We start from the raw sequence: 72,089 nt of genomic DNA, 5'->3' as shown, positions 1-72,089 counted from the left end.
ACAAGGCATCTGATGCCTATCACTTCTGCAAGCAGACCAGCCACTGGAAGAGGAATTGTCCTGCCTACCTGGAACCTAAGAAAGGTAACATCGAAACTTGTGTCATTGAAACTAATATGTTAGTTACTTCTGTGTCCTGGTGTGTTGACTCCGGGGCTTCAACTTATGCGTGTAACTCACTGCAGGGGTTCAAAGTTAGCAGAAGATTGAGTGAAGGCGAAGTGACACTATTTTTGGGAACAACTGCAAGTGTTGCAGCTGCGGCAATAGGAACCGTAGAATTAGTTTTTAGAGAAGGAGTACTTGTGCTTAAAGATTGTCTTTATGTACAAAACTTGAGAAGAAATTTAATTTCTATTTCTAAACTATGTGCTGATGGATATACTGTTTATTTTAGTAATATGATTACTGTTAAACAGAATAACAAATTCATCGCATACGGGGAACTGGAGAACGGTCTCTATGTTCTACATCCTTCTCTGGAAACTAACTTAACCGAAACTACGTCGGTCAAAAATCCCAAGAAAAGGAATCGTAATACAGTAAATCCCACGTGCCTCTGGCATTACCGACTTGGCCATATCGGTGTTGACCGGATCACAAGACTGGTAAAGGATGGTCCTTTGGATTTTCTAACCATAGAAAATCTTCCCACTTGTGAACCTTGCCTTCAAGGTAAGGTGTCTAAACGACCATTTAATGGTAAGCCTGAAAGATCTTAAGACACACTTGACCTAATACATACTGATGTATGTGGTCCCCTGAGTGTTAGGACACGGAATCAATACGTGTATTTCATCACTTTTACATATGATTTTTCACGATATGGTTACGTGTACCTAATGAGACATAAGTCTGAATCCTTTGAAAAGTTCAAAGAGTTCAGACAAGAAGTCTAGAAATAGTTAGTGAGAGAAATTAAGGCCCTTCAATCAGATCGAGGTGGCGAGTATCTCTCTAACGAATTCAAGGACTACTTAAAGGACAATGGGATAGTGTCACAATTAGCTCCTCCTGCTACACCTCAACTCAACGGTGTTTCAGAAAGGAGGAATAAGACCTTGTTGGACATGGTCCGATCACTTCTCGTACGCTCAAAATTACCCACATCCATTTGGGGATACACATTAGAGACTGCTATCTACGTGCTGAATCGGGTTCCAACCAAATCAGTTCCGAAAACTCTATATGAACTTTGGACCGGAAGGAAGCCAAGTGTAAGACACTTGAAGATTTGGGGTTGTCCTGCACACGTTAAAAGAACAAGTGCGGACAAGTTGGAATCTAAAACCAGTCGTTGCCTGTTTATAGGCTACCCAAAGGATTCAGTGGGTTATCTATTCTATGACCCAAGTGAGCAGAAAGTGTTTTACAGTCGAAATGCCCAATTCTTAGAATCCGAATACATCCTGGATACCCATTGTCAGGAAATAGTTCTTGATGAGGAGAGCTCAGGAGCGGTGGGAGATGTCCCACAAGTTCCAGGTAATGACCAACCTAAAAGGTCCACCCGGGTATCCAGACCACCAGTCTGATATGGTTATGACTAGGATAGTTACCTGGTGGAAGCCTTGACTAGTGAAGAGGATCCCGTGACTTACGCGGAAGCTTTGTTAGACATAGACTCCCAGAAGTGGGTGGAGGCCATGAGAGCTGAGATGGACTCAATGGAGACCAATGGAGTATGGACTCTAGTAGATCCGCCCTTCGGGGTAAAAGCAATTGGTTGCAAATGGATCTACAAGAGGAAGAAGGGCCCCGATGGTAGGATTGAGACCTATAAAGCTCGATTGGTGGCGAAAGGGTATACTCAGAATGAAGGCATCGATTATGAGGAAATCTTTTCGCCCGTGGCCATGCTTAAATCCATTAGGATCCTGCTAGCTGTAGCAGTGTACCATGACTACGAGATTTGGCAAATGAATGTCAAAACTGCATTCCTGAATGGAGATCTTAGTGAAGACATCTACATGCAGCAGCTGCAAAGATTCATTGCTGCTGGTCAGGAACACATGGTATGTAAACTTAATAGATCCATATATGGACCTAAGCAGGCTTCTAGGAGTTGGAACATCCGATTTGATTCTGCAGTCAAAACGTTTGACTTTGAACAAAATCCGGATGAGCCCTGTGTTTATAGGAAATCCAGTGAGGATAAGATCACCTTTTTGGTGTTGTACGTGGACGATATCCTACTCATTGGGAATGATGTAGGAATGTTGACTTCGGTCAAGGTATGGCTATCACAGCAGTTATCCATGAAAGATCTTGGAGAAGCTTCATACATACTGGGTTTTCGACTCTATAGAAATAGATCGAAGCGGATAATTGGGTTATCCCAAGCTGGTTATATTGACAAAATTGTCAAAAGATACAACATGGAAAACTCCAAGAAAGGAAACGTTCCTTTCAGGCACGGAGTCACTCTCTCCAAGAAGATGTCTCCCAAGACTTCTGAGGAGATTGAGAGCATGAGAGACATCCCCTATGCCTCAGCCGTAGGGAGCATCATGTATGCCATGCTGTGCACTCGCCCGGACATTGCTCAGGCGGTGAGTGTGGTAAGTAGATTCCAGGCAAACCCCGGGCAGGAACATTGGACTGCTGTGAAGAACATACTCAAATACCTTCGAAGGACAAAAGAGTTTTGTCTGGTATTCGATGGTAGTTCACTACAAGTTCTAGGGTATACCGATGCCGATTTCCAGTCGGATCCAGATGATAGAAAGTCTACATCTGGGTATGTTTTCACGATAGGATCGTGTGCTGTTTGCTGGAAAAGCAACAAACAGGGGTTCACTGCAGACTCCACAACCGAGGCCGAGTACATTGCCGCAAGTGAAGCTGCCAAGGAAGCCGTATGGATGAAGAAATTCATACACGAATTGGGAGCGATTCCATCCAACACATCACCCATCCCGTTGTTGTGTGACAACAATGGAGCGATCGCCCAGGCCAAAGAGCCTCGGGCTCACTTGAGGTCAAAGCACATCGAGAGAAAGTACCATGTACTGCGGGAGATCGTTGGTAGAGGGGACGCCCTAATTCAGAAGGTAGCATCAGCGGATAATGTGGCAGACCCATTAACTAAGCCACTGACACAGAAGGTGTTTGAGAAACACGTGGAAAGTATGGGACTCCGGCTTGTAACAGATTGGACCTAAGTGCAAGTGGGAGCTGTTAGACAGTTTTGTATGCCCTTAGCTTCAATCCGATTTGATGTACTTTTGTTATTTAGTGGAAATAAATAAAGTGCATGTTTGATTCATGTTGTTTTGTTTAATTCTATGTAAGACCCTAAAACTGGACACTTATAGAGACTCATGTTAGTTTTAAATAATCACAGCCGTTGGATAAGTCTGGGGAGGTTTATCCTGCCAAGGCTGATACTGGTGTGCCACCAAGTGTTGGGATGGCCTCTCTCAGCCACCACGGTAAGACCCAAGGCACATATAGTATGGGATTACTTGAATCCTTGAACCGGACCAGATTTCCAGTATTGCCCTGGACCTTGGAGACAGATGGGCAAAATTGGAAAGTTACACATGACCCCTAGACTCGATTATGACATTTCACTAGGTGTCGGATCGGGCTGTCTTTGATATGCCAATCAGTGAGATCCTTAGATGGGGATCAAAACCTGGGTATGTTGGGACAGTCTGAGAATTCATATGAGTGGGTGATCATAGTGACAGGATCAGCCCCTTTGTCGGACAAAGGGTAATGATCGGGAATGCACTCTCCCTGATGGAAACCAAACTGCCGGCAGTTGATTTCAATCGTTGGAATTTTGTTTTGCAAAATTAATATATTTTTATATATATGTACGATTTCGAATTGTTTGCAAATGGTTTTAATTCTCGGGATCCATGTGAGTGGAGAGTGCGGCACTGTTCCTTGCAGTCGAGGGAGAGGTCCTCTCTTGTCGGGCATTGCTTGATCATTAAGGGCTGAGAGGTTAAGTGTAAGACCATTTAGGGTAGTACCTGATGGGCTAGTCTTGCACCTGTCCACAGTCCCTGGGTTTTTATAAGATGGCTTGGCCCAGGGACCACTTAATGTAAGTGTTGGGCCCATAGGGTCCATATGATGGGCTCAGGGGTTTACTGAGTCTTTCAATGAATTTGGCTGGGCCTTGTATTAAAGGCTGGGCCGAACCCTTGTGGCTGGTGTGTAGATCAATGCTTGGGTCCCACGCCATACAAAGAAGCCGAACTGGGCAGCAGATTGGAAACTAGTTAAACACTGAACATCTAATCGGCCAAAAGCCCATTTCGAGTTGGGCTGATATGATCACCCATCTATGGGGCGAATCTGAGATTAATGCTAGTAAAAGGATTGGGCCTTTAACCTTATCCACTCCAGGAGACCAGATTCAAATTAGATTTGAATCTGGTAACCTCCTGATAAGATCAGGAGTAAACTAACTTAATCTGCAGATATGATTAAGATAATCCCCTATCCAAGTCTAGATTTGGATTGGGATAACTCCTAATTAGGAGGTTTCTTAATCAAGAAGAAAGGAGGAGAAAAACAAGAGAAAATACATCAGAATTCGAACTAGGGTTTTGGTGAAAAGAAAACTCCCTACGAATTGAGATTAGATCTCATTCATACTCCAAAGAGAAGAAAAGCAGTTCAGCCATCTTCATCCCTGGAGTTCTCCTCCTGCCGCTGCCATTCACTATTGCCAGACTCGATCTTTGCAACAATAGGAAGTCAAGAAATCAGTTCTTGACATCAGTCTTGCAAGAAAGACTGAAGAAGATTCGGTGTTCAGAGTTTCCAGAGGATTTTTGCAAAGGGTCCAGTGTGTAGGATGCACCCTGCTGGTTCTGTTCCATCCACAGCTGTGTCATGTTCTGCAGGAACGGATTTTGGTGCATTCTTTGGGCGTGAACACCAACTTTGGGAGATACTGCTTCTCCGGATCAGGTATATTCCTCCCTTTTATCTTTTGGTTCAGATCTGGTTTGATTATGGTTCAAGTAGGATCCTTGAATATTGTATTCTAAATTTAGGGAATATGATTCCCAGTTGGGAGAAGGTAGGAAAATTTTTGAAATTCGCCCACCCATCCGCAACCTTTATGGCGTCCATTAGATGGATCCTACCATTCTTTCAGCCTTATTAATTAATTCTTGAATCATACTTCGGTACCAAGCAATGATTTCCATATGGTGGTGAGATTCTTTAATCTCAAGATTCTAATCTATATATCCACAAAATGAATAGAATGCATGATAATTTTTGGGTTAGATTGAGTAGAACATGCAATAGGCTATCTTTTAGCTGACCCCCAGTTCATCCAATACTCAAGCTGCCCAAACTGGTCTCTCAAATGGAGCCATTTGCTACCATGGCTCCACATCTCCATATATAAGATATGGATGTAATAAAGTAATTATGAACAAGCAAACATATGATATATCACATGAAGAGATGCTTTATATATAAGGTTGTGTTATAACTTTCCCTTAACTTTCCGTTTCTCTCTTATTTTTTGTCAAATCAAACATAATAGGTTTTGAAAGGAGTTGGCTTGGAGAAAACCAAGTGTACAGGGTTGGATACCTTTTTAATGAAAGGATGGATAGAGAGAGGACAAAAACTTATGATGTTCAACAGATATACTTATAAGTTACATGTTCCCATGCAAGGCTCACTTACCCTTAAGTAAAAGAGATTGACTAAGAAGATATTATTCATAATATTTACTAGAGCAAGATGAATGGAGTTGGGAGTGTTGAGTTCTCCAAAAATCACAAATACCAATCAAGTTAGAGGATGAAATGAGTAAATTCTACAAATTAAATTGTTATACAAATCCATATCTCATTGCAATTATAATCCAGACTCTGGTATTATAACCCACCATTACCATCATTAAAATGGTATTATAGTCCATTATAACTAGGGGTGGCAATAAGTTGAGCTTTTCACGAGCTACTCGAGCTCGACTTAGTTCCAACCGAGCTTTGAGCTGAGCTCGAGCCCAATTTACAGGCTCGATTAATAAATGAGTTGAGCTCGAGCCTAATAGAGTTTGGCTCGTGAGCCGAGCTTGAATATATATATATATATATAAAATAAAATTATAGAAAATAATATATATAATAAATATATTATAATTCTTAATTTTTAAGTATCAAATAAAAAATATTTTTTATATATACTTTTTTATTTTTATAAAATATTTTTCCTCAAATCGAGTTCGAGCTGAGTCGAGCTTGAGCTTATGAGTTTTTGACTCGAGCCGAGCTCGAACCTTATACAACCTTGGTGAGCCGAGCTCGAGCCTCATAGTATTCGGCTAAGCTCGACTCAAATCCACTCCTAATTGTAACTGATCTTCTTGGGCCTTGAAGCTGTTTTTTTGACAAACAAGATAAAAGGAATCCCCTCCCTCTAGAAAATAACCAAGTTCATTTTACTTTGCTTCAGGTTTTATTTCATTTCATTTTGGATAAATCTCTTAAACTGCCCCTACTATTCACGAAATTGACAAACTGTACCCTTACTATTTATATATTGTCTAACACTACTCCTATTATTTCTGACAATTGACTAGCTCTACCCCTACCGTTAGCATCCGTTAATGCTCCATTATGATTTATGCACATGTGACCCCACGTGACTTGTACATTTTTTTTCAAAACCCAATGTTACCCTCGTCCCATGAGTCCTCCCTCTTTCTCTCTCCATTCTCAAACCCCCCTGTCTCTGCTCTCTCTCTCCTTTCTCCGTTCGGTTTCAATGGTTTCAATATATCCATATGTATACCACGGGGTTAAAAATTCAACCATGAATTAGTAGTTTAAACTAACAAAATCCAGTTACCCACCATTAAACTTACAAAATCGTTGAACGACAACATCTTGGCTCTGTTCCAGCTCTAAAACTCAGAAATCATCATCATCTTTGACCACTCTCTCTCTCTCTCTCTCTCTCCCCCTGTCCCCTTTGTTTTCTCTCTCCCCATTCCTTTGTTCTCTCTCTCTCTCTCTCGTCCCTGTTCATCATTGCCGCTGTTGCAGGTTGCAACAACATTGGACCTCTCCACATCCGACCCTCTCCCTCCCTTTATTTCTCTTTGTCCCCTTCGCTCTCTCTCTCTCTCTCTCTCTCTCTCTCTCCCTTCATTCCCTTTGTTCTTTCTCCCTCTCGCCCTTGTTTCAGATCCAACAACTGGAGATGTCATCACAACCACCATTGCCACTACCATTGTTGCAAGTTGTAACAGTGACACACCTCTCCACATCCGACATCTCTCCCTCCATCTATTTCTCTCTTCACCTCCTTCTCTCTCTCTCTCTCTCTCTCTCTCTCTCTCTCTCTCCCCTCGTTCCCTTTAGTTTCACCATTAGGCTTCAACTTCACATGCGAGAAAAGTGTGACAGTACCCTCACTGGTTTAGATTCAAAAGAGACCAATGGATCGAGTAACAAGGCAAAGTTGAGAGTTTTTTCTCCAATCTCAGTATCAATTTCGGTTGTGGCACCTTAGTCATCGATGTTGTTCTCTATCTCTCTTTCCTCTCCCTATCTAACACCCTCTTTCTCTCTTCTTCTCCTTTGTTCTCCCCGAATTATTGGTCCATAAGCCCCAGAATGCTTCAATTTCAACTAGGAAGAATCAAAGGGTCTGCTCTTGCTATTGTTGGAAGAAATTAGTTTCGGCGATAGGGAAAGCTGAGCTTCTAGATGGTAGGCTCTTTCCATGGCCGATTGTCCATCGGTTGGGTTTTATTTTGAAATTTGAGGAATAGTGGAGGGAAAATTCGACGTTTTGTTTATTTCCGTTAGCAATTAATGGCGATGCCAATTTTTAGAAATACTAAGGGTTTTTAAGACAATATGTAAACAGTTAAAGGTACAGTTTGTCAATTTCATGAATAGCAGGGGTAGTTTAAGAGATTTACCCTTTCAATTTTCAATGTAAACAAAAAACGGGGCAAAACCTGAAAGAAAAATTAATCAGAATTTGCATTCAAATCATTTGTACTTCCAACTCAATTTGGAAGGAGAATAAACACAAATGTGTAGAGTGCACAACCTTTTTTGTATTATTTTATATATATTTGTAATGTACATATCATGTGCACCAATGCACAACCTTGTATTTTCTAATGTACATATTTGTATTTGTATTTGTATTATTTTATATATATTTGTAATATACATATTTGTATTTGTGTTCCTTCCAAACTGAGCTTCCATGCTTTTGCACTAGTGCACATGAAATTACACTTCAAACAAGCTAGGCCAAGTTCATACATTAAAGCCTTTGAATGTTTAACTTCCTTGCCCAGTATTGTAATCCAATAACAATTAATTCAGCTTACTACTTGCTTAATTATGTATCACCAGGGACATATTTGGAGGTTCATAGCATTTGATTTGTTAGATGAATTAGTTGTCACATTTCTTGAAAGAAGTTGCACTTTATCTTCAAAGCCATCTCTTTGAACTCTAGGCTTAGTTTGGGAAGAGTGCAAATATAAATATAGGAAAATTCCACTTTAGTACCTTGAACTTTGGGGGTAGTGTCAAATTAGTACCTGGACTTTCAAATGTGTCACTGCAGTACCTAAAATTTCAAAAAGTGTCAAGTTAGTCCCTACCGTTAACCAACCATCAGTTATTTATTGAAAATGTCAACTATTTTTCAACAAAAGATACTGTTCATTGTTTTCTACCTTGAGACTGAACTAGTTATCTTCAAAGAAAAAGAAAGAAAAACATGAAATATAATAGAGGGAAACAAAAACTGAAAGCAAAGAAATAACTAGACAAGAATGTATTTCAGATCTGAAGGTAGAAGACAATGACTTCATTAGTCTAGAATCTCAAACACCTCAACCGGTTCAGTCTCAAGGTAGAAGATAATGAACAGTGTCTTCTTTTGAAGGGTAATTGTGACATTTTCAACAGATAACTGATGATTGGTTAATGGCAGGAACCAACTTGACATTTTTTGAAAGTTTATGTATTAACTTGACAATACCCCTAAAGTTTATGATACTAAAGTGGAATTGAATTTCCCTATAAATATATATAATGCAAAACAGTTTATCCACTTAGCCCTAAAGATTTTGCTTTTATACCTTAAACCTAAGAGCAGTTTCTCCACTTTTTTGTTGTAATTTCATGCCTTTAGATCAGTTTGGAAGGAGTACAAATACAAATATGTAGAGTGCAAATACATTCAAAATAATACAAAATACAAGGTTTTGCACTCTATATATTTGTATTTATACTCCTTCCAAACTGAGCTTTAGACACAATCCCATTGTTATATCTCTGCTAAATTGGACTCTAAACCAATATTGTTCCCGATGCCACAAATGTGGTTCTTGAAAATAAAGTGATTGGTGTAGTAAAACCAAAAGAGAAAGGAAAGCCCCATCTCTATACTAGAATTCCAAGTTACAAACCACAGCGGGTCAAGAAGCAAGCAATTGAAGAGTACGCCATCTGAGGTGCCCATCTGACGATCTGCAAATTTATATATCTATGTGGAATGTAATCTGACTGAGCAGGTTGCTTGTTGATGGGAATCAAGTCACAAAATCAAGGCTTGAACTCATAAATTGTATTGCAAATTAGCCATTGCAGTTTTGAATTTTGAAAGCAGTGGTGGAAGGGTATATGACATGCACGTTAATTTGAAAATAAAAAATAAAAGAGTAAAAAATATGAAAAGTCATTTTGAATATTTAATCGCATTTCTTTAAATGCCCTACCTCAGTAATTGGATGTTCAACCAAAAAAGCACTTACTAATTGGAAACTACTGGTTGCAAGTATTCACATTATATGATGCAAGTAAAATATATGCTAAACCACTGGTTGCATGCTTTTGAAGGGACCAGCGTATGGGTAGATAAAAATGTCAAAAAGATGAAAAGAAAGTTTATAAAAGATGGTTCACTACACTTCTTTAACTGCTTTCTCACTGATTAGATTTAAAGATTAAAATATTTGACAATTACTTTATACAAGCATCCACTATGATGTTATTAAAATATTTTGGTCTAACTTTTATGGCTTGGGTGTGAAACTAAGGTTAATTAGTAGTCACATTACGGGAAAATCTATTATACCAGAAAGAAAGATATGATATCGGAAGAACTTTGACCAATTGAAGCACTCCATGAATTTTGGTGAATCTACCTGATTGTTCATGTCCCGTATGATACCGGTTGATTGGCTGCAAGTTTTTCAGTATTATGTATTTCCTGCATCATACTTGAACCATAACATTATATAGTAGAGATACTCTTGGAATTCAAATTATTTTTGGTAACTCCTTGAAAATCAATTCAAATCACCTAAAACCCATGTTTTTATTGGGACTTTTGGATCGAATTAGAAGACGATTGCTTCTAAATCAGTAGAGTAGCTTCAAGTAGCACAACTTCCATCTTGGAAGTGATGTAAATAAATGGTGTATTGGAGAACAACCATCGTCTAAGACTTTTAAATTTTGTATTGAAAGTGTGTCCAAGAAGGTTAAACAGCTTGGCTTGATGCATTCTGACAATCCTAGGGATTTTAGAGATCATTTAAATCTTCCATTCTATATAAAAACAGAACCAGGAGGAAAGCCTTACTTGAGATACAAACCCACACAAGGTTGGACAAACGTATCTTTCTCAAAAGCAGAACTCAATAGAACTGCCAGAAAAACTGCTAGACAATCTATCATCTAACAAATTATCACCCAACAACAAACATAGACAAAATTTTGGGAAAGTGCACTTACCCGAGTAAACAGGATGGGTAGAGTTAGAGTTGTCAATTTTCTAAAGCTATGTTGAGTAAGTGCACTTACCCATGTTTTTTTCATTACAGGTAAATAATATAATGACCTTTTTACCCATAAAAAACTAATGTTAAAAGGGCATACTTGTCCTATTATATATTTTATAATTTTTTATCCCAAGTGAAAAAGTTATTTACCCACCTAGGAGATGGATAACTTTTATCCAGGTAAATGACACTCTCTTTATCGTGGGGGCTAGTACTTAATGCTAAGAGAATATTGTAAAGTTGGTCAATGGAAAAGAAATACCCATTGACCAACTTTACCTTCATGAGAGACTTTCTTAATATTATGAACTGCACCAATTGCTAAAACAACTGAAGTGAGAGGGGTGAATCATCGTGTGTGTGGTAGAAAGGTAGAATCAGCATGCACTTATCTTAAGCAATTGAAAGGAAACAAATAGCTCCATGTCCTTTAGCTATCTTCCTAGAGACTTAAACTGATCTTCTTGTTGGGTTGAGTAGTAGGAACTAGAAAGTAGGAAGTAGGAAGAATGACTAACATATATAGTGTAACAAACTGGGGACCAATTCATACAATTAAACTTGATTTGTAAGTAATTAAACACCTTGTTTCCTATTAAAGAAGATGTCATATTGTTTTATCATTGATTCGTTCACATTTGAGTTATGTTGAGTTGTAGAAGAAAGAAGATAAAATTGTTGTTTCCCTCTTATGTGGAGGATGGCCCAAGAAGCCCATGTGATATTTCTGAGCCCATGGATGAGGGTATTTTTGTCCAAATGAAAATAGTAAAAAAAATAGCCTTTTTTAGTGGGGTTGGCTGCTGGGAGATTAGAAGAAGAAGAAAAAAAGAGAGGAACATAATCTCGGGTAAAACAGAGAGAGAGAAAAGGAGCAGACTTTTCAAGTTCTAGTCTGCGTAGTTTTCATCTTGTGCTTCGATCGAAAGTCGTTTGTGGTCCGATTGAGATGAAAATTTTCAGGCATGTTCGCGACTTAAGGTTATTCAATCTGAACGGTGGAGATCTGGTTTGGCTCAATAGTTTGTGAGATCCGAGTCCGTGAACAGTACATCTGTTTTGGGTGAGATTTCTCCATTATCTTGAGATATTTGTTAGTTTCCAAGGAATGTATTTTCTTGATGATTTGCTGATTGTATGCCTCTAGTTTTATCTAGAAAGAACCCCTGTACAATTACTTTCTTGATAGTGGAAGTTCTTGGTGACCGTGGTTTTTTCCTTCCCACACTGGGAAGGTTTTTCCACGTAAATTTGGTTGTGTTCTTGTGTGCTTGTTTTTGGTTTTAAGCTCTATTAAATTGTTTCCTAACAGATTCACACAAAGAGGGAGAAAAAATATTATTTCCACTGTTTTAAAACTTGGTTAGAGTTTGCTTGATTTCATGATTCTCCCAACAAAGTGGTATCAGAGCTTGTGGTTGTTGTTACTGAATATCTTGTGTTGAATATAGAAGCTAATTTGAGTAGAATGATTATTTTGAATGGTGCAAATTACCATACTTGGAAAGGAAAAATGGAAGATCTCCTTTATGTTAAACAATTTCATTTACCGGTGTTTGCCACTGAGAAGCCAAAAAATATGTCTGAGGAACAATGGACCTTGTTACATCGACAGGTTTGTGGGTATATAAGGTAGTGGGTAGATGATAATGTTTTGAATCATATTAGTGGAGAAACACATGCATGGACACTCTGGAATAAACTTGAAGAGTTGTATGCTCGGAAAACGGGAAATAATAAAATGATTCTCATCTTGCAGTTGATGGCTTTGAGGTATCGAGATGAAAATCCGTTGACAAATCACTTGAATACGTTCCAAGGTATAATTAATCAGCTAGCTGGAATGGGTATCAAGTTTGATGATGAGATTCAGGGGTTGTGTCTACTGGGTACATTGTCAGACTCTTGGGAGACATTCAGAATGTCATTGAGTAACCCAACTCCGAATGGTATAATCAATATGGATCTGGCTAAGAGTAGTATTTTAAATGAAGAAACAAGAAGAAAGTCACATGGGTCTTCTTAGTAGTTAGAGATTTTGGTTACAGAAAGAAGAGGGCGGAGTAAGAGCAAAGATTCCAGGAACAAAGATAAAGGAAGAAGTAAGTCCAACAGGTTTGCTAATGTTGAGTGTCATCACTGCGACATGAAAGGATACATCAAGAAATATTGTAGATAGTTGAAACGGGAGAACAAGAAGAAAGGCAAAGAACAAAAGGGTGGTGATAACAAGGAAAATGATACAGTTGCTACCACTTCTACTGAAGACTTTCTTGCTGTTTATGATAGTGATGTTGTCAATGTTGCATGTCATGAGACCAGTTGGGTTATTGATAGTGGAGCCTCCATTCATGCCACATCTCGAAAGGACTTCTTTACATCCTACACGGCAGGTGACTTTGGTACAGTAGAGATGGGCAATGATGGCTTGGCCAAAGTCGTTGGTATTTGAGATGTGTGCTTGGAGATGAACAATGGCATAGAGCTACTTCTTAGAGGGGTAAAGCATATTCCTGATATTCGTTTGAATTTGATCTCTACAGGTAAACTTGATGATGAAGGATATTGCAACACCTTCAGTAATGGTTCGTAGAAGCTTACTAGAGGTGCTATGATTGTTGCTCGTGGAAACAAGCATTCTAGCTTGTATATACTACAAGCAGGACTCTCACAAGACGCTATCAATGCTGTGAAAGATAAGCTTACATCAGAGTTGTGGCATAAAAGATTTGCTCATATAAGCGAGAAAGGCTTGACAGTATTGGCTAAGAAGAATTTTCTTTCTGGTATGAATGATCCACATTTGAAAAAATGTACTCGTTGCTTGGCAGAGAAGCAGAATAGAGTTTCCTTCAGCAGTTCCCCTTCTTCAAGAAAATGCGGTATACTTGATCTAGTATATTCAGATGTGTGTGGTCCTATGAAGACAAGAACTCTGGGTGGTGCCTGTTATTTTGTGACCTTCATAGATGACTATTCAAGAAAGTTATGGGTGTACACTTTGAAGAGCAAAGATCAAGTGTTAGATGTGTTCAAGCAGTTTCAGGCTCTAGTTGAGCGACAGACTGGGAAGAAATTACGATGCATCAGAACAGATAATGGGGGAGAGTATTTAGGTCCTTTTGATGAGTACTGCAGGCATCAAGGCATTCGACATCAAAAGACACCTCCCAAGACTCCTCAGTTGAATGGTTTAGCTGAGAGAATGAACAAGACTCTAGTTGAAAGAGTAAGATGTCTTCTTTCACAGGCTCAGTTGCCAAGATCTTTCTGGGGTGAGGCTTTGAATACAGTTGTACATGTTCTTAATCTCACACCATGTGTTCCTTTTCAGTTTCATGTTCCAAATAAAGTTTGGACTGGAAAAGATGTTTCTTATGATCATCTACGTGTTTTCGGTTGCAAGGCATTTGTGCACATCCCAAAAGATGAGAGGTCTAAGCTTGATGTGAAGACACGACAATGCATCTTTGTTGGTTATGGTCTAAATGAATTTGAGTACAAATTATATCCAGTTGAGAAGAAGCTAGTTAGGAGTCGTGATGTTGTGTTTATAGAAGGTCAGACTATACAAGATGTTGAGAAGATAGAAAAAACAGTCCATCAATACAGTGATGATTTGCTTGACTTGGATCCGATTCCTTTATCAGCACAGACGGAAAATACCCAGGATGATCAACAGGGTACTGGTGATGTAGATGCTCTTACGCAGGTCAAGACAGATCATCAGACTATTGATCAGTTGCCAGAACTAGAAATTCCACTCAGAAGGTCTACCAGAGATCGACGTCCTTCCACTCGGTATGATCCATGTATTATTGACAGATGAAGGAGAGCCTCAATGTTATGCAAAATCCATGGAAGATGAAAACAGGTCACATTGGGTTGGTGCTATGGAAGATGAGATGCAATCTTTGTATGACAATCACACGTTTGAGCTGGTAAAGTTGCCTAAGGGTAAGAGAGCTTTGAAGAACAAGTGGGTCTATAGGGTGAAGCAAGAAGAACATACTTCACAACCACGATACAAATCCAGATTGGTTGTCAAGGGATTCAGTCAGAGAAAAGGTATTGATTTTGATGAAATTTTCTCTCCTGTTGTGAAAATGTCTTCCATACGTGTTGTTTTAGGCTTAGCAGCTAGCCTGGATTTAGAGATTGAGCAGATGGATGTGAAAACTGCCTTTCTTCATGGTGAATTGGAGGAAGAGATCTTTATGGAGCAACTAGAGGGTTTCGAGGTGAAAGAAAAAGAGAATTATGTTTGCCGGTTGAAGAAAAGCCTTTTCGGTTTGAAACAAGCACCCAGACAATGGTATAAGAAGTTTGAGTCAGTTATGGGGGAGCATGGCTATAAGAAGACTACTTTTGATTTGCTGATTGTATGCCTCTAGTTTTATCTAGAGAGAACCCCTGTACAATTACTTTCTTGATAGTGGAAGTTCTTGGTGACCATGGTATTTTCCTTCCCACATCGGAAAGGTTTTTCCACATAAATTTGGTTGTGTTCTTGTTTTTGGTTTTAAGCTCTACTAAATTGTTTCCTAACAGATTCACACGAAGAGGGAGAAAAAATATTATTTCCGCTGTTTTAGAACTTAGTTAGAGTTTGCTTGATTTCGTGATTCTCCCAACAAAAATAATGGAAAAAAGAATTGTATTCACCCACTCAATCCAAAAAGCCATTTTACACTGATTTTATATACAAAGAATCAAATAAGAATGGAAAGGAATGACATTGGGAATGGAGAAACAACGAGGAAACACTAAACTACTTATTATATCGAAAAAAGCAGAATGAACTACTCTCCTGTTCTAGCATTTCCGTTTTAGTAGAGAATGATCTTCCTATGATAGGAGATCCATGAGCATCCTTAATATGTTGCAACAATTTCTATAGAATGCACCATAAATAAATGTTTGCCTATATTGACTGCTTCCTCATGACATTTATTGAGTGCTTAATTACTCCGTGTCAGATTGCCCTAACAGATTGGTCTATCAATGAGTAAACCTGTAAAATTGAAATCAAGTCCAACCGTACAAGTACTACTCAAATAACTTAAGTCCTGTTTGGTTCGCACGAGAATAAGGGTCTGGAATCAGAATCGGAATGGACTATTTCATTTCAGACTGTTTGATTGGGCAGAATTGGAACTCCATTCCCATTTTTTTCTGGAATGGCATCCCCCATTTGAGGGAATAGCCATTCCCTGCCCATCCCTTTGGAATGAAATGTCATTCCTGTTGACTCTCATTTCCATTCTCATTCCTGTTTGAACCAAATGGACTATGGGAATGGATCATTCCAATTCTGATTCCAAAGGGTTTTGATTTCCATTGTGATTCCAATTCCAACTGCAAACCAAATGGACCCTTACATCAAACACTTGATCTGTTCAACAAAAGTCTTCAAGGTTACTGAAAGAAGTGCCACCTTGGTTGCCGGCCTTCCAAGACATTTCTTTCAACTCCGAAGCCTTTGCTTTTATTCTATCATCACCAAGCAATTTCTTCACCTTACACTTGATTTCGTCTCTTGATACTAAGTTATTTTCGTCTACCTCCAAATCTAAACCAACCCTCCAAACGTCACAAATCAAGTGTTTGTTAAAGAACTGATCGGCAAACTGAGGCCAACATAGAAAGGGAACCCCCTTGCTTAAACCATCCATTATCGAGTTCCAACCACAATGGCTTATGAAACAGGCAACAGAAGGGTGACCCAGAACTTTTTGTTGAGGAGCCCAACTCACTATCTTTCCACAATGAGCTACACCATCCCTAAATTCATCTCGGTTTCTGTTAGACCCGTTCATGAAATCTGGCCGAATAACCCATAAGAATGGCCCAGACGCAAGCTGGAGCCCAGCTGCTAGTTCATCAAATTGGCGCTGGCTGAATGTTGCAAAGCTTCCAAAGGCAACATAAATGATGGAGCGGGCAGGTTGCTGGTCTAGCCAGCTTATGCAGGTGGAATCCTCCTGCCAGAGGCTTCCGATTGTTCCCCCAGGTATGACGTTTGAAAGCAGTGGACCTACAGGAAGACTGTTGGGAATCAAGTCACAGAACCATGGCTCCAGCTCGTAAAATGAGTTGCAAAGAATCCAGTCACAAAGTTTGGTAACACTTTTCGTATCCAATGCTTCTTTGAAAATGATACTTTGCATGGTTGGATCCTCTGTGCAGTTCCACAACAAATCAGCTGTGCTAATGGCTGGCGCGTTTGGAGACAACTGAATCATCTCATTCTTCAAAGCAGTTCCTGTAAACAAAGTTCAATTATATTTCAATACTCCAAAAGCTAAACTATTGTAGTGGACTAGCTAGAAGCATAAATCTTACCGCTTTCATTAATGATTCCAGCCTGAATAAGCTTAGGAATGTGAAGTAACAAGGCTAGAACTCCGACCGAGGTTGTGCTAAACGCTGCTCGCTTGATTCCCATCTTCTCAGAAACTTCCATCGCCCACTTTAATGCTGCTGATGCGATGAAACAATTGATCTTGTTGTTGTTGTCTGATTCTTCATTGATCTTCCTAATCAAGTTCTCTAAATAACCCGGCATTACCTTTCTGGCAGCATCAATTTCTTTGGTGTCATCTCCGAATTTCGCCCCATCCGGGATAGAAGCCAGACGAATGAGGCTGTGCATGTTACCCTTATTGGGAAATGCGGCCATTACTCTTTCTTTCACTGATTCTTCAATAACAAATGTAACCCTGATCCCACGAATAGCCAGGCTCTGAGACAACTCCATGAGGGGCGTGACATGGCCCTGTACTGAGGCTGGTATGACTACCACATGTGCTTTCTTTGCCATGGAGATGCATGTATCTGGAAGTGTACTCAGGACCCAATACAAAGATCCCGATCAATATTTGTGGATTCAAGACTGAGAAATCCTTACTCTACTGTGACTCTTATCCCATCTCTACTCTCTCTTTGATTCTCATCTTTAACACAACAACCCAAAATTAAACTTATCTAAATTCCCAACAATAAACTTATCCATCTACATACTATGATATTTTACATTTATCTGTGTCTCTTTTGTTTATAAATCTAGATCTCATGCTATTGGGGCTCATGTTATTGCTCAGAAGGCTATATGGGTTTGGTGTTATAAGCCTGCTGTTGGGCTCGAGCCATGTGTAAATGCGTCTGTTTCTAATAACTCATATATAGTTTATTTTACCCTAATACATATAAAACATGGGCAATAATTAGACATCAAAAACTAAACAAAAAATGTGTTTCACTGAAAAATTGAAAGCATAAGAAAATCTAAATTGTAGTAGGGACAGTTTTAATTTCCTGGGATTCTTACCAGTTGAAGCTAAACCAGAGAAAAAGTGTTTTCCCAATGAATTCCTTTCTACAATGCTCAGATGAATCAACCGAAACCTCTTTCAAATATGATCCAGTCTATAATTAACTACTTGAGCGAGTAAAGAGGAGAATCCTGCAAAGCTGGTGCAAACACTGGTACATTAGTTTGGAAAGAGTGAAAGAAATTAAGAAATAACCAAGATGAAAAGGGGAGAGAGAGAGAGAGAGAGATTTGTTATACTTATACAACGTGTAAGGGAGATATTCGAATGACTGTTGCCATTCATTATGTATATGTGTCGGGGCATCACACTGTGCTCTCTTGCCAGGAATTACTGTCGAGAAATTGTTTGGATCTCTCTCCGTGGGAGTGATTTCAACTCATTCATTTTGTATGTGTAGATTTTTCTGAAATGGAAAACCAGACGTGCTTCGAGTGTGTAACAAACTAACCGATCAAATAGACAGTTGCCCAATACCCATCGTACTCTGTTTATCTTTGAAGCAAGAGACGTGCTTACCTACCTGATCCGGACTGTTATTTCGGTTGCTTTGCGTCCGATATAGGTTTTTCTTTTGAGCAGTTTCTAGAAATAAATGGGACGGTGGCTCTACACATTATATACGCGCACCGTTTGCGCAGCACGAGGATGCGCCACGCGTCTTTTGATTCGTGCGTCGACTTAATACATGTGAAATGAATTAAACGGAGTCTATCCTTTATGCCGTTAGCTTCTCATTAGAAGCATTCCACTTCCTACTCGAGATTCACCGGACTCCCTTTCCAAATGATGGAGGATGGTTTGACCCGACTTATGAAACGATGACATGTGGACACTGACTCAGTGCGGGCAATAGCTCAGCATTATAGCCTAGTGATGGGCCCATAAAGCAGCTCGCTACATTGTAGCCCACAACAGGAGAAGTTCGCCACAACGCGAACTCCAGGTTCCCCGAGCTACCTTTGAAGGAATACCCCGAGGCAACTTTAGCTCGCAAATGAGCCGCTTGGCCTACACCTCCTCCCTAGGGCTAAGGCCCCCTGAGCTGCCTCCGAGCTCGAAGCCCCCTGACCTCTCCTAATATCCGAGCTCCTCCTAGTGGAGCTCAGGCCACTCCTAGACAAGAACACACCGATTCGCTTATAGATACCCGAGGTGAAGACACCTCGGGCTAGGCAGCTCGGGCTATACAGCTCGGGTTAGACTACCACAGGTAGCTTGTCGCTTACAAGATAGCCCAGCACAGGGTAGCCCGGCATATCGTAGGAGGATCTCCTGTCCGACCACTGTACCCGACAAATCTGGGGGCAGCAGTCATATCCCTCGCCAGACAGCGCCGTGTCTGCCACCTTTAGGGGGTGCCTCACACCTGACAGGCACGTACCCTGCGATGACGGCCCCGCGCGTGCCACCTCAGCCCCTGCCAGTAACGGCTGCAGCAGGCTGACAGTGGCAGTTATACCTGCCCTGTCAGAGGCCAGTGGGTCGGATGCAACGGATTTCTGTTATAAGGAGCTTATTATCAAGGAAGAGAGGTACGATCTTCTACTCTCGCGCTATCTGCACTCTTAGCCTTCATCTTCTCCTTGCTTCTCCTACAGAATACTAACTTAAGCATCGGAGTGTTCCTGCCGGGCAAGCCCCCGATGATTCTTCTTCTTCTCCATCTCAGGTACCTTTCAGGAGCCACGCAAGTGCCAGCTAGGAGTGACCGGATTGCGCACCATCATTTGGCGCCGTCTGTGGGAAACGCTTCTAAAAGCCTTCCTCTAAAACTTCACAGTCCCTTCTTCTCTGAAAACTCAACACTCATGGCTTCCTCAAGCAACGTTGGACAAAGCATGCAGATGGATAACTCCAGGGAACAACCCCAGGTTCCCACGGTTTGCATAGGGCAGTTCACCATTCCCCTCTCGGTGGACGGAGTCCCTAGACTGAATGTGCCGTGAGCAACGACGCCTGTGGGTGTTCCCCTTCCTTCCTCTGTAGAAACGACCTTTGCTGAACCGACTGTCGTTCCTCTGGCGACCAGCCAGAGCCAGCTTGATGACCTGATGCAGTGCATGCGGGCCATGCAAGCCTAAGTGCAGTAGCTCCAGCAACACCAGCTCTATCAGCAGCAAGTGCTACACCACGTCTCCAAGTACCACTACCAACAGCAGTTCCCCCAGCTACCTCAACCTCAGCTTCAGCAGCCGCATCTCCCGCCTCGGCACCTAGCCTCACAACGAGCTGGGTCTTGCCGCCAGGACGAACACCCTTCTCGCCAAGAAGAAGCCTCCCAAAACCCTCCTAAGGGCTAGGCCACCCCAGTCTCGCTGCGGGCGGTCAGATCGAGAGGACCCTAGCTCGTCAGCTCTACATTACCTCGGTAGTCGAAGTTTGAAACCCCGCTCCTGGAGAACCGGTTTGAGATCTTGGCTGCAGACTCCAAGCAGGATCCCTCTGTCTGCAGCCATCACCAGCGGCCCGAGCTACTTCCTGCACAAACCATCCCTGACAGCACAGAGGTGAGCAGCACGAACGCCGAGCCCACCAAGAAGTAGGGACTTCGCCGCCGAGCTCGCCGATCTGCCACCCACAATTTACCCGAGCTCGGAGGCAGAGAAGAGGTAAGCTCGGGCGAAGCTAAGGCTCCCCTCCTTTCAGTTCCATCCCCCCAGTCTTCCGAACTCCTGGCAGTCCCAATGCCTAAAGACTTCAAGCTCCTCCCTCTTGACAAGTATGATGGGTCGTTTGACCCAAATGACCACGTAGATGCCTTCCAGTCGCAGATGCACATGGCGAGAGCTAGTGAGTCATGCATGTGTGTGGCCTTCTCCACCACTTTCAGAGGAGCAGCACGCACCTGGTACTGGAACCTGGCACCCGGATCAATAAGAAGTTGGGCATAGTTCGTGCAAGCCTTCACGTCCCACTTCGTCACCAGCAAGCGGTGCCCGCGAACTGAAGAAAGCCTCCTCAACATAGTGTAGAGAGAGGGAGAGTCCATCTGAGGCTATATCAAGCGGTTCAACGATGCGTGCATCCAGATACCACGCCTGGACCCCGCCGTGCGCCTCGCAGCAGCCAAGAAAGGCGTGATGCATAAAGAGTTCAAATGGCACATGGTCGTCAACCAACCAATGACCATAACTGAATTCCTTAAACTCGTGGACAGGTTTATAGCCACTGAGGAAGAGATCAACCAGAAGGGCGAAGGCGCGCCCGAGAAGAGAAAAAGGGAAGGGGAGCCTTCCAGTCAAGGGGACAACTGGAAGAAAAAAGACGCAGCTCGGGGGGCAAAGCCGGGTCAGTCGTACTGAGCTCCAATAGCGGACCAAACTGATTACACCCCACTAAACATGAAGCGGGCCGAAATCCTGATGGCGATCAAGGATGCCCCGTATGTGAAGTGGCCACCCCGTTTGAGGGGGAATCCCAATGAGAGAAATAAAAACTTGTACTGTAGTTTTCATAGAGATCACGATCACAGTACCGAAAATTGTAAGAACCTCGCGGATATCTAAGGAACTTTGTACATAATAATAATAATGATAGTAATAAAACAGGTCGGCGAGGGGAGCATGGTAAGGATGCCCCCGAGTCCAGCAGCAAGCCGGCCGAACAGTCGCAGAAGCAGCCCTTGGAAGAGAGGCTAGTTCGGGCCACCATCCACGTTATAGTGGGAGGCTTGATTGTCGCGGGTTGTACTTCAGCAGCAGTTCGGACGTCAGTTCGTGAAGCTGCCCGGGAAGAACAGAATCCTCCAAAGCGGCCGAGGACAGAAGAGCCAATTTTCTTCACGGAGGATGATGCGCGAGGGGTCCACTACCCCCACGATGACGCGCTTGTGAAAAAACTGAGGATCAATGACTTCGAGATCAGGCGCGTACTCATTGACTCGGGCAGCTCGATAGATATCATCTTCAAAGCCGCGTTCGACCAGCTTCAGTTGTAGAAAAGTGACTTAAAGCCTGCGAACACTCATTTGGTGGGCTTCATCGGAGAAGAAGTCCGGCCCCTTGGGAAAGTAACAGTACATGTGGAAGTCGGCACATGGCCCTGCGTAGTCAGACTCAACCACGACTTCCTGGTGGTCGTGACCCCCTCCCCATACAATGCCATAATAGGTCGGCCAATCACCCACGTCCTACGGGCGGTGGTATCCACTTATCATTTGGCAATGAAGTTCCCTAATGACTTCGGTGTGGGGGTAGCGCGGGGCGACCAGCTCGAGTTGCCGCCCTAAAGGGAAAGACCAAGGTGGCCGACGACCTCGAATTGGAGCAACCTACGGAGCAAGGCGAAGAACGAGCTGCACCCACGAAAGAAACAGTCGCTGTCCCGACCTCAACAACAGACCCTACTAGGACGCTTCAGATCGGTGCTTCCGTTCAGGAACCTCTACGATCCAAACTGGTAAGTTTCTTACTTCAAAATTTAGATGTTTTTGCATGGTCCACGGCAGATATGCTCGGTATAGACCCCGACCTTATAACTCACAAGCTGAATACTGATCCTGTAGTTAGGCCCGTTAGATAGAAGAAACACAACCTAGCCCCAGAGCAGTGGAAAGCGATCGACGAGGAGGTCGAGAAGCTCCTCGCAGTTGACTTCATAAGAGAAGTCCACTACCCGAGCTGGGTAGCCAACCCCATTCTGGTAAAGAAGGCTAACGGCAAGTGGTACATGTGCGTCGACTACACCGACCTAAACCGAGCCTGGCCGAATGATTGCTTCTCACTCCCCAGAATTGATCGTTTGGTGGATGCGACCTCAGGGCACGAGTTGCTGAGTTTCTTAGACGCCTATTCGGGCTATAACCAAATTAAGATGGACCTGGCGGATGAAGAAAAGACTGCCTTCATCACGGAGTTCGGTCTATACTGTTACAAGGTTATGCCCTTCGGGTTAAAAAACGTAGGGGCAACCTTTCAAAGGCTTGTAAATAAGTTGTTTGTGCCATTGATTGGCAGAAAAGTAGAATGCTATGTAGACGACATGGTTGTCAAAACTCAATTTTCGCAGGAATTAATACAAGACTTGCATTTTGTTTTTGAAATTTTGCGTAAGTTTAATATGAGATTGAACCCAAACAAGTGTGTATTTGGTGTGACCTCGGGTAAATTCCTAGGATACATCGTTAACCGGCACGGCATTGAGGCCAACCCGGATAAGATTAAGGTCATCTTAGATATGAGACCACCCTGAAAGTTGAAGGAGGTTCAGAGGTTGAATGGTCGCATAGCCGCCCTGAGCCGCTTCATGTCCAAATCGGTGGACTGCTGTCTGCCATTCTTTAAGGCAATTAAGAGCAAAGGGTTCGAGTGGACCCAAGACTGCCAGCTCGTGTTTGATGAGCTCAAAAAATACCTCCCTAGCGTGTCGATCTTAACCCGGCCTAAGGAGGGCGATGTTTTGGAACTGTACCTCTCGGCGAGCGACGAAGTGGTCAGTTCGGTACTAATAAAGGAAGTAGATCGGGTCCAACGACCCATCTATTATGTTAGCAAAGTATTGCAGGGAGCAGAGACGAGATATCCGGAGATAGAAAAGCTAGCATATGCCCTAGTAATTGCAGCTCGGAAGCTCCGCCCGTACTTCCAGGCTTACACTGTTATCGTCCTCACCGACAAACCTCTGAGGTAAGTCTTACTTAAGCCCGAGGTCTCTGGTCGGTTGAGGAAGTGGGCCGTTGAGCTCAGCGAATACGACCTCCAGTACAAGCCGCAGACTGCCATTAAGGCCCAAGCCTTAGCAGATTTCATCGCCGAATGCACATTCAGTTCCGAAATTCCCAGGCCGGTTGAGCACGAGTTCCCCAGTTCGGGTGAGCCAGAAGCTCCCAGGCCGGTTGAGTCCGAGCCCCGTGAGGTAGCAGCCAGTGTGGCATCTCTCCTAGTTCGGCCAAGCGCGAGCTGGGATGAGGAGCCCTGGATCGTTCACGTAGATGGCTCCTCGAACCAGTAGGGCAACAGAGCCAGAATAGTCCTACACGGACCAAGTGGCACGAAACTGGAGTATGCGCTACGCTTCGAGTTCGCGACATGTAACAATGAAGCGGAGTATGAGGCATTAATAGTTGGACTAGCCTTAGCCAGAGAAGTAAAAGCCAAGCACATCGTTATCTGTAGTGACTCCCAGCTCGTGGTAAACCAGGTCACTGGCGAGTACGAAGCTCGCGAGCCAACCATGGTCGCCTACTTAGCCAAAGTCAAAGAGGCCCTGCTCAACTTCCAGTCACACTTCATCAAAAAAATCCCTAGGTCAGAGAACGCTTAGGCCGACGCCCTGTCCATGTTAGCCAGCACCAGTGACATCACCATGAGAACCATGTACATAGAGGACCTGCCTCGGCCTAGCATTCTCGGGGGGGCAGAGGAGGTCGCTCTCATCGTTCAAGCAGAGCCGAGCTGGATTGACCCACTCGCGAGCTTCTTGCTACACGGGACCCTCCCTGCAGATCGCAACGCAGCCAAAAGGGTGCAGCGCCAGGCAGCCAAATACGTCATGATAGACGAACGCCTATACCGAAGATCCTACACGCTCCCCTACCTGCGTTGCTTGCGACCTACCGAAGCCGAGCTCATACTCTGCGACACTCATGAGGGTCTGTGCGGCGGACACTTGGGGGGCAGGGCCCTCGCCCAAAAGGCACTTCGACAGGGGTATTATTGGCCAACAATGAAGGCAGATGCTATTGAGCTCGTTAGAAAATGTGACAAATGCCAGAAGCACGCCAATATTCACCACCAACCCGCTGCCAACCTCAAGTATCTCACCAGCCCGTGGCCTTTTGCACAATGGGGCATCGATTTGCTCGGGCCATTCCCGCCAGCAACAGGTGAGAGGAAGTTCTTAGTAGTAGTAGTGGATTACTTCACCAAGTGGGTAGAAGCTGAACCCCTTGTAACGATCACAGCCCGGAACGTCCAAAACTTCTTTTGGAAGAACATCGTGTGCCGGTTCGGGTTACCTCGGGTACTGATTTCTGACAACGGCAAGCAGTTCGAGGACATCAAATTCCAAGACTGGTGCTAAGATATGGGGATTCAATAGAACTTTACTTCAGTCGCACACCCTCAAGCAAACGGTCAGGCAGAAGTCACAAACAGAGCCATCCTCCGCGGACTGAAGGCACGGTTAGACTGAGCTAAAGGGTTGTGGGTAGATGAGCTACCCCGTGTTCTATGGGCCTACCGGACCACAGAGAAGACTGCCACGGGAGAAACCCCCTTCATTCTCACCTACGGCATCGAAGCAGTTATCCCCGCAGAGATCAAAGTACCTACACTTCGACTAGAAGCATACAGTGATCAGACGAACGAAGATGAGCTGCGTACCAACCTCGATCTACTCGACAAAGTAAGGGACCTCGCGTACATCAGGACCGCAGCCTACCAGCAGAGAGTAGCTCGGTACTATAACGTCAGGGTCAAGAAGCGGAACCTCCGCGTTGGCAACCTGGTCCTTCATAAAGTTATGGTACCTGAGCCCGACGCTGGCAAGCTCGGGTTCAACTAGGAAGGACCTTACCGAGTGAAACGAGTGCTCGGGGAAGGAAGGTACGAGCTCGAGACCCTCAAAGGGAAACAAGTACCTCGGGCATGGAATATTGTCAACTTAAGACAATACTATCTGTAACAACTGAGTAGGCCACGAGCCACTCCCCGAACCTAAGGGCCAAAATGCCGAGCTAACATGACCTCGGCGCAATAAGACCCAGTCGCCTCTATGGCATGGGCAAACTCCAGGAGAACGGATTATAAGCCGCTCCTCCAGCCTAAGGGCTAAAACGTCGAGCTAATGAAGACCTCGGCAGCATACAAGACCTAGTTGCTTCATCGGCATAAGCTAAGTACTTGCAAAGCCCAAGGTGTAGGCAGTTCGGGCACGAACCTTATGACGAGTAGCCCGCCCTAGCGTACAACAAGTTGAACCCGTTAAGGACAATTGATGTCAACTTAACCCGGATGCAGACAGGTCGGGCATGTACCCTACTATGTCACTCACCTTGGTGTACATAAGGCTACCCCTACTAAGTATCGGAATACAGTTCGGGACCACGACAGCCGAGAAGTCCTACTTCGGGTATGTAGCTCTAATAGCTCGGGTGTTGAGATCACCGTAGAAAAGATAAAGAGTGCACACCATACTTAAAAGAAAAAGAATAACTTTCATTACCATTTCAAAACAAAAAAAAAGGAAGAAAAGGAAAGAGAAAAGTGACAAGGCAATAACCGAGCTAGGCAGCTCGGGAAAGTTTAACAACCACAGGGCACAACCGCCCAACCAAAGATCTTTGAAAGACCGGGTTTATGGCACCCAGAAGCCACGAGAAGTCCAGGAAAAAACACCGCCTCATGGATCCTACTCCTCATCCTCGTCCTCTAGGGAGTCAGGCTCCTCTTACTCCATTTGATCCGTAGTCTCGGGAGACAGGCCCTTCATAGTAATGCCGTCGAGGTTAAGCCTGAAGAACTTCTTCCGAACCAACCATCGACAGAGCTTAAACCTAGAGCGGTACGAACTCGAGCAATATTCCACCTGGAGGTTGTGGTATTCCTGGGAGTCTTTGAAGTCCCAGACCGATTTCTCTCGTTCGGCCTCCACCATCTGGTCAAAATTTTGGGTCCGATCTAGAAGAGTGGACTCCAAGTCCCATACCTGCTACTGAAGAAGCTCCCTCTCTGCCGCCACCCTCGACGACTCCTCCCGGTAACTCGTGCTCTCTTCAGAAAGCCGGGCAATTTGGGCCTCCTGGTCGTAGACGAGCAGCCCCTGAGATTCACTCCCCTTGCGAGTGTGATGGAGCTCGCCCCGAATCCGGTCGAGCTCGCCCTGGATCTTCTTATTAGTAGCCCACTGGTTGAGGGCGTCGACGTGGTGGATGCACGTCTGGAGAGCCATAGCATGGATGGCGGTATTCACTTGCCAACAGAAAAGAAGATCAAAGGACAACAAAAGGAAGCAAAATGAGAGAAGAAGAAATGAAAGAATCACTTACCACCATGCAGTGGGAGGAGGCGAACGCGGTGAGGTCCCCGGGCTCCATATTCCCCTAGTGAGCGACCTCGTCGCTATTAATCGCCTTCCGGCTCCTTCGGCGAGCCACGGTGTAGTCGTTCACCCCTTCCCAGTTCTCCTCTGGGAACGGAGGGTAAGGAAATGGCTGGAGAGGATTACGGGGAGTCGCCCCCTTCTGTGGGAGCTCGCCCTCTCCGAGACCAGCCCCACTAGTTCCTTTGGGTGGAGGTGGCGGGATCTTGGGCGGAGGGGAGGATAAAGTCGGCTCGGTAGATCCGAACTCAGTACCCCCCGAGGTGGGAGTCCGGTCGGGGCGCGACCTCTTCACCTGGTGCCTCTGGTTGCTTGAGAGAAGGCAGCGTGAGTCGATACCAGACATGATGGCTGCCAAGAAGAAATCACAATATTAGTTTGGTAAGAACAAGACATATATATACATACGAACACAATGTCGTAATAAAAACCACGCGACCTAAAAGGACAACCTACCCAGTCTCAGGCCAGCCTGCACGAGCTTCTCCTCGGCCAAGTAGTCCGAACATAGGAAGCCTACTGATGCCCAGGACAACATCATTTTCTGAGTTTTAGGGTCCAACTTGACTCCGGAGTCCTGGATGGCGCCCCTCCAAGAAGTAGGGAAGGGCCACCCTTCGGGGTTACGGACCAAAAAATAATCCCGCTTCCAGGCGGGGATTTTCTTCGGAAGCTCATGTAAGAGCTTGTAGCCACGACGGGGAGAGAAGTAGTAGAGGTGCCTCTCCGGCGGAGCCCCGGGAGTGGCATTCTTTATACAGAGGATGGCGGAAAAGATGTCCAGACTCAAGGGAAGATAGTATTCCCAACACAAGGATATCGTCCCAACCAAGTTCTGGATGGCATTGGGATGGAGTTGGTCAATAGTGACATTGAAGTGGTTTAGCACGTCCACTATCAGGGGGTGCAGAGGGAGACGCAGGCCAGCCTCGAGCTGTTCTTGGTAAATGACTGTCGTTGGGGCCATGCTCCCACGGAAAGTTACCAATGGGGATGCAGTAGAGAAGGTCCCTAGGAAGGTGGAAGTAGCTAATCAGAGACCTAAGTCTCCCCTCTGTCATGGAGGAAGGGCCAAAAGTATCGGGCTCCCTTCCACACGAAGTGGAAGCTCCTTCGCCGGAGACCTCCCTGGCCCCCGGAACCTTGGTCACCGCCATGGTCACGGACATGGTACGGGTATCCCGACATGACTAACAATAAGTAAGACTCAGCGAAAGGGGACGGGATGAAGTAAGTTAAGGAACTCGGGTAGACTTGACAAGTGCGCGACCTCAGAATCCGAAGGCAGCAAGATGGCGTGAAGGGAAACAAGGCCTAGAGGGCCCTCCTATTTATAGCCCCCACGTCTCCGAAGCGACGACCCAGATCTAAGTAGATCCAACGGCTCGCAGGCACGCTGACCACACGCCTTCTGAAAACTGAAGGTGATTGGCGGTTCTCCGAAGCGATGACCCAGGTCTAAGTAGATCCAACGGCTCGCAGGCGCACTGACCGCACACCTTTTGAAAACCAAAGGTGATTGGCGACACGTCTTCCATGATTAAGGCAATGGCGGCTACACAACGCTCAAAATTAAAAGCCACTTCTACACGTTTTGGGGAATCCGAAAAGTCAAAAAAGTCAAAAAATCTCTTGATCCTCGCGGATGCATTTAATGTGAGTAGTCAATCGAATTTGAACTTCGGTCAAATCAGTCCATCACGCTTCATGAACCCCTCGCGCTAAGGCAGTGCTCTCAGCACAAGGAGTGGGGGGCAATTGATGGAGGATGGTTTGACCCGACCTATGAAACGATGACACGTGGACACTGACTCAGCGCGGGCAACAACTTAGCATTATAGCCTAGTGACGGGCCCATAAAGCAGCTCGCTACATTGTAGCCCGCAACAGGAGAAGCTCACCACAATGCGAGCTCCAGGTTCCTCGATCTACCTTTGAAGGAATGCCCCGAGGCAACTTTAGCTCGCAAACGAGCTGCCTGGCCTACACCTCCTCCCCAGGGCTAAGGCCCCCCGAGCTGCCTCCGAGCTCGAAGCCCCCTGACCTCTCCTAATATCCGAGCTCCTCCTAGTGGAGTTCATACCACTCCCAGACAAGAACACACCGATTCGCTTTTAGATACCCGAGGTGAAGACACCTCGGGCTAGGCAGCTCGGGCTATACAGCTTGGGTTAGACTGCCACAGGCAGCTTGTCGCTTACAAGATAGCCCGACACAGGGTAGCCCGGCATATTGCAGGAGGATTTCCTGTCCGACCACCGTACCCGAAAAATCTGGGGGTAGCAGCCATATCCCTCGTTAGACAGCGTCGTGCCTACCACCTTTAGGGGGTGCCTCACACCTGATAGGCACGTACCCTGCGATGACAGCCCCGCGCGTGCCACCTCAGCCCCTGCCAGTAACGGCTGCAGTAGGCTGACAGTGGCAGTTATACCTGCCCTGTCAGAGGCCAGTGGGCCGGATGCAATGCATTTCTGTTATAAGAAGCTTATTATCAAGGAAGAGAGGTACGATCTTCTACTCTCGCGCTATCTGCACTCTTAGCCTTCATCTTCTCCTTGCTTCTCCTACAAAATACTAACTTAAGCATCGAAGTGTTCCTGCTGGGCAAGCCCCCGGGGATTCTTCTTCTTCTCCAACTCAGGTACCTTTCGGGAGCCACACAAGTGCCAGCTAGGAGTGATCGGATTGCGCATCATAACCAACCGACAGTGATTAACAACCATCACCGGCAACCCCCTCAGGTATTTTGGACTCTGCCCTGATAGAAGCTGGACTGCTATCACTGGCGACTGATAGAAGCCGGACTCCTGTCAACGGTAATCATTCAGATTCACCTACCCTTGAATGGAGGATTATATGGACAAAGGAGTCCGATGAAAGAAGAGATGGCCACCGGAAACAAGAAGAAGTGGAGTTGTCATCGTCGTTGTCTCGTGTTTTCTCACTTTGCTGCTTGGGGAGTCGGTTACAACCTTCAATCTGGAGAATGTCGTCTGCAGCCATGGACTGTATCACAAGCGAAGTTGGATGCCCGAAAACGTGCAATAAGAGATTCCTTTCCCTGAACCCGTTGGAAACAGAAGGAAATTGAAACAAACCCAGATTAACTAAAACCGGATGCATGAAAGAAAGAATGTGATATAGAACTAATGAAAACCCAAATAAAAAAAATGAAGAAAGTGCTTAATGTGTAAAGAAAATGTTAGGATTGAATTCTCAATTACCGATTAAGTAGTATGGCAAACAAGAAAATAATTGAGAAATATCTCAATTACATATATTAATTTTGCAAAAACAAAATTCCAACGATTGAAATCAACTGCTGGCAGTTTGGTTTCCATCAGAGAGAGTGCATTCCCGATCATTTCCTTTGTCCGACAAAGGGGCTGATCCTGTCAGTATGATCACCCACTCAGATGAATTCTCAGACTATCCCAAGATACCTAAGTTTTGATCCCAGCTAAGGATCTCACTGATTTGCATATCAAAGACAGCTCGATTTGACATTTAGTGAAGTGTCATAATCGAGTTTAGGGGTCAGGTGTAACTTTCCAGTTTTGCCCATCTGTCTCCAAGGTCCAGGGCAACACTAGAAATCTGGTCCGGTTCAAGGTTTCAAGTAATCCCATACTGCATGTGCCTTGGGTATTACCCTGGTGGCTGAGACAGGCCAGCAACAGAGAGAGAAAGAGTGTGTAGTTTAATGAAGAAATACAAACATGATTCGAGGTCATGATCTGTTGCAAGCAACGATCATTTAAATTCCAAAACTGGGACTTTGCTAACGTAAATATTTTACAAGAGAAAAAATGCATCCCTGATTCATGTATGTCGCCATGCAGGCGTGCATATTAAGAGATACAATGTAAATACAAATGCCATAATATATCTTTTTCGATGATGGTAAGGAGAGGAGAGAGAGTCCGAATGAAACAGGAGAGCGAGCGAGCGAGCGAGCGAGCGAGAGAGAGAGAGAGAGAGAGAGCCGGAGAGCAGGTTGTGCATGAATGCAGAAACATGTAGAGGAATGGAGAGAGACGTCAGTGAGAACTGAGGACAGTACTGAAGGCTGAAGCAACTTAAAAAACTCTGGCACTAATTATCGAGAAAAGAAAACCTTAATCTACAGAGCTTAAGAATTTGGCAAAAAGGCAAGTACCATTCCAGAACAGTTCTCAAGCAAAAAGTCTAGCTTTGAACTGTCCTCAGTTCTCACTGACGTCTCAAGCAAAAAGTCTAGCTTTGAACAGGAACGGCCGCTTTCCTCTGCCTTATCAGCCTTTGGTCTTCAAATCCAGCTACAGTTACTCTTCTCTCGAAAACCCCACCAGAAGGGCCGTCTATATGACCCCTTAAATCTCGCTGGAAAAAACCTTCTTGAAATACCGCCTCTTTTCACCTCCATGCTCTTAATCTGGTTCTCTGCAGCAATGGTGCACAGCTTGCGTAAGTAGGAAAATGCAGTGCCGGTCGTGGCAACAGTGGAGGTGGAGGACAGTAGTAAACGCTGCATGGTCGTCGGTACTGATGGCCTGGAACTGGGTAAAATGGATGATAAAATAGAGGCCCAAAGGCACCAAACAGTGGTAGCTGTGGTGGAAGAGTTGGAACCACCGTTGCCATCTTTGGTGGTGGTGGAGCTGGTGGATAGAACAGAGGAAGAGATGGGCTTTCAGATTGTAGGGCCTGGCGTCTGGGTTCAACATTTTTGGTTGAGAAACAGAGATGAGAGAGAGAGAGAGAAATATACAAGTGGAGAGATGGTTGGGATTCTCAGGAGAAGAGGAGGAAGAAGGAGAGGAGTTCGGCTTCAGTCCAGGCACACTATATACGCCATGAAACCAAGTAAAGGGGTTTTGGCGGAAAGAGTACAAACAGAAATATGTAAAGTATACAAAATACAAGGTTTTCTACTCTACAATCTGCATTTCTTTGTCCATAGAATCCTCCATTCTTGCTTGTTCAGTGTTAAGATAATGGTGAAGAGTTGACGTGTTGGAGTTCAGGAATCTATGGTTAGTTTCCTTGTTGTACTTTGTATTTATCACATAGAAGTTGATTGTAATCCCAACTCCTATTCAATGTATATAAATAGATACCAGGGCCGAACCATTATGAATGTGTTCTTCCCATTCTGTTAGTTTCTGTATTCTGTTCCCTCTCTGGAATCTCTTTATCTTGGCATCAGAGCCAACGTCCTCATGGCCTCTTCAGGAGATTTTTCTCTTATATCAAACCAAGTGAGCTCGACTGTTGATAACTCCACTGGGCTGCCGTGAAGAACCAGTTTCTTCCTATTCTTTACACCCATAAGCTAATGGGTATTGTTGATGGCTCCATTCCAGCCCCGCCCAAGGAGATCGTTGATCCCAGTGATTCGTCAAGGAGTATTCCAAATCCTACCTTTGAGAGATAGTTCCAGCTTGATCAGTTAGTACTCAGTTGGCCGATCTCATCCTTGACCGAAAGCATCATGGCACAGGTTGTTGGACTGCGGTCTTCTCAAGAGGTTCGGAATGCTCTTTCGAAATCTTACTTGACTCTCTTTCGCTCCAGAATCCTTCAACTTTGGCGCCAGTTACAATCATTGAGGAAAGGTACGCTCACTGTTAGTGAATATGTACATCATGCTAAATCTATTGTAGATAACTTGGCTGCTGTAGCGGAACCGATTTTGCCAAAAGATCTTGCCATGTATATTTTATGCGGCTTGGGCTTAGAATACGAGTCCGTAGTCACTGTTGTCACCAATAGATCTGATATGGAGCAACTAGACGTCCATGATGTGCTTGGCATCCTCTTGAACCATGAGGCGTTACTCGAACAACGTAGCAGCACTGTCAACGATCACACTTCACCCGCAGCCAATGTTGCAAATTTCAAAGGCAAAAACCAAGGTTCTCAGCAGAACCGCAACTCTGCGAACAGTCCCAATTCTGGAAACACTCGAGGTCGTGGAAGAGGACGAGGTTCAGGTAAGTTTTTTTACAATGGCGGCCATGGAAAAGGGACATCCAACGTAGTCTACCAATTGTGCAACAAACCTGGACACGTGGTTGTTTAGTGCAGGTGCAGGTTCGATATCTCCTACAACAATGATGAATATGATCCTGCTGCATTTCAGAGTGGGACGTCGTCCACCTATGACCCAACATGGTACCCGGACACCGACGCAACTCACCACATGACCCCGGATGCCGACAATATTCAGAACCGGTCAGAATACAGAAGCAATGATCAAGTCCGAGTTGGTAATGGGTCAGGTTTGCAAATAGCTAATATCGACACATCTACATTGTCTACCTCTAATGCTCACTTTCATTTAACTGGTATGCTTCATGTTCCCACCATTACCAAAAATTTGTTGTCTGTCGGCAAGTTCACTAGAGACAATGACTTGTTCTTTGAATTTCACCGGGGTTATTTTCTCTTGAAGGACTACAAGGGGAGAACAATTCTATGAGGGCCTAGTAGAGACGGTTTATATTGCTTCCTAGATTCTTCATCAAATAAGTCTCCTTCAGCGTTGGTTGGTGAAAAAGTCTTAGTTGATGATTGGCATCGACGGCTTGGACATCCAGCTCTTTGGGTTGTGAGGCAAGTTTTGTCTAAGTATGGTTTACCTTACATTGGTCAGCTTAGATTACAAGCAGTATGTGAGTCTTGTCAATTAGGAAAAAGTTGCAGGTTGTCATTAGCATCTTCTAGTTCTGAATCCAAAAGACCTCTAGAGTTGGTTTTCTCAGATGTTTGGGGTCCAGCTCTAGTTGAGTCTCAACAGGGTTTCAAATATTATGTAATGTTTGTTGATGATTTTAGTAGATTCTCCCGGATTTTTCCCATGCATAATAAATCAGAAGTTTATGATATTTTTGTCAATTTCAAGAGACATGTTGAGATCATGATGTCAAAATCAAGAATTTCCAGTCCGATTGGGGAGGAGAATACAAAAGACTTTCTAAACTACTTGATGATTATGGAATTAATCACAGACTTGCTTGTCCTCACACCCATGAACAAAATGGCACCGTTGAAAGGAAGCATCGACATATTATAGAATCAACACTGTCTCTACTAGCCACGTCGTCTCTTCCTTTTAGTTTTTGGGGCGATGCTACTGTCACAGCTACTTTTCTGATTAACAGACTCCCAAGTCCAGTGGTTGGTGGTAAGTCCCCATATGAGAAATTCTTCGGAAAGACTCCAGATTACAAAATGTTGAAGATTTTCGGATGTGCATGCTATTTGTTTCTTTGATCATACAACACAAATAAGTTCAACTACCGATCCAGGAATGCATCTTCTTGGGTTACAGTGACAGGCACAAAGGCTACAGGTGCTACCACTCTCCCATAGGTCGAGAATACATTTGCAGGCACGTTGTATTCAATGAGACAACTTTTCCAAGCATTCCTAATCATGCCAAGCCAGATAATGTCTCCTTGGAGGAACATAATGGCGTTTTTATTCAGGTCCCTGCGCACACTTCTCGGCCCATCACTACCGCTATCCTAGATCTGCAACACCGTACCATTGAAGTTGCATCAGATCTGTGCACGTTGCACTCTCCTAATGAATCGTCCAACACCAACAATCTGGGTGCGCATGATGACAGACCCGTTATTAGGCCCATGGGCGAAACTAGCGTCTTTCCTCCTAGCTCCCATGTTGAGTCGTCTACACCACTTCAGCGTAAATGACTTGTTCAAGAATTATTGGATGCGACTGAACCAGCTCAACAACCTAGCTGCAACCACCGCATGGTTACGAGGTCAATGGATGGCTCACTTCCAAGGCAAACCGGCATTGCAATCAGGTATCCATTACCAACTGCCTTAGTCGCACAATTAAATTCTGGTTCTATAGAGCCCACTACCTTTTCTGAAGCCTCTAAACACTCTCATTGACGTGATGCAATGAAAAAGGAGTATACGACTCTAGTGAGAAATAATACGTGGAGATTAGTGCCTAGAAAACCCAATATGAACATTATTGGTAGAAAATAGGTCTTCAAAATAAAACACAAGCCAGACGGGTCAGTAGAGAGATACAAGGCCCGTTTAGTGGCCCAAGGTTCTTCCCAAGTTACAGGAGTAGATTTTTGTGACACTTTCAGCCCGGTAGCAAAACAGGTGACTATTCGCATGTTACTTGCTCTTGCCGTTTCTCAACAGTGGTGCATTCGTCAACTGGATTCTGATAATTCCTTTTTAAATGGTTTCATTGAAGAGGAGATTTATGTCCAACAGCCCAAGGGGTTTGAACACTCCCAGTACCCTTCACACCTATGTAAGCTTGACAAGGCTCTTTATGGGCTTCGTCAAGCACCGCGGGCCTGGTATGCCTGCCTTACGTCCCACTTTCTTGTCGTTGGCTTTCAGTGCTCAAAATCAGACGCCTTGTTGTTTGTGTACTCTAAAGATGGGGTTCGGAGCTACATGCTCATATATGTAGACGATATACTCATTACGAGCAATATGTCTCAAGCCATTGACAGTGTAGTTTCCAAACTTGCTATTGTGTTCTCATTAAAGGACTTGGGACCTGCTTGTTATTTCTTAGGCATGGAACTTATTCCATAGAAATCCGGTCTGCTTCTCTCACAAAGAAGTTATATTTTTAATCTGCTTCAAAGGGCTCATATGGTCCATGCCAAACCTATCTCCTCTCCAATGGCGGCCAACAACAAACTTTCCAAAGTTAGTGGAACATCCTTGAAGGATCCTACTGAATACAAGAGTGTTGTCGGGGCTCTATAGTATCTTACTATTACTAGGCCTGGTATAGCCTTCGCAGTAAATAGGGTGTGCTAGTTTCTCCACACACCGACAACTGATCATTGGGCTTTCGTAAAGCGTATCCTGCGTTATTGGAAAGGTACCATTGACCATGGACTTTTCTTTGATTCCAACCCAGGCCCACTATCCATTCAGGCTTTTTCAGATGCTGATTGGGCGGGGTGTTCGGATGATAGGAGATCTATAGGGGGATATGCAATATTCCTAGGCCAGAACCTCATAGCTTGGAGCTCTAAGAAATAGGCAACTGTGGCACAGTCTAGTACTAAATCAGAGTTCCGAGCATGTGCCAACACAGCCACTGAGATCTTATGGCTGAAAGCACTTCTTGATGATCTAGGGATTCGACTATCCCAAGCACCAACGATCTGGTGTGACAATATTGGAGCAACCTTTCTAGCATCCAGTCCTATTTTTCATGCCAGGACACGACACATTGAAGTAGACTTCCATTTCTTGCGGGACTTGGTACTAAACAAAAGGATTTAGGTGTAGTTCGTATCTTCAGGAGATCAGGTGGCAGATGTGTTCACCAAGCCACTCAGTGGGGCGAGTTTCCAGTGGTCTAATTTCAAGCTTCATGTTCTAGTAGACAGTTCGCTTAAAGGGGGCGTGTTAAGATAATGGTGAAGAGTCCTTGACGTGTTGGAGTTTAGGAACCTACTTGTTATCTTAAAAGTTAGTCTCCTTGTTGTACTTTGTATTTATCACATAGAAGTTGATTGTAATTCCAACTCCTATTCAATGTATATAAATAGATACCAGGGCCAAACCATCATGAATGTGTTCTTCTCATTCTGTTAGTTTCTGTCTTCTGTTCCCTCTCTGGTATCTCTTTATCTTTTAGCAAGGGTAGTTGAATTTGAACTCTGATTACCATTAAGAGGAGTTCGGCTTCTATCAATCATCGGTGATAACTGTCCAGCTTCTATCAGGGCAGAGTCCAAAAATACTTGAGGTTTTTCTCCGGTCGCCGGTGATGACTGTTGGTCGCCGCTGGTTGGGAGGGAGAGAGTGAGAGTGACTAGTGAGGGCAGAGTCCGGTGAGTCTCGAGCGGGAAATAGGATAGAATGAATGAAAAGGTAGAGAAGCTAACGACATAAAGGATAAACTCCGTTAATTCATTTCGCACGTATTAAGCCAATGAACGAATCAAAAGATGCGTGGTGCATTCTCGTGCTGCGCAAATGGAGCGCGTATATAACGTGCCTGGACTGAAGCCGAACTCGTAATAGATGAGTTCATACAATATAAGGGTGATCTTGACATTTAAAAATATTAGCCCAAGGGTATGTGCTATGTAGGTGTAGCTTATATATATATATATATATATATATATATAATATTATGAAAAATAATTTTTTAAAATAAGATCAAGAAAAAAATCATATTAAGAAAAATTAGATTTTTTTCATAATCTTAATGTACAAACATTATTACAAGTTTGAAGAATAATTGATTATGATGTAGCGTGATCTGACTGCTCCCTACCGAAGGATGATTTGGCTTCCAGTCGGACGGCGAGCTACGTGGATCTGCGAAATAAGATCAGAGAACCCGGGGTGGCTAACCTGGCGAGGTCACTCTGATGCTTAAGTTAGTAAGCTGTTGCGAGATAAAATTGCTTTGAGAATGTAGAGATCTAGAGAGCAGAGAAATCACACGTACCTTGAACCATCGGGGGTGGAGCCTTTATATAGTTGAGTCATCGCGGGTTTTGCGGATCGGTTCCGGGATTTTCATCACGATGGGATCCATTTCCGCGTTAATTGGGGGATAACGTTGTCAACTGATGAGGCTTATCAATTCCGCCCAAACCGGGTGGGGAGGAGATAAGGCTTGCCGTTACGCGACGTGATCTCGTGAGGTTCGGAATCCGTTGGATGGATTTCCGGGATCACGTAGTGGTCTGAGTTGGTATCCCCGAGCTGATGCCTTTAAGTTCTGAACTGAATTGAATGCCGAAGTATCTTGGGGTCGAGGTGATCCTATTACGATCTGGTACCGAGGTGATCTCGTCACGCAGTGACCTTGTCCCGAGGTCACCTTATCCCGAGGTGGTTGAATATCCGAGCTCAATCTGTTGCGGACTGGTCATGTCAGGCTGAGTTGTCATTTCTTGGTCAGATTGTGTCCACGTGTCCCTTCTTTACTAGGTTGAGCCAAATCATCCTTCATCAATTGCTCCCCCTCCCTAAGCCAGGGGTCCCGACCCGATGCGGGGAGTTCATGACGAGTCCAAGTGGATTTGGCTCGAGGTCCAGGCGGCTTATCGGGCGAATCGCTAGTCGGACCTGTTCGGCTACCCGGCTCAACCAGGAATAACCCAGGTCGCGTTTAGTCTATGCGCAGACGTCACGCGATCTATAAACTCTACGGACGTCAAAAAATGCGCTAAACCGATTTCAACCTCGGGGGTCGCGCAGCCAGTTTTCCTAGGAGCCGTTGGATTGCTTTGATCTCGACACAACGGCTATAAATAGGGGGCCCGAGACTCATTTGCTTCGCCAAAAATTCGCTAGCCTTCGATCTGAGGTCGCGTTCAAGTTCCTTAGCTTGGTTTCTCCAATTCGGTGTCTTCCTTCAGTTCAGTCTCTTTTTGGTGAGTCTTCCCTAGCTCTCCTTTTTGATTCAGTGTCTTTTCCATGTCTAGCTTTAGTTTTGATAGTCTCTTAGATGGGAGCGGTGAATCCGCTGGGGCCGAGGTGGGTACCTTAGCTCAGGTCGTAGATTGCCACACCGAAGAAGCTAATTTGGGTCAAGAAGCGGTCCGCGGTCCTCCTGAGGTGGAATCACCCCAGGAGGCGCAAGAGGCCTAAAGTGGTCTGGCATCCACCTCGCATCGAGGTCAGCAGCCAGATAACTTTGGCCCATCGACGATGACAGCGGACAGGCTCCAGTCCTTGGTAGCTCGGTATAGGCTTCCGAGCAACCTTGTCTATAGTCTTCCCCTAGGTAACTTTCCTTGGGAGCACGGTCACGATGAAATCATGATCTTCGAGGAGCAGCTCGCAGCTGGTCTTCGTCTTCCACTTCACCCCTTGATCGTCTCATTAAACTTTTTAACATTACCATAGATCAGCTGCACTCGAACTCTATCCGTAATGTAGTAAGAACCATCTCGCTCTTCCACGACTATAACTTGCCTCTTGACCTTGATATTTTTTCTTCCACTCTCAATAAAGAAGAACTCCTCCTGTGTTCTGCCTGAACACAGGCGCACTTACTACCTGTCCCCTCGTTCGGGCTACAAGCTCTTGCACGAGCTCCCAAACAAGGCCCTGGCCTGGAAAATGGGCTACTTTGTGGTCCGTAACACTGAGGGGTGGACTTTCTCGACCCATTGAAGGGCGGCCATCCAAGATCCCGGTGTTAGGCTGGACCTGAAGACAAGGGAAGCACTCCAATCTTGGGCGGAGCTCGGTCTCAAGTTCGTGGACTACGTGACCGACGACCAGCTCGTGCAGACCGGTTTGAGTCCTGGTAGGTCGTTACTTGTTGTGTTGCCTTTATTTTATTTCGATATTGTTTCTGATAGTTTGCTTTTGTTGCACCAACCATGAAGATCCCTGCGACGGAACTCTTCGGTAGCATGAAGAAGGGAAAGAAGAAGTGAGCTTCCAAAAGAGCTCGCATTGAGTCTCCGCAGGCTGCCGTTCCAGAGCCCGAGCAACCCATATCCTCCGAGCAACCTCCCGTGATCGATCTGGTCGAGGAGGAATCAGGGAAGGTCTCCCCGCCCCGCGTGCCCGAGGAGGCAACATCTTCGGAGCCCGCCCCTGCAGCTGCCGCTTCTTCAGCCAGCGATGAAGCAGCTTGGAGCATACCGACTCCGAAGTATAGCCTTCTCATGAGCCAAAGCGCAATATACATTGAGGAGGTCGCTAGCTGGGCCGAGCTGCCGATCCCTCAGCTCGGAGCACGAGCGGCTACCCACTGCATGGTGGTAAGTTCTGTCTTGACTTCTTCAATTTTGTACTTCAACTTTTCTTGTACTAACTCTTGTGTCCTTCTCTTGGCAGGTGAACTCCGCTATACATGCTCTAACGTACCAGTCCGAGGTGCATCTGAAGCGAGCTCTTGCAGCTGAATCTTCATATTGCGAGGCTCATGCCGAGCAAAATCTGGCCCGCAACGAGGTTAACCAGTTAAAGAAGGATGTGTGGGCTCAAAAGGAGTTGATCACGCTACTAATGTCCGAGAAGGAGGAGCTTGCGGGGGAGGAAGAGGTGCTGAAGAGGGAGGTGGAGAACCTCGAGGCCCATGTCAAGGAGCGAACTGAGATACTCCTCCAAGCTATGGAGGAGGCTAAGGTCAAGGCCATCCAAGATTACAAGGCCTCGGAGGAGTTCCGGAGAGAACTGGTCGAGGTGGGGACGAAAAGCTACCATAAGGGCTTCAAGCTTAGTAGGTGGCTGACCCGACGTGAATTCCCTTAGCTCGACCTCAGCGCCATTACAACTTCGAGGGTTACAGAGGAGATGGCTGCCGAATCTGCTGAAGATCCGGACTCTGAAGCGGAAAGCGACAATGAGTTGCTCGGCGACATCGAGGAGATCGGTGCTGACGAGTGTATGGACCCTCCTGCTAAAGCCTCGGACAAGGGCGAAGAGCACCGAGATGAATAGAGGCTTCCTTTATCTCTTATATTGTATACCCCGGGCCTATTCCTACTCGGGTTCGGGATGGATACAGGGCGAAGCATTTGAATTCTGAGTTAGAGACGGGGCAGGCAAAACCTGGCCCTGCCCCGCCCGGTTGTCATTCCTAATCGAAGCATGTCCACCCAAAGTTTGTTCAAACTCGTCTAAACCAAATTAAGGAGCGTTCACGCTCAAGCTCTACTCGTTTACAACCCTATAAATAAGACTATAAGGAAAAAATTAACAAGATATATATTTTGCTTCTACACAGTTCATTCATCTGTGGGGTGAATAATGAGATTCAAGTCCAATCTCTACCATTTATAAAAATGAAATGGTAACAACTTTTAGTCAAAAAGACTGATTTTATTTCCCCTTTTTACCCTCTACAATTTTTGTTTTTCCAGTATTTAATTTAACTATCATGATTCATGAGGCTGTTCATCAAACTTTGTCCAACAATAAAAAATGAGAATGCAAACTGTTAATATGGTTGTATTTTGATTTTATTTTCCATCTTTACCCTCAACAATTTTTGTTTTCCAATATTCTTTTTTGGTCGTTCAAGTATTTGATCTTATCATAAATGGCTCCATACACTCTCCGATGGTGACCTTGTTGCTATCTACTATTTTCATTTAACTCATTGCAACCGTCCATAAATTCTCATCAATTACAAACAAGACACATAAGAACTGCTAAATGGTGGTTGGAGATCCCATAACCAATAATTTATCATTATTTATGTTTTTGTTGAAATCATATATCAATCAATTATTATATAAATTCACTTTGATATTTAGAATAAAAATTAAAAATTCATGAACCTCACTTAGGATTAACATAGTGCATGTGAAATCATCTAAACATCAAACCTTGAAAAGAACACAAAAGACACCTCTTATTGAATTAATATTTATTTTAGTTAGATAATATTAATCCTATTATGGGCTTAATATTAATTTTAGTACTAAAAAATGAGAATGTTGCAATTGGTTTGGTCAAAACACTCTGATTTTACTTTCCAACTTTACCCTCAACTTTCTATCTTTTCCCATTGTATATATTGTCATTGAAAAATAATTATGAAAAAAATAAAGAAATGCATAAAAAATTTACAAAAAAATATAGAAATTCATAGAAATTTCTATATACCATACTAAAAAATGAGAATGTTGCAATTGGTTTGCTCAAAACATGCTTATATTACTTTCTAACTTTACCCTAAACTTTCTATTTTTTTCTGATTGTATATATTGTCACTGTAAAATAATTTTGAAAAACACAAAAAATGAAGAAAATAATATAAATTACAAAAAAACAAAGAAACATAGAGAAAGTTTACAAAAAATATAGAAAATCATAAAAATTGAAGAAAAAACATAAATTACAAAATACAAAGAAAACCCATAAATTACAAAAAAAAGAACAAAAATTGTAGAATAAAATAATAATTTATATCTATTACCATATATAAAAAATGAGAATGATTCAGCTAGTGTGGTCGAAAGACCCTGATTTTTTCATACCAATTCTACCCCTTAGTTTTTTGGTTTTTCCAACATATCCTAATTCTATATGAGGGTGCATGATAGTTGTTGGCAAAAAAAAAAAAAAAAAAAAAACATTGTCTTTTCTAAAAAGCCATTGGGTGGGCACCTGACCCATTAACTTGTTAATGACCCATTTTGGGTTCAACCCAAATCCACCATAACACAACCCATTAATTTTTCACATAATACATAAATTCTTGAAAAATATAACTATAAAAAATACATAATATACAAATAAAGATAGAAAATGAAGAAAATAATATAAATTACAAAAAACCAAGAAATACATAAAAAATTTACAAAAAATGTAGAAAATCATAAAAACTGATGAAAAATAACAGAAATTACAACAAACAAAAAAACCATAAATTACAGAAAATGAATAGAAATTGTAGAATAAAACAATAATTTATAGAAAAATATAAAAAATGAAAAAATATAACAAAAATTACACAAAAATATAGAAATTTCATTCCATGGGCCCTACACATGTTTGTCAGTTGGGCCGATGTCTTATAAGGGCATTTGGCCATTGGGACTGTATGTTATCTTGTGAGCAGTTGTTAAGTAGGGCCTGCAACCCATGTGCTCAGTCGTATGCAACATTGTGACACATTATGAATCGTCTGATTATTTTATTCTTGGACAAATGTGTGGAGGTGCTCAACGTGCCTAGATGGTGTTTGCATACATGTTACTCTAGTGGTTGGTTGATAAATTTTGCTTTCAATTAATTTCTTTATCTCCTTTTGGTTAAAAAGCATGAAGAAAATGATTTTAGGCTTATTTTCATAAGTTTTAGGTTATCACAAAATAGGAGAGCGGTTAAGAGTGGCATCTCCAATTCTCCATAAATTTTGTGTTTCATTGGGATGAACCATATCTATATATAATGTCATTGAATGTATTTTTATCATTGATTTGGTGCATTAATGTTTTAATCTAATGCATTTGCAACCAACATTTTGTAATTATAAAATTCAGATCTTGGCATTTTGTGAGGATAGTCTTTTTTTTATGTATTATATAATTGTCTTAGGACTTAAACGGTTTATAAACTTTCATCTATGCCCGAGATGTAAAAGCATAGTCAAACATCACCACCAATATCAAATACCCCGTGCATCGCACGGGCCATTCCACTAGTACTCAAAAAAATTTACATCAACACTTGATCTGTTCAACAAAGTCCTCAAGGTTCCTGAAAGAAGTGCCGCCTTGGTTCCAAGCCATTTCTTTCAATTCCAAAGCCTTTGCTTTTATACTTTCATCACCAAGCAATTTCTTCACCTTACTCTTGATTTCGTCTCTTGGTACTATCCCATTTTCGTCTCCCTCCAGATACAAACCCACCCTCCAAACGTCACAAATGAAGTGTTTGTTAAAGAACTGATCAGCAAACTGAGGCCAACATAGAAAGGGAACCCCCATGCTTAAGCCATCAATTGTTGAGTTCCAACCACAATGGCTTAAGAAACATGCAACAGAAGGGTGACCCAGAACCTTTTGTTGAGGTGCCCAACTCACTATCTTTCCACAATGAGCTACTCTATCCCTGAATCCATTTAGGTTTGTGGTAGATTCCTTCATGAAATCTGGTCGAATAACCCATAAGAATGGCCTAGCGGCAAGTTGGAGACCAGCTGCTAGTTCATCAAACTGGCACTGGCTGAATGTGGCGAGGCTTCCAAAGGCAACATAAATGATGGAGCGGGCTGGTTGCTGGTCTAGCCAGCTTATACAGGTGGAGTCCTCCTGCCAGAGGTTTCCGATCGATTCCCCGAGTCGACTGCTTGCAAGCAATGGACCGACAGGAAGGCTGTTTGGGATCAAGTTATAAAACCATGGTTCGAGCTCGTAAAATGAGTTGCAGAGAACCCAGTCCCAGAGTTTGGCTACACTTTTCGCATCCAATGCTGCTTTGAAAAGGATATCTCGCATGGCCGGATCGTCTGTACAGTTCCACACCAAATCAGCTGTGCTAATGGCTGGCGCATTAGGAGACAACTGAATCATCTCATTCTTCAAAGCAATTCCTGCAAACAAGTTCAATTATATATCAAGTAGTGGACCATTATCTGAACCAAGTGGAGAAAAAGAATTTCTTTTTGGGTAAATTGTTAGAAGCTCCCCCATTTCTCATCATTGCTGAAACCTCCCCTGAAGTTTGGAAATTACAATCATCTCCCCTTAAGTTTCTGACATAATTGTGAATAGATCCCCTCTATTAGAATCTTCTATAGAGGTGTATGAACTTGGACCGGCCCGACACGACAGTCCGCAGGTCGTGCGAGGCCTGGCATGATCATGCGGGTTGTGCTGGGCCTGGGGTTTTAGGTCCATGGGCCAGCATGGCACGGCATGACCGAGCAGGCCATGTCGCCCGCGGCTCGGGGCCGATACGGCCCGCGACATAGCCCATATATATTATTTATATATTTTTTATATATATTAATAATATTATATAAATTATAATTATATAATAATATATAGTATATAATATATTAATAAAATAAGTAATTTTTTAATTTTATTATACTAGTTTATTTAATTATTGTATATATAAGCAATTGTATACATAAAATTCATATAAAATTAAAATTTTTAGTTTTTTGTCATTTTTTTAAATAAATAGCTTTGTCCCGATGCACGGCCTGACCGGGTCCAAGGCTCGGCCCACGGGCCAACCCGGTCTGCGGCACGACACATGCCTAAGTCGTGGGCCGTGCCGGGCCGACTCCCAAAATTTTCGTCGGGGAGGGCAGCACGGCCGCGCTTTGCACGGGCCACCCACGGACCATGCCGCGTCGGCCCGGCATGACCCACTTTACACCTCTAATCTTCTAACAAGAGTTATAAAAATGTCCAAAATACCCATACAATAACTATTGGGTTTGGTGCTGTTTCTACAAAAAATATAATAAGCAACAAAAAAAAGAGAATTTTGGACATTTGAGTGGGCAAAATTGGAAAATAAATCAATTTTAGGAAAATAAATCAATTTTAGAAAAGAGATTGAAAAAATTTGGACTACCGGTTAATATGAAGAGAAAATTTGGAAAATGAACATTCTAGTCAAAATTAACTGCACATATGGGTATTTTAGATATTTTCATGCCAGTATTCTAACAAAAGGATCCTCTTGCAACTTTGTTATAAAATTCAGGAGAGATGATTGCAAATTTGCAATTACCAAACATCAAGAATGGTTTCAACAACAACTATAAACTTAAAAGGAGGTTTCAGTAATTTACCCTTTTATTTTTTAAATAAACCCGATAATTCTCACCGGCTTCATTAATGATTCCAGCCTGAATAAGCTTAGGAATGTGAAGTAACAAGGCTAGAACTCCGACCGAGGTTGTGCTAAACGCTGCTCGCTTGATTCCCATCTTCTCGGCAACTTCCATGGGCCACTTCAATGCTGCTGATGCGATGACACAATTGATCTGGTTGTTGTTGTTATTGTCTGATTCTTCATTGATTTTCTTAATCAAGTTCTCTAAATAACCTGGCATTACCTTTCTGGCAGCATCAACTTCTTTGGTGTCATCTCCGAATTTCGCCCCATCCGGGATAGAAGCCAGATGAATGAGGCTGTGCATGCTACCCTTATTGGGTAATGCAGCCATTATTCTTTGTTTCACTGATTCTTCAGTGACAAATGTAACCTTGATCCCACAAATAGCCAGGCTCTGAGACAACTCCATCAGGGGCGTGACATGGCCCTGTACTGGGGCTGGTATAACTAGCACATGTAGTATTGCTTGCTTGGCCATAGAGATGCAGGTGTCTGCTGTAGGTACACTCAGGACCCAATACCAAGGTTCCGACCTCCTTTCCTGTAATTGATCAATGCTTTTAGCATCGATAGGTTTTTAATGCATGGACGAAGTTAGAGGCTCAGGTTTCTCCCATGGAATAAACTCTGCAGTGTTTTCTAATACTAGTATGGCTCGAGTTTGAAAGATGTTTTTGCCTTTTAATTTTTAACCATCCATAATGCATGTACAACCATTTGATCCAGGCATCTTTAATTGATTTGATCGATTGAATATCTGTTTTTTTTTTGTTTTTTTCTAGTAAAATTTGCTTATGTGCATGTATGTCAATGGACCGGTTTTGGGTTGGATCCGTCTAAATCAAAATCAATTTAGATAGATTGAGTAGATCAATAAGATATTGAATTGAACTATTCCAGACTTAATCGTTCAAAGTACTTATTGGATTGGATTGGACCTAGTCCATCCATAATGAATTTATATTGGATTGGATTAGATTAAACTAATATCTGATCTATTTATAGAATATAAGAATACAGGAATCAATAGACCAGGTTTGGATTGGAACTAGACCTGACAAAAAGTTGACCCAACCCATGAACCCGACCCAACCCAACCCGAAAAAACAGGGGTAGGGTCTCATATTTAGCTACCCGAATGCGAAACCGACCTGAAAAAACTGGGTTGGGTTGGGTCATGGGTCAACACGCTGACCCGATTGTCAAGTCTAATTGGGATTATTTATACATTGTTAGAAGTTTCCATTCTTTAATTTCTTCTATTTAGTCTTTACTTTTTACTGTTTACTCTTTAAATTGTTAAATGTTCAAGTTTTTTATTTTATATTTGGAATTTTAAGGTTAATTCTTTTAATTTTGACAATTTACATGTAATTTTTCTTTATTTTTTTAAATTTTAATTATTTTTTGGAATGACCCATGGGTCAACCCTAACCCAAACATTTAGGGTTAGGGTCTAGCATTTGATAGCCCAACCAAAAATTCAACCCGACCCGAAATCAACCCAAAGTACCTTGACCCAACCCACTCAACCCAATTGCCAGGTCTAGTTGGAACTAGACCTGTTCATGGGCCGGGTGGCCCGACGGGCCGGCCCGGCCCGACCCAACCCCCGGACGGGCTTGAACAGGCTTTTTGACCCACGGGCTTAACCTCGGGCCAAAAAGCTTGTCCCGCATAAAATTCGAGCCGGGCTCGGGCTTTGCCAAAATAGCCCGGCCCGACCTATAGTTAAACCTAAGTAAAATCCCTATGTGATGTCTATTTGAATAAATTTTTTGATTTGAGAAGGTCATTGATTCACTTGTAGGTTCATTGTTCATTTAAATAGGGGAAAAAACATCTAAATTAAAATAGAAAATGTCCATTTGAATAGGAAAAATTTTGAATTTCTTTTATTAGGTCGGGCTTCGGTCTCGGGCTCGGGCTTCGGGCTTTTTATCAGGGCCAGGCTCGGGCTCAGGCCTAACAGTTTTCTGTTAATAAATAGTCAAAGCCCGGCCCGGCCCATGAACAGGTCTAGTTGGAACCAATCTAAATTAAAACCAATAGTAACAAATTGGAAGGTCAAGGTCCAACCATTGAAGTATTGGAAGGGATTGGACCTGGTCCATCTGTAATGAACTCATACTGAATTGGATTAGATTGGACCAAATCCTGTCCAATTGGCACCCCTACTTAGGTGCACCACTTTAGTTGATGATTTTAATGCGGAAGATATTCTGAATTATTTGAATTTAATTGGCAGATTTAAGGGCGGGCATTTGGTGGAATAAAATAATTAGTTCATCAACCCAAAAAATAAACTACCGGTTGTATTTGGATAAGCTTCAGGATAAAGCCCAAAAGCTAAAAGCACAAAGCCCGGCCCGGCCCAATTTTAAGCTTTGTTTTTATGTGGCTTAAAAAGTGTTTTGGCTGTTATATTTTTAAAAACAACTCTTGCCAAATATTCAAAAACACTTCTGGGTATGCTTTTGTTTTCAACAGTGTTAAGTACAAAAGCCAAAAGTTTATCCAAATTAGTAAACCTTACTAAGAGCGGTATTAGCCTTTTTTATTTGGTGGAATGAGCAGTATTAATTTGTTCCAATATATCAGGAATCTCAAACAAGATGGTTAATTATGAGCTTATTTTAGATAGGCAAAAGACTTAAACCTCCCCTAGATTTCACCTAAACACTGAAACATCCCCTGATTTTTTTTTTTAAAATGGAAAATCACGTGACATCAGGAGACAAAAATCTCCCATCTGTTAACTCTCGGCCCATAACTGTTAGCATGTAACATCTTGTGTGGTTTAATTTTTCTAAAAATCTCAGTTTTGTTTAGTTTGTTATGTCTGGACAAAAAACTTCCCTCACTAAGAAAAGGCAACCTTGAAAAGATAATCGTTCACCAGAGTCCATCTAATGCACATAAGCATCATAAAACTGATGAACTTAAGTTAGTTATTAAAAGAAAAGAAAAGAAAAAAAAAAAGGAAACCACACCCGATTGATGATCAGCTGCTGGTTGTGGTTGATGATGAATTTTAATTCTAACGTTTGATGTATTGAATGAACATCACACCCGATTAAAGTGAAAATCAGGACAAGTACATGCAAAATCAGGACAACTTTAAAATGTTCAACAAAGCAAGAAAATAAAGAAAGAAACAAGCAAATATTTTTGTTATAACAAGATAAAATAATCTTTAATTAAAATCTAAATTGAAGTAGGGATAGGGTTTTGTTTGGGATTAATTCTTACCAGTTGAAGCTAAAGATCGAGGATAGGCCGAAACCTCTCTGTTCCAGTCTTTTACCAAGTTGAGAGTAAAGAGGAGAATCCTGTAAAGAGGGTGGCAACTGATTCCCTCGCATGAACCATGAAAGAGACAGAGAGAGGTGAAGAGCTGCTCTTCTGTGTCTTACAGGGCTAAAGAAGAAAGGAAGCCATGGCACGAATTAACCAACAAATTAATAAGACGAAGACGAGGGAGACATTTAAACTCAGAGCATGGATAGCGAGCGAGGGAATTGAGACAAGGTGTAGAGAACGAGATAAGATTTGAAGTTCTCCATTGGGAGGTCAAGCGGTGGCTTTTGGTTTTGCCTGATCAGTTGGGATTTGGGAATTTGGGATCCAACCCAGACAGTCTATTAAGCGGTTTCAGCCAAGAAAAAATTGGCTTTCCCCTAGAGTTTATCCAGTGACTTCTCTAAAGCGGCACAACAAAAGCAACTCGCACGTTTGGGAGGACTGAACTGAATTAGTGCAGCGGCTTCTGGCTTTGAGGTGGGAGCCACATGATCATGGACAGCCTATAATCTATATATGTTATGTGGAAAGAGAAAATTGGTTGAGCCCAGATTGGCTGAATGGTTGTCAGTTATTTGAAGTTTTAAGAAGTTTGGATCTGCGGACCAGAATACATTGTTGGTCACGTTGAAACATGTCTTATACATCATCGATATTTCAGATGTTCTGTTCAAGTGCTTTTTATACACGACAAGTTGCCACAGATGTGGGGTAAAAGAGTAATTTTAACTAATATTCTTTTTAGGCCTTTTACGTTTTTTTGGGAAGCTATTTATTTGGATAAATGGGATTGGGAAATTTTGTATTTATTCTTAAAACAAATGCCAATTACCATTAATTTATTGATAATTTTCTGGTAATTTTCAATAAATATTGATAATTTTTAATAATTTTCAATAATTATTAGGAGTAATAATAATTATTGAAAATAAACAAAAAATAATAATAATTAATTCCCATCAAATTAAATAATTTGGTTATCAATTATAAATTAATTTTTGATAGTTAATAATTCAGTAAGCATTGTTAATTTTGAATTATTTTCAATTATTGTTGATGGTTACTGTTCAGTATTTAATTGGTAATGATAATTTTCAAGAATTATTGATAATTAGTAGCAATAAATCATTAATATCCATAAAATTAAATAATTTGGTTATAACTATAAATTAATTATTGGTAGTTAATAATTATTCAATAAATATTGTAAATTTCAGTAAAGTATAATAATTTTCATGAAATTAATTAACGTAATTAATTATAATTCTGAAGAAATTGTCAGTTATTTTAATAACTAATAATTATTAATTTTCCTGGAATTATCATTAATTTGTTGATAATTTTTGGTAACTTTCAATAATACTAATAATTTACCATTAAAAACAAATACAAATTATCATTAGATAATTTTCTGATATTTTACAATAAATATTAATAATTTTAACTTAATTTCGATAAATATTAAGAATATTAGTAATTATTGTAAATAACAGAAAATATTAATATTTTTTTATCAGTAAATAATTAATTTCCAGAATTGAATAATTAGGTTATCAACTATAAACTAATTTTTGATAGTTAATAACTTTTCAATTAATATTGATAATTTTAAATTATTTTCAATAACTTTTATGGTTATTGTTGTATAATTATTTGTAACAATTATTTTCAATAATCATTTTCAAGAATTATTATATTCTAGTAAATAATTATTTTGGTAATCATAAATTACAATAATAATTATTAATTAGCTATTCGATGATTAATTATTAGTAAAAATATTTTCCAATAACTTATGATGAAAATTTTCCAAAGTGACAGAATATATTGTTTGAAGATTTTCAAGAATAAATAATTATCAACTATTAATTAAATAACCAAATATTAAATAATGTAATTAATTATAATTTTTGGGAATTTATTGGTTATTTTAATTAATAATTATTAATTGTCTAAAATTATCGGTAAATGAAATTATTTGTTTTAATTACAGCAAAATTAAGTGAAATTATTTTCTTCAAAATTAGTTATAGACATTAACCAAATATAATTGTACAAATTTGCTAAAAATTACGAAAGACATGAAAATTTGACCAAAATAATTAATTGATGAAAAATAGTTTCACAAAGTATTAATTAATTAAACCAAAAGTAATTACCCAAATTGACAAAAACTACACAAATCATGGAAAATTGAGTTTCGGTAGATTGTTAGGGGTGATATCCTTTTTTTTATTTTGGGTAACTTTTCGAGATCTATGCATCCTAGGGGGCCATAGGCACCTTGTCCTACTATTTTCGCGAAAAAATCCATTTTTTGGCATCAAATTGCAATTTTTAATATTTTTTATAAATAAAAAATAAAAAACTGAACTTAAAAGACAAATTAAATATAAATAATACATATAACATATCTAAAACATATCTATGTATTATTTATTGCTAAAATATATGTCTATACACACATACATACATACATACACACATACATACATACAAACATACATACATACATACATACATATATCTATATATATATATATATATGGGCGTGGCACAGTCCGAAACGTTCGATTTGGCCGATCGAACTGGTGACCCACGATCAAGAGGCAAAAACGGTTCAGCCTCTAGGTCAGTTTTTAAAACATTGCTTCTACGAAAGTACTTTTATAAAAGCACTTCTGCTAAAGTACTTTTATAAAAGTTATTTTACAAAAGCACTTTTATGAAAATACTTTCATAAAAACTCTTTTACAAAATCCCTTTTACAATACCACAAATGGTATATTTTTATAATTTTCAGATTTTCTTCGTTTTAATATACTTTTGTAATTTTTATATGTTTTATTTTTTTATATAAATTTTGATATTTCATTCGGTTTGGATTGGATCCAATCCAGTCCGTTTACATTTTAATGGATTGGACTGGATTTGGTTTGTATTGGATTTAGACCGGATTGAGTCCAGTCCATTTGTAAGTGAACTCACATTGGACTAGATTGGGTTGAACCAAATCTAGTCCATTTGACACCTCTACTCTCCTTGACCTGAATAACTGTTACAGTTGTTGCTTGATCGAGGGACGACAGTAACAACTCAAGGTCGTTCGGATGGATCTGGTTGCTATCTAGTTTTTTCCGTTCGGCCTATTGGAAGTTACCAAGACTACTTTTTCTTCTAAACAATGAATTTAAGACAAAAAAAAAAGAAAAAAAGAAAACTCAAATGGAAAGCATATCTAGATGCGAAGAACTGCGATCTAACCTTTACATTAGTGGAAAGCAAATCAAAATAGGGGTAGGAAGAACTGTGAACCATTTGAAAAATTAGGTAAGAATGATGTCTTACCTATCTAGATTGTTTCGATCTCCCTCACTTTCAATTGGAAGGAAGAATTCGTCCAAAACAAAGGAAGAATCTACTTTAACAAGTCTAGTTGCAGAGATTATCATCCAAAACAGGAGAGGAATCTACTTTGGGTGTAGTTACAGAGTGTAGCTAGGGAAGAAGGGAAGGGGAAGGAATCAAGGAATGTAGGGAAGGGAAGGAGGATTCTACTTACTTCGGCAAGTTTCCTTTAGAATCACGAGTTTTTTTTGGGTATTCTTTAAGAAGAGTTATATTACCATTTGAACTCTTGGAGAGGAAGGATAACTTGGTGTAATATGACAGGAGAAAGCCCTAGTGGCTTGGCTTAATGGGAGGGTTGGTAAAGGATAAGGGAGGGATTTCACAAAGAAGTCACTTCATCTAATTCAAGGTGGGGCCATGGCAACAAATCAAAGGCTTTAATTTAATTGTTTCAGCGCTACCATACTGTGGTAGCAAATGTGGGTTGCAAGGGAGCAAGAAGAGAAAGTTAAGAAAAGAGGAAAGTAGTGCTTATGTGGATAACCTTGATTTATATACATAGTACTAGTTTGGACCAGTGCGATGCAATGACTTTGTTAAATGAAATTGAGACAAAGATATAGCGTTAAAGACCATGTCAGCAGCCCTCTCCTTCTCCCATTTCCCCTATTCTCAATTTTTGTTGAACGCTCTCTCCATTATCCCTTACCCCTTTCCAGTTTTCTCATTCACTCTCTTTCCTCCCCTTCCCCTACCTAGGCCTCCCAATGATAATGGTTTCAAACTAAAAAACCCAAATCATAATGGCAAGAGACTTATCTATTTAGAAACCAAACATTTTTCCTTTACGTAAACCCTAAACCCTTTCCCTAAAGCCCCTATTTCAAGAGCTAGACACACCGCTATTTGAAAAAGTTCCTATTTCAAGAAAGAGTTAGTTCATTCGGGCAGTGAAGTCCCTATTTCTCACTTAATATGAGATAAGGTTCAAGATCAAAATGGCCGAAATTAGATGATCAGAATCAGTTCTGGCTTTGGGTCTTAAGATGAAGGGGTAAATGCATGGTGTTAGATTGAGTGATCTTCAGATTTGGAATGTCAGGATTTATGTACTTATGATGTTGGATTTTTGCCTTGGTGTGAGATAAGGTTTAAGAATGAAATGATTTCAATCGGATGATTAGAATCGATTCCGACTTTGGGTTTTAAGATAAAGGGGTAAACATTGTTAGATTTGGGTAATCTTGGTGTCATTAGATATGGAATTTTGGGCTCTACGTACCTATGGTATTGGATCCTAGAAGTCTAAACTTTTGTAAAATTTCAAAAAATGCCCATAATCGGTTGAGAGGTGAGTTGGAGCATGTTTGAAACTCAAAGTGATGTAGAAAGATTGAAGGGAGCAAATGGGATGTCTACAATAGACCAGCTCAAAGAATCATGTCCAAAAATCCCCAAAGCCGAAGATGGTGCAACCCAAACTTAGAGATCGGGCTTGCTGAAGTCTGAGAGATCAATCGATGCTAATAGTTGCACTCCAAAGAGTAGACTGAATTCAGCAATGGGGTACCTCTGATATGTTTTCAAAAAGGCTGAAGCTTTTCTACAAAAATTAGGGTGGGAGAAGAAGAATAGAGCCTCCTTTTCCCTTAGGTCAAACTTGGATTGCTTTTGCATGAAGCTTGTCTTGATTACTTAACCTAGGTGGCATTTGGTAGCACTGAATTGACCTATAAATACCGAAAATATTGCTTTTTTGGAGGTCAGAGGTTGTTCATTGCACCTCTGAATTGCACCTATGAAAAATGAAAGTACCTCTGAATCATTTAAGGCCCAAGCTACCTCCGAGTGCATTTGAAGGTAGCAGACAAAATGTCAATTCCATCCTTGCCTCTCTCTCTCTCTCTCTCTCTTCCTCCCTCTTTCTTCTTCCTCTTCTTCCTCCTTCCTTATCTCTCGCATGAATAGAGTAGTTGATGCACTAGGTTCAAACCTAGAATGTCAATTGTGAGTCTGAACAAAGGTGTTGACGAACTAGGATCACCGGCTATTCCTTGTTCCATCCCTACTAGAGAAGGAAAAAATGGAAACAAAAAGATTTTTGAGAGAAAAAATTTAGAGAAGGAAAAATGTTCTTTGTCTCATGTCAGCATTTGTCCTTTGAGAGAAGTTATTTATCTATTTTCTCCATTTTTTGTATTTTTTCTTATTTTCTTTTGTTTTAAAAATATAAAACAGTAATCATTGCTTATCTTGATTAGATTAATAAAGTTGCACACTATTAGAGAGAGACATTTGGGTTTTCCAAGGCCTCTTATTTTAATACATGTTATTATTAAATTTAAAAAAGACATTTAAGAGAAAGAAAGACCTTTGGGTTTTCAAAGGCCTTTTATTTTAATGCATGTTATTATTACATTTAAAAGAGAGAGAGGGAGAGAGAGAGAGAGAGAGAGAATAGTAATAATATAAATCAAGGTTTTTAAAACCGAACCAATCAGAGGTCTAGTTCTCGGGTCCAATAGTCCAACCATTTGAACTGAATGGATGGCTCGTTCTAACAAAAAAGTAAAAAGGGCCAAAACTGTTGGACAATTCAAATGGTTTGACCGCTCAGGTCAGTGGTTTGTTGACCAAATCCACGGTTTTTAGCGAAATAACGGTTTTCGGTAAAATGGACCAAACCGGTTCCCAGTTTTTCTGGTTTGGTCCAGTTTTGAAAACCATGATATAAACCATATAATATAAATAGGTTGAGGTTAAACAATCAAAAAATTATTAATTTAAAAATCCACTAAACTTTTACTAAAAATAAATATTAACAAAACCTAGTAAATATTAAAAATGTGTTTTAATTCCACTTAAAAATCCAACTTAATAAACTCTAATAAAAATAAGAAATGGAAATACAAAAATATTAATTGATAGTTTTAAAATACCAACAATTAATTAAAAATCCAAAAATTTTTGAAAACATAAACATAATTAAAATACTATAAATAATTAAAAATATTGAAAGTTAACAATATTTTATATTAATAAGGGTAATTACTGAAAATAATTAAAAAGTACAATTAATAGTATTTTATAGTTAAAAAATACCAAAAATTATTAAAAAATACTCAAGATAGAAATTATTGAAAATATTGAAAATTAGCTATGTTTTTTATTAATTATGGTATTTTTTAGCTATAGTGACTAATATGAAAAAATAAATGAGGAAAATGCTGAAAATTATTAAAAATACTCATATGCAAAAATTACTGAATAATAATGAAAAAAACCAAAAATTAATTAAAAATCTGTAAATTCTAAAAAACCTAAAGCTTAATTAAAATACTAAAAATAATTAAAAAAATTAAATTAATAGTATTATATTGCAAAAATACTGAATAATAATGAAAAAATAATGTATTTTAATTATTAATAGTAATGTAATTAACAATAATTATTTTTAAGCTGATATTAACTGTAATTATAATTTAAGCTAGTTTTAACCAAGAAATTAGCAATATTTTTGAAAAAATGATAATTTCCAGAAATTGTTGTATTGTTTATAAAAATACAGTAATTTAATAATTACATTATTTTAATAGCTTACAATATTTTAATAATTTATAATAAAAAATAACAAATCATTTATAACTTAACCTAACCTAATTAGATCTATAAATTTTCAAAATCAAGCAACTATTTTCTTTTGAGTTAGGTCTAACTGAGATATGCACCATGCCCACACATTATCAAGGATAATCAGATCTGAAGTCTAATTGGGTATCAAACTTTTGGAGTCCAATGATGGCTTTAGCGGATAGGGTCCAAGCTAAACAACCCCTGATAAGCTCAACTTGGAAGTTATATGCATATATGGTAAATATTGTTATATAATATTTAAATAACAAATTTTATATTTATATATATATATATAGAAATGTTACATATTTTTTTATACTAGAATAGAATTAGATAAAAATTTTAATTTGTAAAAAACCATAGTTTTATAATTAACACATGCCTCTTTATCAATTAAAAATGTGCAAGCTTGAGCTCGTGCCCAAACTGACCATCGGGCCTGGATCTTGAACTCGAGCATAGCCCATATATAGAGCCTGAAGCTCGAACCCGAGTCCAAAGCCCGATTTGTACACAAAATGTCTTATTTTCAGTATACTTTTATAAACTAATATTATATTAATTTAGTAATAATTTAATAAATCAGTAGACTAATTTATATTTCCTAATAGTAAATTGATATTTATTAATAATTTAAGAAGCATATATATATATTATATTTATTATATATAACATAAGTACTTTTTTATATATGTAATAGTATTGGGCTGGGTTTATTTGAGAAAGCCCGAGCTCAAGCCCACAAGCCTAAAATTTTGTCCAAGCCTGAAAAATAACGGGTCAGGTCGAGTCGGGTCGTGGAGCAGTGAAGCTAGCTACCTGGCCCACGAATAGGTTTAATTGTATATATAAACAATTGTATACATCAAAAATCATATGAAATAAAAATTTAAACATCGTTTTCATTTTTTTTTAAATAGACCTCTCATAGCTTGGCCCGGTCTGCGGCCTGGCTTGACCCAAAGCTTGGCCCAACATGACCTGATGAGGAGTGGGGTGCCTTGCCCTTGAACTCGCCCGACATTGAGGAGTGGTTGCCTTGCCTTGAACCTGCCTAACACTAGGGATGGGGCGGGGATGGGGTAAAGTGTCTTGACTATGGGACTGGGACAGGGATGGAGTGCCATGCCCTGAACCCACCCTGTTGTCATTCCTATATAATTGTTAATTATTAGTGAAATTAATAAAAATGATAACTTTTGTTATTATTTTATCTATTTAAAGTTAATCAAAATTTCAATTAAAATAATAAAAAATATTAAAATTACTAATAAAACTAAATTTATTAAAAAATATTTGTTCATATTAAATTAACAATAATTATTTTCTATAAATCGACATTAAATGAAAATACAATTATTAAAATTTTAGAAATTAACAACAACTTTGAATATTTTAGTTAATTAACAACAAACTTTGATTATTAATTTAATATTAATTAATAGTAAATAAAATTATTAAATCTTTTAGATTTTCCCGTGCATTGCACGAGTCCCTGCTAGTAGAAATGAAAACAAAAGTTTTTTGAGAGAAATTTTTCAAAGGAGAAGAAGAAAATTGTTCTCTGTCTCATCCTTGCTGGTGGAGCAGCAACACCACTAATCTGACCACTCTGAAGTAGAGAGGGTGTTCCCCTATAAAAAATGAAAACAAAAGATTATTGAGAGAATTCTCTCTTATCTTAAGTATTCCTCTTCTAAAAATTAATAAAAAATGATTGCTCACCCCAAATCCTATTTTTCATCTTTTCGTTTGCCAACCAAAAATTTGACCCCATTTTGATTTTTTCATATTTATATTTTTTTTCTTTTTTTCTTTCTCCATAATTCGAACATTTTCTATAAAAAATTAAGATGATTTTGTCATATTTTATAAAATATTATAATATTTATTTAATTAATATAATTTATAATATTACAATTTTTCTCTTTAACATCAATTTTTTATTTTTAGTTATATTATTTACTAATTTATTTTATTAGTTTTAATTTATTATCATTTTCATTCGTTGATTTACCATTTTTTTTTTACTTTTTAAACTTAGACTTCTGATTTGCCAAATGCCACCAAGTCTCCCTCCTCAATATTTTTTATAACTTAAGACTCTGAGTCCAAGTAGAAGTTTCCTAATCACTTTCCTATCTGATTAGGAAAGCTACAAATTAGCAAGCAATCCTAAGAAGCTTAGTATAAGAGAGATATAGTTAGTTTCCCTACTTTAACCTTTTTTTCCAACAAGCTAATTACCTAGTCAAACTATATAACTTTCTAGTCGATTAGGAAGTTGAAAACAAATTTGAATCTTAAGCAATCCTATTCTCTCATAACTTTGATCAACTATTGAACGTTATTATTGTATGTCATTGGACCCACATAGATCTCAATTTAAACCAAAAGGGTTCAGTGCATATATTAAAATGCACATGGGCAAAGTGTGTTATTGGACCCACATATATCTCAATTTAAATCAAAAGGTTCGGTGCATATATTGAAGTGCACATGGGAAAAATACACTAGGTCAAACTAGTGAATTGTCCCACCACATATTGGGCCCAAATTTGGCATAACATTATGTTATAACCGAGAAATGCCCATTAGGTTGTTAGCCTTAATCTCTCAACTAATAATATTCAAACAACACTATCAATAAGGTACAATTTCTTCCCTGACTATACATAGTGTCACACTCTCCACTCATATGAATCCTGTGATTAAAACTATAAACTCTTTATCAAAATAAGCTATTTATAAGTATAAGCACATTTTACAAAACCAATTTCAAAACAAGTTGAAATTCACTATTGACAGCTTGAGGTTTCTATCAAAGAGGGTGTATTCTATGATATTTTCTGTCTTACAAAGTTGTTGATTCTATCACAATGATGAATAAGTACCTTTCCAATCTTCTCCAATATACCCCAGGTAATTTATTGGTATTTTATCCCATAAGCATTTTAACTTCTTTTTATCATATCAAAAGTAGGCCAGTTCAATACTAGTGTAGTATCACCATCAAGTCCGTGAATTAAGTATAACTTTCCAATTTTACCCCTTTATCTTCTAAGGTCCAATGTTAACTAGAAATAGTTCCGTTTAGTGCTTCTTAAACACCCACTTGTTGTACCTTAGGTGTAACCCAAGTAGTTGGGACCAAGGTTCAAAATATCGATATGCTCGATACGCCGGTATGGACATATCAGGCAAATCGATACAGCTTTTTAGTGCTTCTTTTTTGTTCTTTTCACAACTGGTTCAGGGGAGCCGATTTATGCCTCCTCCACACCCGGAACCAGTCAGAGCCCTGATACACCCATTGTACGGGCGTATCGAAGGGGTCCCGGAACAATACGTATCGGCCAATGCAGGCCAATACGTGTCGATACTTTGAACCTTGATTGGGACAGGCTACTGTACCAATTAATTTAGCAGTATAAGAACATCGGTCTTGATATGATAAACTTCCAAAGTTTATCATTTGGCTGAGAACATTTAAGCTTACATAAATCCCATAAATGTACAACTAAGGGATAATTTACATGAGCACACCATAACACACATGAAATAACAATATACTGACTAATTTATTCAACAATAAATGTCAGTATATATTAAACTGAAGGAGTTAAGGTAACACACTGTCTCTAATAGGAACCTGCTATTAATATCCATAAAATTTTCAAGAATTATTGATAATTAGTAGCAATAAATAATTAATATCCATAAAAATAAATAAGTTGGTTATAACTATAAATTAATTATTGGTAGTTAATAATTATTCAATAAATATTGTAAATTTCAGTAAAGTATACTAATTTTTTATGAATGGTGATTTGACCCAACCTCCTAACTAAGGGACACGTGGATATGATTCGACGTGAGTGACAGTTCAGCATGACAACTTGGCCACAACTCGGCGTAATGAGCTCCTGAATCCCTAGCAGAAGAGCTCGCCATAAGACAGCTCACTACAGTCCGCTATAGAACGGCTTGCTGCAAGGCAGCTCGCTATTGGAGCTCGCTACGGAGGAGCTCGCTATCGGGGAGCTTGCTACAAAGGAGCTCGCTATTGAGCAACCCAGAGTCTTCGGGAAACTTCTTATCCGACAAGACCGTGCTTGTCAGTCTGCTCGGACGTCTCTTGTCCGGTGGCGCAGCACCTGCCAGCCCAGAGGACTGCGCCCACGTCTCACGTCAGGCGGTATTGCGCACGCCAGCTTTGCATAATGTCTCCCAAGTGACAGGACCGTACCCTGCGACGAATACCTACACCAATTGAATCAGCCTGACGAATAACGGATGTTGTAGAGAATCAGAAGCAGTTACACCCGATTTGACAGAGTAAGGGCTCCGACCCCCAAGGAAGAGGGTAATTTGAATTTTTGTAATCCAGTAGTGTGCATCTCCACTCTTAGTTCGTTTTCCTTTACTACTCTCTAAGCTTTCCACCAAGTTCTAACTTAAGCATCAGAGTGTTCCCGCCGGGCAAGCTCCCCGGGAATCCTTCTTCTTCTCCTTCTTAGGTGTTCTCCGTTGCTAATTAGGAGCGAGGCCCCTGCCAGCTAGGAGTGACCAGATCGCACTACATCATTTGGCGCCATCTGTGGGAACTGCTTCGAAAGGCCTTCCTACACCAAACACTGCAACTTTCAGCAAGACTTCAATGGCTTCCTCCAGTAACGCCGAACAAAGTGCCGACCTAAACACCTTCGGGGAACGACCTTAGCTTCCCACCGTCTGCATCGGCCAGTTCACTGTCCCCCTCTCTGCAGACGGAGTTCCTACTCTAAACGTGCCTCAGATAATGGCACCTGTGAACGCTTCACTACCCTCCACGGTAGGAGCAACCTTCGCCGAGCCTTCTATCCCTCCGGTGACCGACCAAAACCAGCTTGAAGACCTGGTACACTACATGCGAGCTATGCAGGCCCAAATGCAACAGTTTCAACAGTTTCAATTGTATCAGCAGCAAGTGTTGCACCAAGTCTATCAGCACCAGTATCAACAGCAGTTTCCACCATTGCCCCAGAACCAGCAACAAGTCCCTCCTCGACACCCCACTGCACAGCAGGCTAAACACCCCCTGCCGGGGAGAGACCTCCCGAAGTCATAACCCTTTTGGGAGTTAGTCCTCATCCCGCGAAAGGGAAAGACAAGTTACTCCCCCCACCTCGCAGCCTATAGTCAGGTCGGGGGACTCTCAACCGGTCAGACCCACGTCACCTCGGCCCTTGCAGTTCGAGATCCCGCTCGTTGAACCAATTCGAAGTCCTGGCTGCAGGTTATAGGCAGGGCCCATCAGTTCACAACCATCAGCAGCAACCCGAGCCCCTTTCTGGAACCATCGAGCTCGGCAATACAGAAGTGAGCAACACTAACACCGAGCCAACGAAGCAGCCGAGATGCCACCGAGCTCACCTTACTGTCACTAATAACCTGCCCGAGCTCAAGGGTAAGGAAGAGGTAAGCTCAGGAGAAGTGAAAGCCACTCCGCTTCTCTTAGTGCCATCCCCCCTGTCTCTAGAACTTCTTGCCGTCCCTATGCCTAAGGACTTCAAGGTCCCTCCCTTGGACAAGTACGATGGGTCATTCGATCCAAATGACCACGTCGATGCCTTCCAGTCGCAGATGCACCTGGCAAGAGCGAGCGAATCCTACATGTTTGTAGCTTTCTCAACAACCTTCAAAGGAGTGGCCCGCACTTGGTACAGAAACCCCACACCCGGGTCAATAAAGAGCTGGGCACAGTTCGTGCAAGTTTTCACCTCTTATTTCGTCACCAGCAAGTGTTGCCCAAGAAACCAAGAGAGCCTCCTTGGCATAGTCCAAAGGGAAGGGGAGTCCATTCGGGGTTACATCAAGCAGTTCAATGACGCTTGTTTACAGATACCTGACCTGGACCTTGCAGTGCGGCTCACAGCAGCCAAGAGAGGCATCACGCACAAAGAATTCAAGTGGCACGTGGTGGTCAACCGGCCCAAGATTGTAACCGAGTTCCTCACGCTCGCGGACTAGTTCATAGGGATGGAGGAGGAGATCGGCCAGAAAAATGAAAGTATGCCCGAGAAAAGGAAAAGGGAAGGTGAGTCCTTGATCCAAGGGGACAGGAAGAAGAAAAAAGACCCAGCCCGGGGGGCAAGGCCAGGACAGCCTTTCCGAGCTCCTCCAGAAGAAATGACTGACTATACACCTTTGAACGCAAAGCGGGCCGAGATCCTTATGGCGATCGAAGATGCCCCGTTTGTGAAGTGGCCACCCCAGCTGAAAGGGGACCCCAATGTAAGAAATAAGAACTTGTATAGTAGTTTTCATAAAGATCACGGTCACAATACTGAAAGTTGTAAGAACCTCCGCGACGAGATAGAAGAGCTCATCTGTCGCGGATACTTGAGAAATTTTGTACAAAATAATAATAATAATAAAGCAAGTCGGCAAGGGGAGCTAGGTAGAGATGCTCCCGAGCCTAGCAGTAGGCAAGCAGAACAGCCGCAAAGGCAGCCCCCTGAAGAAAGACCAGTTCGGGGGACTATCAATGTGATCGTTAGAGGATCGATCGTCGCAGGCTGCACCTCGGCTGCAGCTCGAACATCAGCCTGTGAGGTCGGAAGGAAAGAGCAGAACACCCCGAAGCGGCGAAGGACAGAAGACCCGATCTTCTTCACTGAGGATGACATGCACGGGGTCCACTACCCCCACGATGACACGCTTGTCGTGAAGATAAGGATCAATGACTTTGAAGTCAAGCATGTCCTCGTCGACTCCGACAGCTCAGCAGACATTCTTTTCAAGGCAGCATTCGACAAGCTTCAGCTCCAAGAGAGCGATCTCAAGCCCGCAAGTACTCCCTCGGTAGGCTTCAACGGGGAGGAAGTCAGGGCCCTGGGGAGAATCACAGTACCTATGAAAGTCGGCACCTAGCGTAGCATAGTGAGGCTTAACCATGACTTCTTGGTGGTCACAACTCCCTCCCCGTACAACGCCATAATAGGTCGGCCCATCACCCATGCTCTTCGTGCGGTGGTCTCCACCTATTATTTGGTGATGAAGTTTCCCACGGACTTCGGAGTTGGGGTAGTGCGAGGCGATCAACTCGAGTCTCGCAAGTGCTACGTTGCCACCCTCAAAGGGAAAACCAAGGTGGTCGACGACCTCGAGCTGGAGTGGCCTACAGAGCAATGCGAAGAGCGAGCTATCCCTATCGAAGAGACTATTTCCGTGCCCACTTCGACGGAGGACCCAACTCGGACACTCCAGATCGGCGCCTCAGTCCAGGAGCCCCTACGATCTCAACTGGTAAGTTTTTTACTTCAAAATTTAGATGTTTTTGCATGGTCTATTGTAGAGATGCCCAACATAGATCTAAGCATCATCACTCACAGGCTAAGCACTGAGTGGACTACAAGTCGCTCTTCGAGCCTAAGGGCTAATACGCCAAGCTAACAAAGACCTTGGCATTATAAGACCTAGTCGCCTCTTCGGCATGGGCGAACTCTAGAAGGGGGTGGACCGTAATCGCTCCCCAAGCCTAAGGGCCAATATGCCGAGCTAACGAAAACCTCGGCACTATAAGACCCAGTCGCCTCTATGGCATGGGTGAACTTTAGGAGAGTGGACCATAAGTCACTCCCCCAACCCAAGGGCTAAAATGCCGAGCTAACGAAGACCTTGGCATCGTATATGACCTAACCGCTTCATCGGCATAGGCTAAGTATTAATACCAAAGGCACAAGCAGCTCGGGTGTGAATCCTATGATGCATAGCCCGCCCTGATATACAAGTTGGACCCATTAGGGACAACCGACTTCAACTTAAGTAACCCAGGTGCACACAGGTCGGGCATATGCTCGCTATGTTGGTCACCTCGGTGTATGTTATAAAATCACCCCTACCAAGTACTGGGAGACAGCTCGGGGTAACGATAATCGAGAAACCCCACTTCGGGAACTTAGCACTAACAGTTTGAGTGAAATAGTCACTTCGGAAAAAGAGCAAGTCGCACAACACTTAGCAAAAAAAGAGAAACATTTCATTACTGGAAAAAACCGGGCTTAACAGCCTGGGAGAGTACATCAAAACAGGAAGAAAAGAAAGAGAATCGGGCTCAGCTGCCCAGGAGCAACCACTTCAAAAGATTCATTTTTCAGAAGAAGAAAGAAAGAGAGCAACCAACCTCAAGGCCCCACCTCCTCTACGTCCTCATCGCTCTCCTCCAGGGAGTCGGGCTCCTTCTCCTCCGCAGTGTCCGCTGTCTCTGGGGCCAAGTCCCTCATTGTGACGCCCTCAAGGTTAAGGCCGGAGAACTTCTTCCGGACCAGCCATCGGCAAAGCTTGAACCCCGAACGGTAGGACTTCGAGCCGTACTCAACCTAGAGGTCGTGAACTGCTGAGACTCTTTAAAGTCCTCCACCGCCTTAGCCTGCTCTGCCTCCACCGCGTCGTCGAAGTTTCGGGTCCTCTCATGGCGTGGATGGCGAAGTTCAGCTGCCAATAGAAAGCCAAGGTAAGTAAGGGGGAGAGAAAAAAGAAAAGGGGGGGGGGAAGGGAAGAAGCAGGCACTTACCACCATGTAGTGAGCCGAGGCCAGCTTGGCGAGCTGCCTTTGGTGTATCCCGGCCTAGTTCGCGACCTCCTCATGAGTGACTGCCTGCCGGCTCCTCCGCGAGGCCACGAGGAAGTTGGTGACACTTTCGTCCCTTCCCTCGGTAGGAAACCGCAAGAAGACGGTAGGGCCGGACCGCGTGGCTGAAGGATACTGCTCCTGGGGTGGAACCTCTTCTTCTTCGCCGCCTCTCGCGGCTACTCCCTCGAAGGGCACAGGTGGGACCTCCGACGGTGAAACAAAGGCTGGGTGCGCAGCCTCGAACTCGATGGCCCCAGAAGTGGACGCTTGGTCGGGGCGTGACCTCTTCGCCCTACTCTTTTGGTTGCTTAACAAAAGGCGACGTGCATCCACACCAGACATGTTGGCTGCAAGAATCACAAGGCATTAGTCCAGGTCGAACAAAAAAAAAAAAAAGAGAGAGAAGGCGACCTAAGGGTGACCTACCTACCAGGGCTCAAGCCGGCCTACATGAGCTTGTCCTCAGCCAAGTAGTCCCAACAGAGGAAGCCTACCCCCGCCCAAGACTGAAGCATCTCCCGAACTTTTAGGTCCAACTCAACGCCCGGATCCTGAACGTTGGCCCTCCAGTGAGTCGAAAAGGGCCACCCCTCGGGGTTGTGAACTACAAAATAACCCCGCTTCCAGGCTGGGATCCTGTTTGGCAGATCGTGGAGGAGCTTGAAGCCAGGACGGGGGGAAAAGTAATAAGAGCTCCTTTTTGGAGGGGCTCCAGGGGAGGCATTCTTAATTGACAAGATAGTGGCAAAGATATCGAGGGAAAGATGAAGACAGTACTCAAAAAATAGAGAAATTGTCCCAACCACATTCCGGATTGAGTTCGGATGGAGTTGGTCTATGGTGACATTAAAATGGGTAAGAACCTCCACTATCAAAGGATGTAGAGGAAGTCGGAGACCAGCCACGAGCTGCTCCTCAAAGATCATGATCTCGTCGTGGCCGCGCTCCTAGGGATAGTTACTGGATGGGAGGTTGTAGATGAGATCCTTGGGGAGGTTATAGTAAGAGAGACTAGGGCCCGAAGCCTCTCCATTGACATGGAGGAAGGGCCAAAGTTATCCGGCTCCCGACCCCGGGAAGTGGAAGCCGAGTTATCGGAGGCTTCTTGGACCTTCGGAGCCTGCCCTTCGGGGAACCCCCAAGCTCCCCCCGAACTTGAGGGGACCTTGCCCTGATTACCGTCTCGGGAAAAGCCACCGTAGTACGGATACCCAGACATTGTTTGGACAAAGTAGAGGACTCACTAGGAAAGTAAACTGAGAAAGCAACGAAAACGGGGAGAGCTCGAGCAAACAAGGCGAAGTCGCGACCTCAAACTGAAGGCAAGGCAAGTTGGCGTAAAGAAAATGAGGCCTAGGGCCCTCCTATTTATAGCCACCATGCCCAAAAAACCAATGGTCTTGATGAAAGCAGATCCAACGGCTTATAATAAAGCCGGTTGCATGTCCTCCGAGACTGAAATAAAGCTGGATACACGTCTTCCGAAACTGAAGGCAATTTGGCGCATTTTTTGGCGCCCAAAAATCTAGAAGTCACCTGACATCCGCACTTATACATCATGCAATCAGTCAACCTAGTTTTAATTGTGGGTCAAATCCACCCATCACTTCATGAACTCCCCGCGCTAGAGTAAGACCCTTAGCCCGAGGAGTGGGGGGCAATTGATGGAGGGTGATTTGACCCGACCTCCTAACTAAGGGACACATGAATATGACTCGACGTGAGTGACAGCTCAGCATGATAGCTTGGCCACAACTCAGCGTAATGAGCTCGCTGAATCCCCAGCAAAACAGCTCGCCACAGGATAGCTCACTACAGCCCGCTACAGAACGACTTGTTGCAAGGAAGCTCGCTATTGGAGCTCGCTACGGAGGAGCTCGCTATCGGGGAGCTCGCTACAAAGGAGATCGCTATTGAGCAACCTGGAGTCTTCGGGAAACTTCTTATCTGACAAGACCGTGCTTGTCAATCTGCTCACACGTCTCTTGTCTAGCGGCACAGCACCTGGCAGCTCAGAGGACTGCGCCCACGTCTCACGTCAGGCGGTGTCGCGCATGCCAGCTCTGCATAACGTCTCTAAAGTGACAGGATCGTACCCTACGACGGATACCTGCGCCAATCGAATCAGCCTGACGAATAACGGCTGTAATAGAGAATTAGAGGCGGTTACACCCGATTTGATAGAGCATTAATATATAAGGGCTCCGACCCCCAAGTAAGAGGGTAATTTGAATTTTTGTAATTGAGTAGTGCGCATCTCCACTCTTAGCTCGTTTTCCTTTACTACTCTCTAAGCTTTCCACCTAGTTCTAACTTAAGCATCGGAGTGTTCCCGCTGGGTGAGCTCCCCGGGAATCCTTCATCTTCTCCTTCTCAGGTGCTGTCTGTTGCCAGCTAGGAGTGAGGCCCCTGCCAGCTAGGAGTGACCAGATCGTGCTACATCAATAAACATAATTAAAATACTATAAATAATTAAAAATATTGAAAGTTAAGAATATTTTATATAAATAAGGGTAATTACTAAAAATAATTAAAAAGTACAATTAATAGTATTTTCTTATTAAAACTACCAAAATTTATTAAAAAATACTCAAGACAGAAGTGATTGAAAATATTGAAAATTAGCTATGTTTTTAATTAATTATGGTATTTTTTAGCTATAGTGACTAATATGAAAAAGTAAATGAGGATAATGCTGAAAATTATTACAAAAACTCATACGAAAAAATTACTGAATAATAATGAAAAAAACCAAAAATTAATTAAAAATTTGTAAATTCTAAAAAACCTAAAGCTTAATTAAAATACAAAAATAATTAAAAAATTAAATTAATTGTATTTTATTGCAAAAATGCTGAATAATAAAGAAAAAAATAATGTATTTTAATTATTAATAGTAATATAATTAACAATAATTATTTTTAAACTGATATTATCAGTAATTATAATTTAAGCTATAAATAGTAGAAAATTACATTTAATTACCAAAAATTTATATTTAATTACCAAAAAATTACATTTAATTAGTTTTAACCAAGAAATTAGCAATATTTTTGAAAAAATGATAATTTCTAGAAATTACTGTATTGTAAATAAAAATACGATAATTTAATAATTACATTATTTTAATAGCTTACAATATTTTAAAAATTTATAATAAAAAGTAACTAATCATTTATAACTTAACCTAACCTAATTAGATCTATAAATTTTCAAACTCAAGCAACTATTTTCTTTTGAGTAAGGTCTAGCTGAGATATGCACCATGCCCACACATTATGAAGGATAATCAGATCCGAAGTCTAATTAGGTATCAAACTTTTGGAGTCCAATGATGGCTTTAGCGGATAGGGTCCAAGCTAAACAACCCCTGATAAGCTCAACTTGGAAGTTATATGCATATATGGTAAATATTGTTATATAATATTTAAATAACAAATTTTATATTTATATATATAGAAATTTTACATATTTTTTTTATACTAGACTAGAATTAGATAAAAATTTTAATTTTTAAAAAACCATAGTTTCATAATTAACACAAGCCTCTTTATCAGTAAAAAATGTGCAAGCTTGAGCTCGTGCCCAAACCGACCATCGGGCCTGGGTCTTGAACTCGAGCATAGCCCTTATATAGAGCACGAAGCTCGAACCCGAGCCCGAAGCCTGATTTGTACACAAAATGTCTTATTTTCAGTATACTTTTTTAAACTAATATTATATTAATTTAGTAATAATTTAATAAATAAATAAACTAATTTATATTTTCTAATAGTAAATTGATATTTATTAATAATTTAAGAAGCATATATATATATATATATTATATTTATTATATATAACATAAGTACTATTTTATATATGTAATAGTATTGGGCTGGGCTTATTTGAGAAAGCCCGAGCTCAAGCCCACAAGCCTAAAATTTTGTCCAAGCCTGAAAAATAACGAGTCAGGTCGAGTCGGGCCGTGGAGTAGTGAAGCTAGCTACCTGGCTCACGAATAGGTTTAATTGTATATATAAACAATTGTATACATCAAAAATCATATGAAATAAAAATTTAAACATCTTTTTCATTTTTTTTTTAAATGGACCTCTCATAGCTTGGCCCAGTCCGCAGCCTGGCTTGACCCAAAGCTCGACCCAACATGACTTGATTTACATCTCTATTTAAGCCCGCCCACTACTGGGGACGAGGCGGGGAAATTCAAGGATTCCCCATCCTTGATGAGGAGTGGGGTGCCTTGCCCTTGAACTCGCCTGACATTGAGGAGTGGTTGCCTTGCCTTGAACCCGCCTGACACTAGGGATGGGGCGGGGATGGGGTAAAGTGTCTTGACTATGTAATAATTGTTAATTATAACAATTATAATTAACAATTATAATTGTTAATTGTTAGTGAACCCACCCTATTGTCATTCCTATATAATTGTTAATTATTAGTGAAATTAATAAAAATGTTAACTTTTGTTATTATTTTTATCTATTTAAAGTTAATCAAAATTTTAATTAAAAATAATAAAAATTATTAAAATTACTATAAATTATTAATAAAACTAAATTTATTAAAATATATTTGTTCATATTAAATTAGCAATAATTATTTTCTATAGATCAACATTAAATGAAAATACAATTATTAAAATTTTAGAAATGAACAACTTTGAATATTTTATTTAATTAACAACAAACTTTGATTATTAATTTAATATTAATTAATAGTAAATAAAATTATTAAATCTTTCAGATTTTCCCGTGCATTGCATGGGTGCCCGCTAGTAGAAATGAAAACAAAAGTTTTTTGAGAGAAATTTTTCAGAGAAGGAGAAAATTGTTCTCTGTCTCATCCTTGGTGGTGGAGCAACAACACAACTAATCTTACCACCACCACTTGTGAAGTAGACAGGGTGTTCCCCTATAAAAAATGAAAACAAAAGATTATTGAGAGAATTCTCTCTTATCTTAAGTATTCCTCTTCTAAAAATTAATAAAAAATGATTGCTCACCCCAAATCCTATTTTTATCTTTTCGTTTGCCAACCAAAAATTTGACCCCATTTTGATTTTTTCATATTTATATGTTTTTTTTTTCTTTTTTTTCTTTCTCCCTAATTCGAACATTTGCTATAAAAAATTAAGATTATTTTGTCATATTTTATAAAATATTATAATATTTATTTAATTAATATAATTTATAATATTACTATTTTTCTCTTTAACATCAATTTTTTATTTTTAGTTATATTATTTATTAATTTATTTTATTTTTTTTTAATTTGTTATCATTTTCATTCGTTGATTTACCATTTTTTTTTACTTTTTAGACTTGGACTTCTGATTTGCCAAATGCCACCAAGTCTCCCTCCTCAATATTTTTTATAACTTAAGACTCTGAGTCCAAGTAGAAGTTTCCTAATCACTTTCCTAGCTGATTAGGAAAGCTACAAATTAGCAAGCAATCCTAAGAAACTTAGTATAAGAGAGATCTAGTTAGTTTCTCTACTTTAACCTTTTTTTCCAACAAACTAATTACCTAGTCAAACTAGATAACTTTCTAGTCGATTAGGAAATTGAAAACAAATTTGAATCTTAAGCAATCCTATTCTCTCATAACTTTGATCAACTATTGAACGTTATTATTGTATGTCATTGGACCCACATAGATCTCAATTTAAACCAAAAGGGTTCAGTGCATATATTAAAATGCACATGGGCAAAGTGTGGCATTGGACCCACATATATTTCAATTTAAATCAAAAGGTTCAGTACATATATTGAAGTGCACATGGGCAAAATTCACTAGGTCAAACTAGTGCCCAAATTTGGCATAACATTATGTTATAACCGAGAAATGCCCATTAGGTTGTTAGCCCAACTAAACATTTGTAGTTAATTTCCCAACTAATAATATTCAAACACTATCAATAAGGTACAATTTCTTCCCTGACTATACATAGTATCACACTCTCAATTCATATGAATCCTGTGATTAAAACCATTTTATATAAATTCTTTATCAAAATAAGCTATTTATAACTATAAGCACATTTTACAAAACCGATTTCAAAACAAGTTGAAATTCACTATTGGCAGCTTGAGGTTTCCATCAAAGAGGGTACTATCATATTTTCTGTCTTACTAAGTTGTTGATTCTATCACAATGATGAATAAATACTCATTCAAGTACCTTTCCAATCTTCTCCAATATACCCCGGTAAATTATTGGTATTTTATCCCAGAAGCATTTTAACTTCTTTTTATCATATCAAAAGTAGGCTAGTTCAATATTATTGTAGTATCACCATCAAGCAATTTCTTTACCTTACTCTTGATTTCATCTCTTGTTACTATCCCATTTTCGTCTCTCTCCAAATCTAAACCAACCCTCCTAACGTCACAAATCAAGTGTTTGTTAAAGAACTGATCGGCAAATTGAGGCCAACATAGAAAGGGAACCCCCACGCTTAAACCATCCATTATCGAGTTCCAACCACAATGGCTTAAGAAACAGGCAACAGAAGGGTGACCCAGAACCTTTTGTTGAGGAGCCCAACTCACTCTCTTTCCACAATGAGCTACTCCATCCCTAAATTCATCTTGGTTTCTGGTAGACCCCTTCATGAAATCTGGCCGAATAACCCATATGAATGGCGTAGCGGCAAGCTGGAGCCCAGCTGCTAGTTCATCAAATTGGCGCTGGCTGAATGTTGCAAGGCTTCCAAAGGCAACATAAATGACGGAGCGGGCAGGTTGATGGTCTAGCCAGCTTATGCAGGTGGAATCCTCCTGCCAGAGGCTTCCGATTGTTCCCCCAGGTAAGACGCTTGAAAGCAGTGGACCTACAGGAAGGCTCTTGATGGGAATCAAGTCACAGAACCACGGGTCCAGCTCGTAAAATGAGTTACAAAGGACCCAGTCACAAAGTTTGGTAACATTTTTCGTATCCAATGTTGCTTTGAAAATGATACTTTGCATGGTTGGATCCTCTGTCCAGTTCCACAATAAATCAGTTGTGCTAATGGCTGGCATGCTTGGAGACAACCGGATCATTTCATTCTTCAAAACAGTTCCTGTAAACAAATCCAAATCATAGTAAACTTAGAAACCGTAGGATGAATCGAGGAACCATAATATCAATTTAAAGCGGACCACTCCTTTTCAATTGTGATACACGGTCATATTAAGTAATTCAACCATAGATTAATTAAAGGAATACTTCACGGTCATATATATATAAAACAATAATTTTTAGGGTAAAAGACTTCAAAAACTAAGTTTTTAGTTTATGAAAACATAAACTAAGTTTTCATAAATTCATTTAAACATACCTTAAGTTTTTCAAATAAACTTAAATATGCCTTGTGGGTTGACCCCAGTAGATTTAAATATACCCTCATTTCTTTTCCCATGAATCTCTTAATATTCTAAAAATCCTATTTTACCCTTTGAAGAGAATAGACACGCAATATTGCTCCTTTTTACAACCCAACATAATGTGATAGCTCAAGGATCTTGCTCTATTTTGTTTAACCCAGTTCTCTTTTGCAACTGTATATTAGTTAGCTGAGAACAGGATGATGGTAACACTTGGTGCTATTATAGGAGAGTTGATAGTGATTAAGTAGATTCATTTAATTGATGGAGAAAGAGAGCGGTTTTAGTTGTGGGAAACCAGGGTAGTTCTTGGAGAGGAGGAGAA

The 72,089-nt window shown here is 41.2% G+C and overlaps 2 protein-coding genes and 2 pseudogenes across 3 annotated transcripts in view; all 4 read right to left on the bottom strand.

Moving 5' to 3' along the window:
- Window positions 1-16,212: 16,212 nt before the first annotated feature.
- On the bottom strand, window positions 16,213-17,636 carry LOC104609026 (UDP-glycosyltransferase 83A1 pseudogene; annotated as a pseudogene).
- A 13,688-nt stretch (window positions 17,637-31,324) lies between these two features.
- On the bottom strand, window positions 31,325-31,898 carry LOC148801716 (uncharacterized; annotated as a pseudogene).
- Window positions 31,899-43,296: 11,398 nt separating this feature from the next.
- On the bottom strand, window positions 43,297-49,170 carry LOC104608965 (UDP-glycosyltransferase 83A1-like). 2 transcript variants are annotated; one of them, XM_010275088.2, is made up of 3 exons: window positions 48,741-49,170; window positions 45,477-46,045; window positions 43,297-44,223 (listed from the first exon to the last, which is right to left on the bottom strand). In XM_010275088.2, the coding sequence occupies exons 1-3, from the start codon at window positions 48,851-48,853 to the stop codon at window positions 43,352-43,354; spliced, it is 1,554 nt and encodes a 517-aa protein (XP_010273390.1). In that variant the 5' UTR covers window positions 48,854-49,170; the 3' UTR covers window positions 43,297-43,351. The 2 variants fall into 2 exon arrangements, with proteins under 2 accessions (XP_010273390.1, XP_010273391.1); XM_010275089.3 differs by having other exon boundaries at window positions 45,477-46,029; window positions 48,741-49,169.
- A 21,496-nt stretch (window positions 49,171-70,666) lies between these two features.
- LOC104609024 (UDP-glycosyltransferase 83A1-like) overlaps window positions 70,667-72,089 on the bottom strand; it is an 18,388-nt gene continuing 16,965 nt past the window's right edge. The window contains exon 4 of the mRNA XM_010275210.2: window positions 70,667-71,460. Within this exon, the coding sequence (XP_010273512.2) occupies window positions 70,667-71,460 (794 nt within the window). The remainder of the gene's footprint in view (window positions 71,461-72,089) is intronic.

The sequence above is a fragment of the Nelumbo nucifera genome, chromosome 3 (assembly GCF_055504915.1).
Source record: "Nelumbo nucifera cultivar China Antique chromosome 3, China Antique-T2T, whole genome shotgun sequence".
Taxonomy (NCBI): Eukaryota; Viridiplantae; Streptophyta; class Magnoliopsida; order Proteales; family Nelumbonaceae; genus Nelumbo; species Nelumbo nucifera.
Note: the sequence above shows the minus strand (reverse complement) of the source record. Positions and strands in the feature narration are given on the sequence as shown.

Coding starts and splice junctions, on each gene's coding strand:
- LOC104608965 (XM_010275088.2), bottom strand. CDS start 48,853: ATGCGAGGGAATCAGTTGCCACCCTCTTTACAGGATTCTCCTCTTTAC. Junction 46,046..48,740: donor TCGATCTTTAGCTTCAACTG/GTAAGAATTAAT, acceptor CGATGCTAAAAG/CATTGATCAATTACAGGAAA. Junction 44,224..45,476: donor TGGAATCATTAATGAAGCCG/GTGAGAATTATC, acceptor ACTTGTTTGCAG/GAATTGCTTTGAAGAATGAG.